At 36.4% G+C, this 72,089-nt stretch overlaps 1 long non-coding RNA gene and 1 pseudogene across 2 annotated transcripts; one reads left to right on the top strand and one right to left on the bottom strand.

The window, feature by feature from the left end:
* Positions 1-23,645: 23,645 nt before the first annotated feature.
* LOC121436637 lies at positions 23,646-25,170 on the top strand (annotated as a pseudogene).
* An 8,868-nt stretch (positions 25,171-34,038) lies between these two features.
* Positions 34,039-69,324, bottom strand: LOC121436626. 2 transcript variants are annotated; one of them, XR_005972722.1, is made up of 3 exons: positions 69,273-69,324; positions 36,324-36,431; positions 34,039-35,129 (listed from the first exon to the last, which is right to left on the bottom strand). It is a non-coding gene; the product is annotated as an uncharacterized LOC121436626 (long non-coding RNA). The 2 variants fall into 2 exon arrangements; XR_005972723.1 differs by lacking the exon at positions 69,273-69,324 and adding an exon at positions 52,577-53,096.
* Between the last annotated feature and the right edge of the window lie 2,765 nt (positions 69,325-72,089).

Below are 72,089 nucleotides of genomic sequence, written 5' to 3'. Positions count from 1 at the left end.
TTCATTTTACCTTTGCTCTTTCATACCATTTGTCCTTATTATGCTAATCTCAGAATAATTTATTTACACTTATGAAAAAAATTCTCTTCAGTTTGTGTTAAATTATAAAATCCTATTTATGGCCTATCCTAGAACTAGATTATAAATAACATGGTTTCCTTTTTCCTTGTGAAGTGAGACCTTCTCTCAATATTTAAGTTTGTGTGGCTTACCTTAATGGAAACAAGGCATCAGTGACATCTGAGACTACTCTGGTAAGTCCCTTTTCTCATTGTTCCTTTTTAGGTATCTATAGAGGATTTACTCTGTCCTTGGCATATTAACTTTGTACACATATTCTGGTATGAAAATGTATATACTGAGAATTAGTTGCAATGAATTTGCTTCAAATATAGTTTTTTAAATTAAATTAGCTGTTTCTATTTTTTAAAATATTAACTTTATTTTGATAATAAGTTTATCTACTTTTGTTTTCTTTTCTCTATTCTCCTTTTTAATTTTATTTTTAAAAATTCATATTCTTGTGTAATTCTTTCCTAACTTAAAGTCTAGTCCATTGCTTGTGCTATAAGTATGCTGAGTCATTGACACTGTACATTCAAGTCATCTGTCATATTAGAAAATTGGTCATATACTCAGTATTTAAGACACCTCTTAAGTATGTATGATCATTATATAATTCCTTTTTTTATATTTTCTTTATTATTCTGTTTCCATGAAAAATATAAACCTCAAATTTTTACTTAAGCTTTATTCCAGTTTGATTTTTCTGTTCTGCTGTAAACACTAGGATCAAAAGTTGTTTGGGCTACAAAAGATTTTATGTCAGTTTATGCTTTCAGGTAATAGTCACATAAGGAATTAATGTAAGGAACTCAAGAGACAAGCAGAAACCATGGAGAAAGACTATTATAAATTGTTCTCAGGCTCAAATTCAACTACCTTTATTTTTTCCTGTTTTTAAAAAAACTTCAAGCATTTTATGCAGCATATTTCAATAATATTTAATCTCTGAATCATTCATGCCAGATACACCCTCCATCTGTACACACCCAAATTTGTGACCAATCTTTAATTCTTTAATACTAATTTGTGCTGCCCAAATATTTCTTAATATGTGGACTTTCATGGAGATTTTTCAGTTTACACTCTTAGTAAAAATTTCTTCCTCTTCCAACAGCTAACAATTGTCAAATATAAGGCTAGAAATAGGATTACTTGTGAAACTCCCCTTTCAATGCAGACATGTCTGGCTTGAGCTTTTCTATGTTTTGTGCATGCTGTCACAAATCCTATGAGTTCACATGTGAAGCTGCCCTGCTGTGTCCCAAGAAATGTTACATTATATGCATCCATCACCTTGGATATCATATTTTTTTACCTCTTTTATTCACAACAATACTTGAGCCTTTGAAAAAGTGTAGTGTAATAAATATGTATTCAACTGAGGGCTGAACATTCTTCAGTCTCTTCTTTAATGCACACTGGTCAGTTGTGGGTCTTCATGATAATCAGGATCCACTGCATATAGAAGGTCATTAGATTAGAGTTAAGAGATGCATTGAACAACAAATCATTAATATGTGGTTTAGCAATATATCCTTTTTTCCAAGTTGTATTTGTATTTTTCCACTGTGGCCTATAAACTTTTTAGGTTTTTGGCAAAAAATGATACAAGATACGGATTTCATCTTTTGAGACAGAATTTTTAACCTATAAAAATTATAGTTGGTTGCTCCAGTGATGGTCCTGCTACTGATAACCACTGAACATATTTTATCAGGACAGTTATTGCAGCTATAAATCTTTTCACAGTGAAGTATTATCAAAGACTGCATTCTGCCTTCTGTACCTTCTTTAGCACCTTCCAACACTGTGGAAGTTAGGAAATAGGGATGAATTTTATCAGCTTAATTTCTTCCTGTTCTATGACCTTCATGTGTGGGTCTCAGCACCATTTCCTAAGGGTAAACAGGAGCAATGGCAATAACCAGTTATGTTAAAGGATGTGTAGCACTTCACTGACCAACAAAAAAAAAAAGAGTTAATCTGTTCCTTTTGCTGTGTTTTACATTTGATAGTATAATGTTTCTAGGAGAATCATTGTCTTCTCATTGTAGGGTAACTCAATTTAAAGTTTTATAAATGCATGCATATGTTTAAAATTTAGGGAGCTTCTAAAATAGGAAATTCCCAATCGGCCTTTTCAAAATCTCTTGTGTTTTTTACCCCTCCCTATACTCATTTACCTAACCTGCCCTCCCCTCTAACAACTTAATTTAACTCTTCCTATCCCATTTATTTCTCTGTAATTTAATCCTTTTTAGTGTATTTTGTCTCCCCTTACTTGGACTTCATTCCTTACAGACTTTTACTAATTTTTGCCCTAATCATACATACCAAGAGATTCAAAGCAAACATCCACAGATGAGATGAACGATGTTGTTCTTTTCTTTCTGGTTCTGTGTTAACTCATTCAGAATGAATGTTTTCACCTCCATCCATTTACATGTAAATGTTATCTGAATTTTCATAATATTCAAATATCATCCTCTTGTTCAAATCTATCACAATTTCATCCATTATTAGTTGATAAACATCTAGGCTGTTTATATTTTCTGGCCATTGTGAATAAAACAGCAATGTATATAAACAAATAGGTATCTCTAGAGTAGGACATCCTGGAGTCTTTTGGGTATATACCTAGAAGTCATATCCTGGATCATATAATAGTTGTACATTTAGCTTTGGGTGTATGTTTCACACTGATTTCTATAGGTACTGCACCAGTTTGCAGTCCTACCAGCAGTGAATTATTGTCACCCATATCACAAATAACTGGTAGCATTTGCTATAAGTTATTTTCTTAACGGATGATTTATCTTAACTCAGAATGAATCCACAACCTCTCATTTCCTGTGGAAACAAAAGCAAAACCTCTTCTTCAAAGTAAATATCTTTTGACTTCAATTTTGAAGTCAAGTCATTTTCAAAATACCTATCTTGGATTAATTCAGCAGTATTTATAAACAAATATGTTTTAGCAGCTGTTGCTCTTTCTTCAGAATTCAAACAATTCAAAGAGAACATAATAACATACAGAATTCAGACTGTGTAGTTTTTTATCTTTATGTGGCTTTATTTTAATCTCTATTTCTTTTATTTTTACTTTTAATATTTGGCTTTTTGAGACAGGTTCTCTGTGTATCATTGGCTCTCCTGGAACTCCCTCTGTAGACAAGGCTGTCCTTGAACTAACAGAGATCTGCCTGTCTCTGCCTCCCAAGTGATGGGATTAAAGGTATATGCTACCACACCTTGAACTCACAGAAATCTGCCTGCCTCTGATTTCCAAGTGTTGGGATTAAAGGTGTGTGCCACCATACCCAACTACTCTCTCTTTCTTTTAAGGACTTTAACCTTTTTCTTTTCTCTTCCTAGCCTGAATTTATTTTTAATACACTGTAAACCATATAGATTTTTTTTGTCTTTGGATCTATCTTTACTGTATCTCTCTCTTTTTCTGACCACACAAGTCTTTAATTTGTCAAACAATATGGAGAGGATTAAAGTCATGGCTTTGATGGCTGGATCCAGCCCATTTCTTAGCTTTCTGAGATTCCAGGTTCATGGTAGAGGTACTGGCTCTCCCTGAAAGAGTCAAAGTTTGTGCTGGCAGGATGGCTCAGAAAGCCAGAATTTTAAAACAGTGCAGCTTTTTTCATGCTATGGCTGAAAACCAAAAAAGCATGCACTCAGTTTTCCATCAATACCATTTAAGCGTTTTGTGGCAGGACCTCTTAAAAGAGCCACAATGTTACAATGTTTTACAGCTAAAGCTGAGTCAGAAAGCCTCTCTTAAATGAGACACATTTGCCTCTAGCAAGCAGACCCATCTGAGAAAATGCTGCTATCAATACAGCTGTGCTTAACTCTATTGTTTTTTGTCTAGAATTACTTTCCAAGCTCTCCCAAGATATATGTGGATGCAGGTGATCACATGGGAGCCATTTGTTGTTGGGGGTTTCTGTATTGCCTGGTTCCTGCAATCATTAAGTCCCAAAGAAATCACACAGATGTCTACATTAGTTATAAACTGATTGGCCCTTAGCTCAGGTTTCTAATTAACTTTTATAACTTATATTAGCCCATTATTCTTGTCTATGCTAGCCACGTGGCTCAGTACCTTATTCAGCGAGGCAGTCACATCTTGATTCTTCAGTGGTGGGGTCACAACTGCAGAGGAATGGGCATCCTTCTTGCTAGAATTCTCCTGTTCTCCTTGACCTACCTCTACTTCCTGTCTTGTTATCCCGCCTATACTTCCTGCCTGGCTTCTGACAAATTAGCATTTATTTAAAATATAATTGACAGAATACAGACAATTGTCTTGTATGTGACTTGATTATTCTATCTTATTAATTTCATTATACTTTGTTTTGTACATTTAGTGTTTTTGCTATCATACAATGCAAAGATTTTCATTTCTAATCATGACAATTTGATCCTCTATATGACTCTTGGACATCAATTGACATTTCTTTCTTTAGTGTAGGGAAACATTCCTCTACTGTATTGTTGAAAAACCATTCTTTGCTTTTGACCTGGGTTTCTTTTTGTCTTTTTATAACTATTATCTCTATATTTGGTCTTTTTAAATTGCCACAGAGTTTTTTATTCTTTATTCTTTTTTGTTTTTATTTATTTGAAATTTTGCTTGATTGATTGATCCAATGATTAAATATTTACACCTTGTGATCAAAACCTGATATTCTCTATTGCCCTTGTTTCAGTTTAATGATCAAAATTTTGATTAAATATGTTGTTTACATTTTGAATTTTTATTTTTCCTTCTTCTTTTCCTTTTTTAGGAGATTCAAGTACGGCATTCATTTTGAAAACCCTAACATAGAAAGGTTACCATTTTATTATAAAAATATTTATATTTTAAATGCATGGTTTTCACATTAGGCATGAGCACTATATGCCTCAGAACATACAAGACTCTTTTCCTAAGCAATGAATAATTCATAATTTTTGTATTTTATCCAGTTGAAAAAGGGAAGCAACAAGATTAAAAATAAGATAATTTAACTCATAAATAAGAAAAAATTAAAAATAAAAATGAATAATCCTCCTTTCTTTTTTGTTGCTTTTTATTGAGCTCTACATTTTTCTCTGCTCCCCTCCTTGCCTCTTTCCTCCCCTTTAATCCTCCCCCAAGGTCCCCATGCTCCCAATTTACTTAGAAAATCTTGTCTTTCTATACTTCCCATGTAAATTAGATCTATGTATGTCTCTCTTAGTGTGATTTTTGTTATCTAAGTTCTTTGGGATTTTGATTTTTTTAGGCTGTTTTTCTTTGCTTTATGTTTAAAAACCACTTATGCGTGAGTACATGTGATAATTTTCTTTCTGTGTCTGGGTTTTCTCACTCAAAATGATATTTTATAGCTCCATCCATTTCCATGAAAAATTCAAGATGTTATTTTTTTTCTGCTGTATAGTACTCCACTGTGTAAATGTACCACATTTTCCTTATCCATTTTTCAGTCAAGGGGCATTTAGATTGTTTCTAGTAATCCAAATTTTGGGTATATATTCAAAAGATGCTCAAATATGCCACAAGGGCATGTACTCAACTATGTTCATAGCAACATAGTTTATCATAGCCAGATCCTGGAATCCTGCTTTCTTAATTTTATGAAAACAAAAGCAATCTAGCATCTGTTAAACCTATGTATGTGATATATACATATTCAGGACTGGGAAGGCCACTGTTTGTTCCTGACAGCTCATGCCTGTAAAACTCACACAGAAAATGTATTCTGTCCAGTGATAGTCCTGCCACTGATTACCAGTAAACGTATTTTAACAGGACAGATATTGCAGCTATGAATCTGTCTTTGGCAGAGCTATATGACTTCATCTGACTCTGCCTTCTTTCTGCCAGCATTAAGTTTAGTGTTTCCCCTTACTTCTCTTCTACCCTGTCATGTCCAAAACAGATTCTTTTTAACCAAGGTAGTCACAGCATACAGAGGGGAATCCCATATCACCTCCTTTTTTTCTGTCTAAATAAAAAGGAAGATTTTTAACTTTAACATAGTAAAATTACATATAGCAATATAGGCATCTAGAAAGAATTAGGGTTATAATATTAATAATTACTTTATCTTTTATTATAACTAACTAAAATATAAATATAACTATCTATTCTTCAACTCTATCAAAGACTCCACAAGGATATAATTTTACCTAAGTAAACATAAAGTGCACTGTAAGCAACTTCAAAAACTCTAGAATTGACAGAGCCATCTCACTGCCTGGGCAGTCACCCAAATTTCTTCTGTACCATTATGGCATCCATCTTCAGCCTATAGGCCCCTAGTATCCGGCAGGCTTTTCCACAAGGCAGGAAATTTGAAGATCTATTCTGACTTGTAAAGACAAAGTCCATCAGTTGCATTCTTCTGTGTCTTGTAGAATGTCTGGCAGACTCTTTCATATAGTAGGAATCACAAAGACCATTTCAACTTTAGGCAAGTTCAGCAGTCATTTCTCTTTGGGTCCTAAATGTCCAGTTCATATGTCATAGCATCAAACACTCCAGGCAAGAGCAGTTTCTTACCCAAACGGCTAATCAATGTCATAAGGAGCCTCTTTGTTGCCCATCTTCCACTTGAAGTAGCTTAGTGCTGCCAGGAAGAGATGTGTCTTATTGTCATGAAAAGTCCTAAGTTCTTAAATATTTTAAAAGCCATATTCTATAGTCTTTGAAAGATTTGAAGAATGTCTATCCATCTGAAATACATCTCTGTACATCTAGAAAATCTAACTAACATGATTACAAACCTGGATAATATAACCTATATTTTTTAATTACATTTTTAAATGATATGGACAAACACAATGCCTTAATCAGAATCAGAAATATACATATGCAGTATAACAAAATTGATCTTAAATTTGTATCAGTAAACCAAGATGCATACCAATGCAAATTTCTATAGTATATCCCCCTATAAATATAAACAAAATTTTAAAAACAATATTTGAAATACGGGCATAATATTCCCCTAAATGTTTCCTGCTTTTTGTTGGGTGATGCAATTCTTGGGGGTGTTCACAGTGACCTTTTGTGGGGTCTTGGACCATCAAACCACATTCACATGGAAGGATTCCACAGGTTCTCAGCCTCTGTGGTAACAAAAGAAGAACCTGTTTTTCAAAGCAACAAATCCTTAGACATAAATTCTGAAGGCATAATACCTTTAATGTATATATGCTGGTTGCTTAGCTCCTTTGCAGTCAAAATATTTAAAAAACACAATAATATACATATTTCAGACTCTGAAATTGCATCTTTATGTGGCTTATTTTTCTTACTTTATTACTTTTTATACAAGTTTAATATTTATTTTATTATCTTTACTTCTTTAATCTATGACTATCCGTATTCTTTTATATTACAATTACTGTCTTTTTATTCTTTTTCTTCTCTCCTAACTTACATATGTTTTGAAAACACACAGTGTCTCATTTAGAAGTCTTTTATGTCTGAATCTGTCCTATTATGCATCTGACATTCTTTTCTGTCCAGGAGCACAACTTAAAATGCTAAGCCACTGCGTGACTAGGGCCAAGGCTGTTTTGTTTTTGGTTCCACCCAGTCCAACATGTGGGAGGCATGTTAAATGCCTCTGAAAGCCACACACACTACCCCTGTTCCAAGTACGCATTGGGTCTATGTCATACCATTAGGCAGTTTGTAACACGTTGCTCACAAACCCATTTAAATGACCAGTCTCTTGAAAGATCCAGAGTTTGTACTGGAGCATGGCTCAGGAAGCTGCTATTTAAAAACCAGGTGGGTTTATTTTTTATGCTACCACTGAATCAGGAAACCTCTCTTAAGGGAGCTGTGGCTTGCTACCACATGAAAAACAAAATGTGGCTAAACTTTGTTTTCTTTGTGTGTGTGTGTCTAGTGTTCCTTTCCAAGTTTTTTTAGGTTATACAGGGATATAGTTGACCACTTTGGAGCATAAATTTGTTGTAGAAAGTCCACTTGTTTGTTCACAGATGCCCAATCCTAAAATAATCACACAGAATCTTTATTTAAATCACTGCTTGGGACATTAGCTCTTTTTTCTTATTGGCTAGCTCTTACACCTTAATTTAAGTGTGTATCACTACATGGTTGTGGCTTACTGGCAAGGTTCCATCTGGCATCTGTCTCTATTGGGGTTACATGTCTTCTCTGAACTCTGTCTTCTTTCTCCCAGCATTCAGCTTAGTTTTCCCTACCAACATCTATTCTACCCTGCCAGGCCCAAGGCAGATTTTTTTATTAACCAATGGCATTCACAGCATATAGAGACAAATTCAAACATCACATAGTTGAATGAATATCTTTGTAGCATGATTCATCTTGTGGATATATACACAAGAATAGTATCACTGGATCCTGAAGTAAATTGATGCCCAATTTTCTGAGAAACTGCCATACTGCTTTCCAAAGTGATTGTGTAAGTTTGCATCCCCACAAGCAATGGATGAGTATTATCCTTACTCAACATCCTTTCCAGCATAAGCTATCATTGGTGTATTTTATCTTATCCATTCTCACATTTGTAAGACGGTATCTTAGAGTTGTTTTGATATCCTGATGGCTAAGGATGTTGAAGATTTCCTTATGTGTATTTTGGCCATTCACAAATTCTTCTGTTGAGAATTCTCTGTTTAGTTCTGTACCCCATTTTTAATTGGTTTATTTAAAATTTTAATGTCTAATTTCTTTAGTTCTTTATATAATTTGGAGATAAGTCCTTAGTCTAATGTGGGGTTGGTGAAGATCTTTTCCCATTCATTAGGCTGCCTTTTTATATTATTGACTGTGTCTTTTGTTTTACAGGATTTTCACAGTTTCTGGAGGTCCCATTTAAGTATTGTCTGTGTCTGTGATAATGGGGTTATATTTAGGAAGTGGTCTCCTGTGCCCAAGCAGTGAAATCTACTTTCCACTTACTATTTTATCAGTCTGAGTGTCATAAGATTTATTTTGAGGTCTTTAATGCATTTTCACTTGAGTTTTGTACAGGGATAGGTATGGATCTATTTTTATTCATCTACAGAATGACATAAAGTTATGCCAACACCATTTGTTGAAAATTCATTCTTTTATCCATTGTATAATTTTAGATTCTTTGTCAAAAATCATGTGTTTAGAGGTGTGTGGTTTAATATCTGGGTCTTTGATTTGATTCTATTGGTAAGCCTCACTGTTTTTATGCCAGTACCAAGCTGTTTTCATTACTTTAGCTCTGTAATAGAGGATGATGACAAAGATGGTGCTGCCTCCAGAAGTTCCATTATTGTACACGATTATTTTGGCTATGTTGAGTTTTTTTGTTTTTTCATATGATGTTGATATTGTTCTTTCAAGATCTGTGATAAATTGTGTTGTGATTTTGATGGGGATGGCATTGACTCTATAGATTGCTTTCAGTAGGATTGCTATTTTTATTATGTTAATCCTCCCTATCCAAGTACATAGGATATATTTCCATCTTCTGGTATCTTCTTATATTTCCTTCTTCAAAGAGTTAAAGTTCTTGTCTAATACATCTTTTACTATTTTGGTTAGTGTTATCCCAAGATATTTTATGTTTTTGTGGCTATTTTGAAAAACAATGTTTCTCTTTTTTTTCTCAGCCTTTTCATCATTTGTATATAGGAGGGCTACTTATTTTGAGTTGTTCTTGCATCCTGCCACATTACTGAAGTATTTGTAAGCTGCTGGAGTACCCAAGTAAAGATTTGGGGTCACTTATATAATCTGCAAATAACAAAAATTGACTTCGTGATTTTCAATGTGAATCCCCTTGATCTACTTTTGCTGTCTTATTGCTACAGCCAGAACTTCAAGAACTGTGTTGAAGAGACAAGGAGAGAGTGGACAACCTTGTCTTGTTCCTGATTTTAGTGGAATCACTTTGAGTTTCTCTCCATTTAACTTGATGTTGGTTGTAAGATTGCTATATATTGCTTTTGTGATGTTTATATATGTTCCTTGTATCACTGATCTCTCCAAGACTTTTATCATCAAGGCATGTTGGATTTTGTCAAATGCTATTTCAGCATCTAATAACCATATGGTTTTTTCCTTCAGTTAATTTATATTGTGGATTACATTGATAGATTTTTTTTAACTTGAACCATTCTTGTGTTTCTGGGATGAAGCCTATGTGATCATGTATTATGATTGTTTGATGTGCTATTAGATTTGGTTTGCCAGTATTTTATTGAGTATTTTCGTATCCATGTTCATGAGTCTCTAAGACAATACAATAAATCCATGTCCATTGTCTTCTATTGTATTGTCTTTCTTGGTTGAATCTTAATGCAGTTTTGGTATCAGGGTAACTGCAGCCTCATAAAAAAGGAGTTTGGCAATGTTCCTTCTGTTTCTATTATGTTGAATACTTTGAGGAGTTTAAGTATTAGCTCTTTTTTGAAGTTCTGGTAGAATTTTGCACTAAATCCATCTAGTCCTGGGCTCTTTTTGGTTGGGAGGTTTTTGATGACAGCTTCTATTTCCTTGCAGTTTATAGGTCTATTTAAATTGTTTACCTGGTCTTGATTTAATTTTGGTATATGGTATGTATCTAGAAAATTGTCTGTTTCTTTTATCCTTTACAGTTTCATAGAATACTAATTTTTGTAGTATGACCTTATAATTCTCTGAATTTCCTCAGTGTCTGATATTATCCCCTGTTTTCATTTCTGATTTTGTTAATTTTTATGTTCTCTTTCTGCCTTTTGATAGTTTGGATAAGGGTTTGTCTATCTTGTTGATTTTCTCAAAGAAAAATCTCTTTGTTTCATTGATTTTTGTATTGTTTTCTTTGTTTCTATTTTTTGTTTATTTCAGCCCTCTATTTGATTGTGTATTTTCTTCTACTCCTCCTGAGTGCATCTGCTGCTGTCTTCTAGAGGTTTCAGTTGTGGTGTTAAGTCACTGATATGAGCTTTCTCAGTTTTCTTTAGGTGGGTACTTAGTGCTATGAACTGTCCTCTTAGCACTGATTTCATACTGTCCCATAGGTTTGGGAACATTGTGCCTTCATTTTCATTGAATTCTAGGAACTCTATTTTCTTACTTTCCTTCCTACTTTCTTTTTTTCTTATTTTCTTTCTTTCCTTATCTCTTTCTCTCTTTTCCTTTCTCCTTCCTTCCTTCTTTTCTTTTTTCTTTCTTTCTTTCGTTTGTTTTTTCTTTCTTTCATTCATTCTTTTGTTATTTCTTTCTTAATTGTCCCACAGATGGTTCAATTGTTCACTGTTAAATTTCCACGTGTTTGTAGGCTTTCTGAGAGTAGTGCTATTGTTAAATTCTAACTTTATACCTTGGTGATCCAATAAGACACAGGGGTTGCTCCAATTTTTTGTATCTGTGGAGGTTTGCTTTGTTACCAAGTATGTAGTCAATTTTAGAGAAGGTTCCATGAGATGCTGAGAAGAAAGTGTGTTCTTTTGTGTTTGGCTAGAATGTTCTATAAATTTCTGCTTCATCCATTTGATTCATGACATCTGTTAGTCCTATTTTTTTCTTTGTTAATTTTCTCTCTGCTTTATCTGTCCATTGCTGATAGTGGAGTGTTGATGTCTCCTACTATTAGTGTGTGGTGTTTGATGTATGATTTATGTTTTAGTGATGTTTCTTTTATATATGTAGGTGCTCTTGTATGGAGGACATAGATGTTCAAGATTGAGACTTCATCTTGAAGGATTGTTCCTGTCATGAGTATAATGTGTTCTTCTCCATTCCTTCTGATTGATTTTAATTTGAAATTTATTTTGTTAAATATTAGGAAAACTACACCAACTTGTTTCTTAGGTTCATTTGATTAGAGAATCTTTTCCCAAACCTTCACTTTGAGGTAATGTCTGTCTTTGAGGTTGAGGTGTATTTCTTATATACAGCAGAGGACTGGATCCTGTTTTTGTATCAATTCTCTTAGCCTGTATCTTTTTATAGGTGAATTGAGTTCATTGATAGTAAGAGATATGAATGACGAGTGGTTGTTAATTCCTGTTATTTTTTGGTAGTAGTGCTTGTGTGTTTTTCTTCTTTGGGTTTTGCTGGTTTGAGGTTTTATGTAGCCTGTGCTTTTGTGGTTCCAGTTGACTTCCTTGGGTTGTGGTTTTCTTTCTAGTACTTTATCTAGGAATATCTTGTCTTTTCCATCAATGGTGATTGAAAATTTTGCTGAGTATGGTAATCAGGGCTTCCATCCATGGACTCTTACTGTCTGCAGCATATCTGCCCAGAGCCTTCTGGCTTTTGTAGTTTTCAGTTAGAAGTCAGGTATAATTCTGATAGGTCTCTTTTTTGTTACTTGACCTTTTTCACTTCTTAATATTCTTTTTTTATTCTGTATTTTTTGCATTTTGATTATTATATGACAAGGGAATTTCTTTTAATCCAGTTTATTTGATGTTCTGTTAGCCTCTTGTACCTTCATAGGTATATCCTCCTTTAGGTTAGAAAAGTTTTCTTCTATGATTTTGTTAAATATATTTTCTGTGCCTTTGAGCTGGAGTTCTTCTCAATCTTCTATCCCTAGTATTCTTAGGTTTGGTCATTTCATGGTGTTACAGATTTCCTGGATGTTTTGTGTTAAGAATCTGTTGGATTTAATGTTTTATTTGACCAATGAATCTCTTTCCTCTATAATATCTTTAGCACCTGAGATGCTTTCTTCTTTCTCTTATATTCTGTTGATTATACTTGCCCTTGAAGTGTCTGTTATTTTACCAATGATGTGGGAGTGTCATATATCAATTTGTTGATTTCATTGGTTAAGTAATAAACAAACTGCTTGGGCTCATAGCTTAGAACATAGGTGGGTGGAGTAAGCAAAACAGAATGCTGGGAGGAAGAGGAAGTGAGGTAAGACGCCTCAGACAGAGACGCCATGCTCCCGGCTCCTGGGCGGACGCGGGGATAGCTCTGCTCTCTGAGGCACATGCGATGAAGCTCTGACCCAGGATGGACGTAGGCTAGAATCTTCCCGGTAAGCGCACCTAGCTGTGCTACATAGAATATTAGAAATGGGCTAGTCCAGGTGCGAGAGTTAGCCTAGAAGAGGCTAGATAGAAATGGGCCAAGCAATGTTTAAAAGAATACAGTTTCCGTGTAATTATTTCAGGGCATAAGTTAGCCATGTGGGCGGCCGGGTGCCAGGAAAGTAGCCCACCGATATTAATACAACATACCAAGATTTTCCATATCCATAATTCCCTTGGTTTGTGTTTTCTTTATTGCATCTATTTCAGTCTTCAAGTCTTGAACTGTTTGCCTAACCTGTTTTTTTTTTTTTTGGTTTTTCGAGACAGGGTTTCTCTGTGGTTTTGGAGCCTGTCCTGGAACTAGCTCTTGTAGACCAGGCTGGTCTCGAACTCACAGAGATCCGCCTGCCTCTGCCTCCCGAGTGCTGGGATTTGCCTAACCTGTTTAATTGTTTTTTTTTATTTGTTTTCTTGGGGTTCTTTGAAGGATTTATTAATTTCTTCCAATTTTTTGTTTGTCTTTTCCTCCAGTTCTTTAAGAAAGTTTTTCATTTCCTCTTTAAAAGTCTCCATCATCTACATAAACTTATGATTAAAGTCATTTTCTTCTGCTTCTTCTGGCTTAGTTTGATCAAGTATTCCTGTTTTGTGACCACTGTGTTATGATGTTACCCTGTTGCTTTTTAGGTTACATGAATATTTGAATTGGTTCCTGTGCAACTCTTTCTTCAAATGAGGACTGCAATGTTGACTGAGGTTTCTGTTCCACCCAGTCCCACAGCCAGTTAGTCCCAAATAAACACAAAGATGTCTACATTAATCATAAACTGGTTGGTCTAGTGGCTCAGGCTTATTATTAATTTTTTTAACTTATATTAACCCATAATAGTTGTCTGTGTTAGCCATGCAACTTGGTACCTTGTTTGGTGTGGCAGTCATATCTTACTTTTTCTGTGTCTGAGTTCCTCTGTGTTGACTGCAGACTGACACTTTCCTCTCCCAAAATGTTCCTGTTCTCTTTGTTCTGCCTCTATTTTCTGGCTAGTTTCTCTGCCTATACTTACTGTTTAGTTACTAGCCAATCAGGATTTTATTAAAATACATTTGACATGGTACAGTCCATTGTCCCACAGGATGACAGTATCTTTGCAACTTTGTCCAATCATTGCAGTGACTGAGACTTTGGGAATTGTTCTTGGTCTGCTATGTACTGTCAATGTCTGTGTCTCAGGGACCCACTGAGGACTCTCTATGCCTGCTCTCTTGGTCCTCTCATTTGGTCCCCTCAGCATTGTAGCAAGATCTTGGTATTCTCAGTATTGTAGCAAGCTGTGTTTCAGAGTTCCAGGTTGCAGGATAAGAAAGTTTGGGTGAATTTTGAAATGTTCATTTCACATCTTTTTTCCCCTTTGGCTCTTTTTTTTTACAAGCTATCATTTAGCTAAATTATATTTTCATATCTTTAATTGTTAACATTATTTCATTCAACCTCATTATCTCAGTATTTACTCTGGCTTTTGTTCATATCCTCCTGACATTTTTATCATGTTTATTCTTTTTTATTTTTTTGTTTCTATATCCCAACAAAAGTTTCACTTCTTGTCCTGCAAGATCTTTACCCAAATCCCCCCTCCCCTGTCTACTATTCCTTCTCTTCTGTTTCTTACAGATACAGGCATCTATCCCATGAATATCAGACAGCCATGGTATGTTAATTTGCAGTAATGCTAGAACTATTTTCTTCTATTAAGGCTGGATGAGGCAATCTGGTAAACAAGGAACCAGTGTCTGAAACAGTCCCTGCTTTCACTGTTAGAAATCTCACAGAAGACCAATTTACACAGTTATAACATGTATACAAATGGCCTAGCTTTGTCCTATGCAGGATCCCTGGTTGTTGTTTCCATCTCTGAGAGTCCCTTTGAGCCCAGGTTAATTGGCTCTATTGGTTTTCTTGTGGTGTCCTTCTTCCCACTGACTCATATAATCCTTCTTTCCCATCTTCCACAGGAATCACTGAGCTCTGCTTATGTTTGACTGTGGTTCTCTGTAAGTTTCCATCAGTTGCTGGGAGAAGCCTCTCTGACGAGAGATGGTCTAGGCAGCAATCTATGACTGTAGCAGGGTATTATTAGGAGTCATTTATTTTTGCCATTTATATTTAATTCTATACTTGATTTCTGGTGTATTCTGCCTCTAAGCCCAGGCCCTGCATAGAAAATTCCATCTAAGGATATGGGTCTCCACCTGTGCCAGACAATAGTTCATCACTCCAAAATTTTCTGTGTCATCTTTTCCCCAGCACATCCTGTAGGCAAGACAATTTGTAGGCTGAAAGTTTTGTGGTTGGTTGATGTCCAAGTTTCTTTTTTTTAAATATTTATTTATTTATTTATTATATATACAACTTTCTATCTGTGTGTATGCCTACAGGCCACAAGAGGGCACAAGACCCCATTACAGATGGTTTTGAGCAACCATGTGGTTGCTGGAAATTGAACTCAGGACCTTTGGAAGAGCAGGCAATGCTCTTAACCTCTGAGCCATCTCTCCAGCCCCAAATGAGATGGTTAAATGAGACGGCTAATTCAAGGTCTATATCCTCCAGTACTCTTAGCCCTTGTGAGGGTCCCTCATAGATTCCTGGGTGTTTTCATGGTTCTAGGTTTCTAGCTCATCCCAGAAATTTCCCCGAATTCTAGTTGCCTCTCCCAATAGTATCTTATTCCATTCCTCCTACACCTGAGCTCTCCTTTTCATATCCATATACCCCCTTTCAAGTCCCTCCCAAATACCCACTGGTAATGTTCATTATATTCCCCCTTCACAGTGAGATTCATGAACCACCCTTGACCTCTCCTTTATAATTAGCTACTCTGGGTCTGTGGGTTACAGCATGGTTACACTTTAGAGCTAATATTCATGTTTTAGTAAGTATATACCACATTTGCTTTTCTGGGTCTAGGTTACTTCACTCAGGATGATTTTTACTAATTCCATCCCAGTCAGCAACTTTCCAAATGTCATTTTTTATAACAGCTAAATTATTCTCTATTGTGTAAATGTACCACATTTTCTTTATCCATTTTTCTATTGAACTATTATGAATAAAGTTGCTATGAAGGTAGTCGAGCAAATATACTTGTGATATGTTGGAAATTTCTTTTGGTATATGCCCAAGAGTGCTGTAACTGGGTATTGAGAGAAATAGATTCCTAATTTTATGAGAATCTGCCATATTGATTTACAAAGTGACTGTACAAGTTTGCACTCCCAAGAGCAGTAGAGGAGTGCTCCCCTTGCTCTACATCCTCTGCAGCATAAGCTGTCATGTGTGGTTTTTTATCTTAACCATTCTGACAGGTATAAGATAGAATCTCAGTGTTGTATTGTTTTGCATTTACCTCATATCTAAAGATGTTAAACATTTCTTTAAGTGCACTTCAATCATTTGAGATTCTTCTCTTGAGAATTCTCTGTTTATATCTGTATCACATTTTAATTGGTTTATTTATTTTTCTGCTGTCTGTTTTCTTGAGTTTTTAATATATTTTGGAGATTAGCCTTCTGTGGGATTGATTGAGATAATTTCCAATTTTGTTCTATGTATAGTTCCCTTTAATTTACAGAAGCTTTATGTTGTATGAGATTCCATTTATTAATTTGTCAATTGCAGTGTGTATGCTACTGCTGTTCTATTCAGGAAGTGGTTTCCTATGCCAATATGTTCAAGGCTACTTTCCACTTACTCTTCTATAAGGTTCAATGAAATTGGATTTATGTTGAGGTCTTTGATCCATTTGGACTTGAATTTTGTGAACAGTGATAGATTTGGAACTATTGACATTCTTCTACATGTCTCCATCCATTTATGCCAGCACCATTTGTTGAAGATGCTCTCTTTTTGGGGGGCTTGCATAATTTTGAAGTTTTTGACAAAAAACAAATGTCAGTAGGTATCTTGATTTATGTCTGGGTTTTATATATTATTCCATTGATCAACAAGCCTTTTAAAGCCAATACAATGTAATTTTTATTACCAAATTGCTATTACATTTTAGTACAGCTTGAAAATGGGGATGGCTATACCTCTAGAACTTCTTTTAGGTTACATGAAAATTTTAGCTATCCTATATTTTATTTTTAATTTGAAGTTGAATATAGTTCTTTAAAGGTCTGTAATGAATTGTGATTGAATTTTGATGGGAATGTATTGATTCTGCAGATTCATTTGGTAAGAAAGCCAGTTTTTCTATATTAATTCTGTTGATGCATAAACCTGTGAGATCTTTTCTTTGGTTATCTTATACAATTTCTTTCTTCAAAGACTTGAACTTCTTATCACACATGTCTTTCACTTGCTTTGTTATTGCTAGACCAATATATTTTATATTATTTGTCAAAATTGTGAAGAGTGTTTAATATTTGTATTGAGGATGGCAGTGATATTTTTTGAGTTAATCTTGTATCCAATCAATGCACTAAATTATTTATAAGCTGTAGGAGGTTCCTGGTAAAAGTTTTGAGGGGGTTGCTTAAGTATACTATCATAATATGATATATGATATCATAATATCATAATAATGATACTTTGACTTCTTACTTTCTGGTTTATACCCCCTTAATCTCCTTTAGTTTCGCTATTGCTCTAGCTAGATTTTCAAGTACTATGTTGACTAGTTATCGAGGGAGTAGACAGCCTTATCTTGTTCCTGATTTTAGGAGAACTGCTTTGTTTTATTCTTCACTTAATTTGATGTTGGCTGTCAGCTTGATGTATATTGCTTTTATTATGTTTTGGTATGTTTCCTGTATCCATGATATCTCCAATTCTTTTATAACAACTTGATGTTGGATTTTGTCAGGATGAATTTAGTCTCATAAAATAAATTTGGCAATGTTCCTATTTTGTGGAAGTATTTGAGGAGTATTTGTAATAGCTCATATCTGAAGGTCTGATAAAAATTATACACTTAAACCATCTGGTAATGGATGGAGATAGAGACAGAGACAGAGACATTGGAACACTGGACTGAGCCCCCAAGGTCCAAATGAGGAGCAGAAGGAGGGAGAACATGAGCAAGGAAGTCAGGACCGCGAGGGGTGGGGCTGATCTAATGGGAGCTCACCAAGGCCTGCTGGACTGGGACTAAAAAAGCGTGTGATCAAACCAGACTCTCTGAACATAGCAGACAATGAGGGCTGACTGAGAAGCCAAGGACAATGGCACTGGGTTTTGATCCTACTGCACGTACTGGCTCTGTGGGAGCCTAGTCTGTTTGGATGCTCACCTTACTAGACTTGGATGGAATGGGGAGGACCTTGGACTTCTCACAGGGTAGGGAACCCTGACTGCTCTTTGGACTGGAGAGAGAGGCAGAAGGAAGTGGGGGAGGGGGAGGAAAATGGGGGAAAAATGATTTCTGCCCAGGCTCTTCTGCCTTTTACAATGTCCCTTGAGATTTCAGGTATAATTCTTCTAGGTCTGTCTTTATATATTGTTTGGCATTTTCTCTTTCAGCGTTTATCTTTCCTTCTCCTGTAGGCTTAATGTTCTGATTAGTATGTGGCACAGGGACTTTCTTTTTTGATCCAATCTATTTGGTGTTCTGTAAATGTCTTGAACTTTTATGGACATGTACTTTTCCAGGTGAGGGAAATTTTCTTCTATGATTTTGAAAAATATATTTGATGGATTTTTGAGCTGGGATTCTTCTCCATTTTCCTTTTCTATTATTCTTAAGTTCAGCTTTTACATGGTATCCCAGATTTCATGAATGTTTTGTTTTTGGAGATTTTTAGATTTAACATTTTCTTTGATCAATGAGAAACTGTTTTTTTTTTTTGTCTATTGTATCTTAGACACTTTCATCTCTTGTATCTGATGTTGATGCTTGCATTTGTAGTTCCTGTTTACTTATTTGGATTTTCCATTTACTAATTTCCCTAAGTTGCGTTTTCTTTATTGCTTCTACTTTGATTTTCATGTAATAGTTTCTTTCACCATTTCTGTTTATTCTTGGCCTTCTTGGCATTCTTTAGTTTTTTTTTTAATTTTCCTCTAATTTTTTTTATTTTCTTTTTCTTGATTTCTTTAAGGTAGATTTTTTTTTTAATGACCTCTTTCATTTTCATAAAGTTGTGTTTAGGTTCATTTTCTTGTGAGTCACTCATCTTGGGATATGTAGGTCTTGCTTTTGTAGGATACCTGGGCTCTAGTGGTAACATATTTCTTTGGCTGTTGCTGATTAGAGTTTTACATTGGCATTTAGCCACCTGGGTTTCATATTGTTAGTTCTAGTTCCTTATTTCTGAATTTGTCTTTGTAGGATGAGTATTTTTTCCTTGGTTTCTGTTTTCTTTTTGGTTTTATAGTCTTCGTGGCCTGGATTTCTTGTTGCTGATGTGACCTCTAATCTAGGAGGCAGTCTCTGTTGACATTTGCAGTTGGACTTCTTGCAAATCACTTAGTCTTTGGTGTAGCAAATAGTTTCTGTTCCTCTGATTAGTGCAGACTGTTCTTCTGCCTAGTGTGGCCTGCACTTAAGCAGCAGAAGTCTGTTCAAGCTGGTGTGGTTTTCTCCTACTGTGAGTAGTGTGGCTTGCAGGTAAGTGGTCAGAAGTTAATTGAGCTTGAGGGCAGGGCAAGCAGGGCTGATGACGAGCTGAAATTCTGAGGGTTATGAAAAGTTTCTTTAGGATGAATATCTAATGAGAGGGAAAGTTCCACTGACAGGTGCGTTACTCAATGTGATTCTAACTGGTATCTCCTGCCCCTGAGTGGCATATGTCTGCTGGGGTTGGGGGGCATGACCCAGCAGTAAGTCTAGAACAAGCTAGGATGTTATGATCACCATGCTTATTCTTGATTTTTTGAAATCATTGTCTTATAAATCATCTAGGTCGGTTTGCCAGGGGCTATTACTATGAGAATGTAAAATTATGAGATAGAAAATTACTGTTTTGGTTACTCTTATTTTTGTATTTGTGACAGGCTCGATGTATCTGAAGTAAGGTTGTTTGTAGTATTTTTTGGTATGTAAATATTAATGCTCTTATATTGAATGGGTTTTTAATGTTCCACTTCCTTTTACTTCAACTTCTCAGGAGTTTGACTATCTTCGTGAGTCTTATAATTCAGTCCTTGGGTGATTCTGTGCATTTGTTCATATGTAGTTTCAGAAGTAGTCTTCGTTCATTTCATGATAAATGAAGTTTCACAGATAAGGAATAGAACCCACAGGATTCTAAGAGTTGAGTCAGTCTTCAAGAGTCTGTGGTAGGTGCTTAGGTATTTTCCACAAGCAATGGATGATACTTGTTTTGGTGATATGAGTTTGGGGTTCCTACCTAAAAAGATGGTCAGACAGGGTTTCTCAGAAAGCAAGTGCCAGACTTGTGGTTCTAAAGCAAGTTAAGTGTTTGAATGGAATTATTGGTGTGAGTGTAGTGCTTTTCCGTGAAAATGGGTAATCATCCAGTTTCCCTGGGTGGGTGGAGCAAGAACATCTATTCTAGTGTTAGCTAAGAGAAGAAACCAAGTGTGCATACTGGGTATGGACAGTTTCTGTTGGAAGTGTATGACCTCTGATTAATAATGACAAGAGAACTAAGGGAACTGGGGAAGTGGAGATGGGTTAACAGCGTATATTGTTGATCCTCAGATGAAGAGAGTATACAGGAAGAGGTACAAAATGAGTCAGGACAGGGAGTCTGTATGTAAGTTGCTTATCTTATCATAAGAGTCTAGTGCTCATTCCTCAATATGGAAAACACTCAGATAGTGAAGATGGCTGTAGTTAGAAACATCAATTATTTCTCTGTCTAGAGAAAGAACTAAATAAATAGGTGCAGCAATGACTTTGTAGTAGAATCAAATTGTGTGAGAGAGTCTATTCTCCATGGCAAGGGGTGGAGATAATCTTTTTCTTTCTGAATGGATGGGACAAAAATTCATGCTATATATCTGAAATGAGTAAGTTAAATGGGGCTCAAAAAAGAAAAGGGCCTATGCATTCATTTGGCAGGTCACAAATGTCCCAGTTTTGCTCACGGGTGTTAAGACCATATAAATAGTTATGGCATTGTAAGTGGTGATCTGGGTCTTCTACTATCAACTGTTCATTGAAGCAAGTGCTCACAGTCATGACAATAGGCCAAAGTGATTTCTCATTTTAGAATCCATCTTCTCAGATGACTTATGGTTTTGTTAATTTTACAATGAAAACTAAGGTGTACAATGCCTTACTATTCACAAAATATTTCACAGCATACAAGTGACTTTTCTTTTAATATTCTGATAGATTTTAATAACTTCATTTCATTTATATCTTTAGTACCAGATCTTTCTTTTGTTATAAATTCTCCTAGTCATGTTCTATTCTTCATTAGTTTCTTGCTTATGCCACTGTCTTCTTACCACTACTTAGTTTCAATTTATGCATTTTTTCTACATATATTTTACTTCATAACACCATTTTCACTATTATACTTCATTTACATTCATCCCTGAGTTTATAGCTAATGACTGTGTATGTATTGAATATCAGAAGCTAAGCCAGTTATATTATTTAGAGCATGTATTCATCTTGGTTATTTCTTTTTCAAGATGAGGTCAGATACGTTTAGACATCTAAGTTTTCTGAGTATCCTTACCTTTCAAAATGGTAGTCATCTAAGGCTAGTCTTACAGTTTTCTCAGAGTAGGTCAATTAGTTCTATCTTCATCTTGACTTCTGTACATACTCCAGGTTAATCTATGAACTATCATTTTCTGAATCTTCTTCTATTAAATGTGTAAATAATTTTTTCAAGGTATGTAAATAGTGTTCTCTTATGGTATTATAACAGAAATAATTACTGATTACTCCAATATTATTACTGTTACTATTACTATTTTTCCAACATGAATGGAATTAATATAGCTATTTATTCTGTATATACATATATTATCAACATATATTTATATATTACTCAATTTTTCATCTAAACTTTGAGTAGATTATATACCATACATGATAGAAATGCCTACAATCTTGACTATGAGATTGTTCCAAATTTGATTGCATGTCAGTGTTAAGTACACAAAAATCGATCTGAATTTTCTTATACAAGAGAATGGAAAAGATACTGGGGCAATATTTAAAAAAAAGTTTGAATGAATATATTACATAAATTTTCAAGTTTATTTAACTAATAAAAGTATTAATAATTGATTCTGAATAGAAATTCAAAATGTAAATGTGTTATAAAATACAGGTGGGCAAATAGACAATAAGCAATTTACTACAAAGATGAGTAAAGCCGTTGATACACACAGAAGACTGAAAACTTGTCTTACCTTCTATTAAAATAATAATGACAGACAGAAAAGAAAATACTACCCTGAAAAACACTTAGTTTCCAGAAATGAAAACTAAAAAAATCAAAGAAGTCTATTGCATTATCACACTTAACTTTAACCTGTGTAAACAAATGATTACTGAAAACATGAAATTGTATGATAATTTAATTTACCATCTTTAACAAAGTGATTTATATAAATGTATACAAGGATGTGATTATCAACAAGACAATATCATGAAATTAAAGACACTATGTAGGTTATTGTCTTTTTTATATTGAAGTATTTACCATATTAAGTCAACATCCAACACACCCAACATACATTTAACTTTCAAAAGACATATTATATGTCAGACAGCAAGGTTTTAAAATATTTCACACACTTATAGAAATTGTGTTGTGTTCATATTCTTTATTAGACTGAAACATATCAATAAAAAACAACACACTATTGTTTCCTTCCAAGTATACAGGTTAAATTAAAATAAATTTTTGACTATTGTGGTGAAATTTATACCAAATAGGTCTTTTGTTATGCAATTTAAATAACTTCTACAATAAAATTCAACACATATTACTATCTACATTGTGTTTATGTTGTAACTTTTTTTCTATGAACTTCCTTGGATTCTGAAAGTCAGTCTTCCTTCTTTCATCAAATGTTTTACATTTTTATGAGGGAACATTATGTGGAAATGTATTAATGTCTAAATTTCTTTTGTATTTTGAAATCTGTTTGAGAGAGTTGCCTTACTTACTATAAAAACACATGTAAATAATGGCATTCTAGGATCTATTTCAATTTTAGTATTTGTTTGATGTAAGCACTGCAATGGAAATATGAAGTGATCCTAGGATTCATTTAATGGACAAATACAATTTTATTTTTCAGGGGTTAATTGCATATTGAGATAAATCAACGATTCCCCAAAGTTTCCATGTTTAATTATTTGGAATCTCTTGAACTAGTCCTGTGTTCTCAGATTTTTCATCAAACACATATTGCCAACTATATCAGGAGAAAAGATAAAGTATCAAGCATCCTCAAGCTCAACTATTTCCAGTCCTTTGTCACACTTAGCAGCTTTAGCTAAACCTCTGCTTGCCTATGTTAAACAAGCAACCACTGCAGATAACACCACTTTCATGTTACTCAGATTAAGAAGAGACTGGAGTACATGTGAAATGCTGTGGCCGATCTAAGCCTGACACTAGATTTGAAGATGAGTACATTTGAAGAAGATTCTGAGCCAGTAACAGTTGAAATTGTAAGTTCTGTCTTACCTACGGAAGACACAGAGAGAAACCTCATTCTCTGCCTTCAGAATGAAGCTGATAAAATGGAAAACCTTACTGAACCTCTGAATAAGAGGCCTTGTTTGTCCTCAGAGGATGATTCTACTCCTTGTGTACCAGCAGTTGCATTCCCACTACCAAAAATGGAACAGAGTTTTCAGTTGGCCACAACCTCAGCCACAGAGTTGGCAGATGAAGATATTACTGGGGGAACTATGCTGCAGTTTGTGATTTTACAGGATGACAAACAAGAAAAAGAAATTCCCTTGGCAAATAAGGACGAGTCAATCATTAGACAAGCATGGTTAACAGCTAAAGAAGATAAAGATAATCTAATCAAACAAGGACATAAATGGAAGCAGGGAGTGTGGTCTAAGGAGGAAACAGATATTTTAATGAACAACATTGAATGCTATATGAAGGAACATGGAGTAGAGAATGCCACCGAAATCATTTTTAAGATGTCAAAAGGTAAAAGAAAAGATTTCTACAAGACTGAATCGACCTTTGTTTTCAGTATATAGAAGAGTGGCCCGAATGTACGATGACAGAAACCATGTGGGAAAGTACAGCCCTGAAGAAAGTGCGAAGCTCAAGGAGCTTTGGCAGCAGCATGGTAATGACTGGACAAAAATAGGTGCCGCCATGGGAAGAAGTCCATCTTCTGTCAAAGACCGCTGCCGACTAATGAAGGATAATTGGAACACAGGGAAATGGACCGAAGAAGAGGAACAGCTTCTCAGAGATGTGGTTCATGAACTGACATGCACTGAGATGGATGAAAAAGTCACACAGGGTGTGTCTTGGGCAATAGTGGCTCAACGAGTAGGTACTTGCTCAGCAAAGCAGTGTCGTGCTAAATGGCTCAACTACCTGAACTGGAAACACACTGGAGGAACTGAGTGGACAAGGAAAGATGAGGTCACTCTCATAAACAAGCTTTCAGAACTTGATGCATCTGATGAAAATGAAATTAACTGGGATGACTTAGCTAAAGGATGGAAAAGTGTTCGTTCACCACAATGGCTGCATAGTAAATGGTGGACCATTAAACGGCAAATTACAAACCATAAGGACTTCACATTCCCAGTCCTAGTAAAAAGTCTTCAACAAATATATGAGAGCCAAAATGCCAGCCTCATGTTTTGGGAAAGTAAATCAGGATCTGAATTGTCAAATAACAAACCTGATATGAGTGTTCAACAAGTCCCCTGCGGAGTCAGTGGTGTAGAAGATGATAACAGTACATGCATCTGACAGGATTGCAAATTATACTCCAAATTGTTCCTGGTTCTTCAACAGACTACCCTGTGGCTATTCTTAACTCTGAAACAATATCCCTGCCCAATGAACCACAATAGATGTTTGAGATTCTTTTTTCTTTCCATTACCTCACCTTGAGTCAACATCCTTCAAAGCAACTTAGCTCAAGGACTTCCCTTAAAGTTCTGGTGCTGCACCTTCTTCTCCTAACCCATCACTTTTCACTTTTTATCCCCAGAATATCTACTGAACACTAAAATCAATGACATGTGGAGTGTCATATATCAACATTCATTACTAAAATATTTGAGGAAAATAACAATGCTTTTTACACATCCCAAGCAGAATGAACAGTCAATACAGATATCAATTGCTTTGATTTTTGTGGTCTTGTAAATTAATTTAAAGCAAAGAAATTACCTGACAGAATTATTTAACTAACCTCGTTCTGTAACCATCATTTAATTGTGCCCTTGTTTCTAAATTCAGAGACCCAAAAAGCATAGAGATAATGAACTATGCTATAATTACACCAGAATAATTCTGTGACACCAACCATAAAAATAAGAAATTCACTCTGATTTATCCAGTGCTTGGATTTCTGAGGATTGAGTTACTCACCATAGCAGAGCAAGTGTTTCCTTTACACAAGTGGTGACAAAACCATGGTTTGTGCCCCTTCACTACCTGGCTTTATCAAAGGCATTGGCTTTTACAGGTGCTGAACCTGTCTTGCCGTTCACAACAATAATAGCTCTCATAAACCAAAAAATGACAAGCATTGCATACCATTGTTTCCTTTATGGGCAACTCCATTTCTAAAGTCAAAAAGGACATTGGACTTGCAAAATATTACTAGTATATCCTTAGAAACAAGCAAAATTCCAAAAACAATTTTATTAGAGGAGTGATGCCTGAGAGACTTTAATTTCTAATCTTCTGAATCACATAGTTACAGTAATGGCAATGAAGTGTTATTGTATCTGCAGAGAAACAGGAGTGTTTGTCAATAATTGTTACTTTTTATCTCCTGACTCACATAGCTACAGTGAGTTAGTTGTGAACATTAAGACTATGACTTCTTTTTACAATTTTCAATACCACTGAGATCCAGTTTTATAATACTGTGTGAGTGGACAGTGAGTAGTATAATTGTACATCCTCCTGTGTGGAATGTTATCATGAGGGGATTTTCCCCCCTCAGCTACTTGAAAGGTTTCAAATCACTAAAGGTTAACTGCAGTAATATTCATATTATACCTCAGACATAGTATTGATCAAATATACATAAGGATTGCTTACATTTGAAATAAGTCCTAGAAAGAACTTATTGTATACAAATAAAGATATTTTGGAGATGACTTCATGTTAATTATTCTAGATTAGCCTATTGTTGGCAGCTAGAGTCTATTTAGGCCCTAGAATGTAAGTAAAGAAAATTACTATTATTTTGCTGTTGTTAAGGGGAATATGAATTATTAAACAAAACAACTTTTATGGACGATGTTTTCACCCTCTCATCTAATTACTACTTTTAGTTCATAGTTAGAACAGTGAAGTAAAACTAAATGTTAAAAGAGGTATAGTCCTTGAACTTGATAACCAGAACAGGTTTATTACATGTATAATATTAAATACACAGAAATCAGAGAGAGAACCTGTGTTGTTCCTTCACCAGGCAATATGCTACATTAAATTGCAAATTTAAAGACAAATGTAACATATATAACAAAAAACACAGATCAATTTTTATTCCTGCTGTTTTTGTTTAAACTGACTTGTAGATTTGAATTGAAATGAAAACTATAAATATTCACCAAAAGTACAGTTATATAGTTTAATTTTGATGATATAATTACAAGCATAATTAACTATTTCACATTAACAAAACTCAAACAAGATAAGAAATGTGTGTTAATTAGGGAACAATTTGTTTGTGTTAAGCTTAATAAGAACAATGTCTTACATTGAAAAAGATTAAGATACTTTCATGTATGTGTGTTTGATGAAAATTTTCTGCATGAAGGGATGTTTAAAGCAATCATGAAGACTTCTTATAGATTAACTCAAACATGGAAATCTTTCACAAAGATGTCCTATCATATTACAAAAGCATTTGTTCAACTATGTTCATAGCAGCATTATTTGTAATAGCCAGAACCTGGAAACATAAAGATAAGCAACAAGTGGCATTATTTATCAAGTTGAAGCTAGAGAAAGATGCTGATATATATTTTCACAATAGTGTATAAAAGAGACTTTAAAACATCAAGAAAAGGGAGGATATAAAATTATAATCACTTGGGACAAAATTGTAGCTACATAGAAATTTTTTGATGTGCATTCCCACAATATGGTGAGTACAGATAGCAATAATGTACATTTTATTCCAAATGTTTTAATTTTTTTTTAAGTTTTCATCACAAATAAATAAGTCTCAAGGAAATATATAAATTTAATGCAATTCAAGCATTATCCAATGTTTACATATGTTAAAATATCACTTGATACATGTGGATGAGTGTACATCAATCAAAATATAATTTTAAAAATAGTTGCTCTTAAGGCTTTTATCCTGCTTATTATAATAAGAAGTATACTTAAAACAATTCAAAGAGTCAGTGAGATATGTACAGTACTTATGAAATATTTTTCATTTTCCTGATATAAATAACCAAACACACCATGCTAAGAGAATTTAAATCCATTACCTAGAATTTAATATTTTTCTTATCAATGGACTTCTATGTAGAGAGCTGCGTGGAGTCACACCTGATGGCGATGTAGAGAGCTGCATGGAGCCGCACCTGATGGTGCTGTCTCCCGCCCTCCATGATCCCGAAAGCGAGTGCTCTCTGTGATAATCAACTCCTATGGCTAAAGCCTGATTCATGCTATTATCACACAATGATTGTCAGCTGCTTGCATATGCATGGACCTATGGGCAGTGTCCACCTGGCAATCCGGGGTTGGCGGCCCGTGCCTTTTTAAGGGCTGGGACAAGTTTGCCCAGGGAGAGAGGGAGAGAGAGAAAGAGAACAAGGTCCTGAATAAACTGCCTGCAAGAAGAGCTCCAGTGTTGCGTCTTCCTTGCTGGTCGAGGCGGGTGCGACAAGTGGTGGCCTCGTATGGGGAACCTCCAAACCTCTCTCCATGGAGCTCAGAACTTGCTGCCGTCGGGGGGTGCACCAGTAAATCCTCAGGTAAGATTGAGGATCCTTAACAAAAAGCGGGTTTTCCACTCTCGGTAGAAGAAGGGAGAGCAGGGTAATAGGGCCACGACAAAAGCGGACAGGTCAAAGTGAAACGGGGCAGTAGAACCAAAGTGAAACTAAAAGAAAGAATGGGATTTTAGAATGGGTGCTTCAACATCACACCTGATTTTTCTGACTCTTAACAAGCTGTTACGTTCAAAAAATTTAAAAATAAAACAGAGCACATTGGAGAGGTTTTTGGTTGAATGTGACACAGTTGCCCCTTGGTTTGCAGTCTCTGGCAATCTTAATGTGTCATCCTGGGACAAGCTTGGTATGATATTCATGTGGTTTGAATCTCCGAGACCTCCTGAAATGTAGCAGTGGAGTGTGAGTGGCGGCAGCTCCAAGGCGGTGGGTGCTGAGGGGCTGCGATGCTTGCAAACCCTGGAACCTGCCTTGAGGACTGACTGGCAAGAATGCTAGGCCCACTTCCAGCATGGGCCTCAGGACACAGAAGTGCAGCAGACTGCGACAAGGCCCGTTGGCCTGGACCTCTGTCACAGCCCGGGGCAATCGGCCTGGATGGGATCTGCCCCACCACGACAGGCTCAGGGCCCACCACTCTACCCTGCCATGCCTCCACCTCCCAGCTCAGTGGGGAGGTGGAGCCTCTGCCTCTCCCCAGTCGCTGCTATGACCCGCGTCCCAGCGCAGCTGAAAATGGCAGTAAATTGCAGTAAATACCCCTAAGAATGCAGCGTCCCCATTCAGCAGGAAATAGCCAGACAGATTGACAATTCCCAAATTCCCTAAAACATGGTGTAAGTGGGGTCCCTTCAGTTGTTGCAGAGCAGCAAGCCTGCTTTCCTGAGTTCCGTTCCACTCCATGCACCAGTTTGGACCCAGAACGAATGCAGTAGGGCTAGAAGGCAGCTGGAGCACAACTTTGCTAGGTGGCTGTGGTGGAAGGCACATTGCCACAGCCCAGTCAGTGCCTAGCCTGGCGGATGCCACAGCAGTGCCAAGAGTATCAGCAAACGCAACAACAAGTGCTGGAGCTGAGACAAGCTGGAGCACAGACCCCACAGGGCTGCCCGAGAACGCAGCACAGCTGCAGGGCAAGGAAAAGGCTGTGGCAGTTCCAGGCACTGCATGCCGCTGAAGAGTCTGCAGCAGAGTGAATTTGAACAGCTGCTCTGAGCACAAGACCTTCAGGAGTTCCTGATGGCAGGAGAATGGTTTCTGGTGGGTTTGGCTGGGATGTGGATATCTCTATATAATCTGCCCCTGAATACAATAAAGGGGGGATTCTTGGGGAATTCAAGGATGACTCTTGTCAATTCACTCATGCAGCTAATTTGTCTAGAGAATTGTCTAGCTGTCTTTTAGGTAATTGGTCTGGTGAATTCTAACAACAACTGGAAAAGTTGCAAGTGGCGATTGCGACTGCGAATTCCACACGCATGGATACCAGCCTGGCTGAAGGACTATCCTCCTGGATCACTACAGCCATGGATCATCTGAAGGAGTGGGCGGGAGTAGGAGCCCTAACAGGCTTAATGGTGCTTGTCTCCCTGGTGTGCCTATGGTACATTTGTCACATAAGGTTTTCACAGCATCTCAATGCAGTTATGATCATTCAGGCCTTCACAGTCATTGAAGCAGGACAGTCCTCTCAAGCTTGGTTATCTATATTTGAGCACAGGATGCGAGGCTTGTGCACTGCACTTGAGGTCAGAGAAGTCGACCTCAAGAAGAGCAAGTCTGATTGCATGTGGGTTGGTGTCTAACTCCCACCTCTGTAAAGAGACACCAGACAGGTCTAGTGCTCTCTGAGTGGATTACACCTGGACAGACACTAGTACATGTTCCATTTTTATTTTTATTTATTTATTTATTTATTTATTTATTTATTTATTAAGGATTTCTGCCTCCTCCCCGCAACCGCTTCCCATTTCCCTCCCCCTCCCCCGATCAAGTCCCCCTCCCTCATCTGCTCGAAGAGCAATCAGGGTTCCCTGACCTGTGGGAAGCCCAAGGACCACCCACCTCTATCCAGGTCTCGTAAGGTGAGCATCCGAACTGCCTAGGCTCCCCCAAAGCCAGTACGTGAGGTAGGATCAAAAACCTGCGATTGTTCTTGAGTGGATGAAGAAAGTATGGAATTTATACATATTAGAGTATTACTCAGCAGTAAAAAACAAGGACTTCTTGAATTTTGCATACAAATGGATGGAAATAGAAAACACTATCCTGAGTGAGGTAAGCCAGACCCAAAAAGAGGAACATGGGATGTACTCACTCATATTTGGTTTCTAGCCATTAATAAAGGACATTGAGCTTATAATTCATGTTCCTAGAGAAGCTAAATAAGAAGGTGAATCCAAAGACAAACACATAGGCATCCTCATGAATATTAACCTTCATCAGGCGATGATAGGAGACAGAGACAGAGACCCACATGGGAGCACCGGACAGAAATCTCAAGGTCCAAATCAGGAGCAGAAGGAGACGGAGCATGTTCCATTTTTAACAGAGATCAGACCTCTACTCTTGCCTGTTGCTTTAAAAAACAAAAAGGGGGAACTGTAGAGAGCTGCGTGGAGCCACACCTGATGGCGATGTAGAGAGCTGCATGGAGCCGCACCTGATGGTGCTGTCTCCCGCCCTCCATGATCCCGAAAGCGAGTGCTCTCTGTGATAATCAACTCCTATGGCTAAAGCCTGATTCATGCTATTATCACACAATGATTGTCAGCTGCTTGCATATGCATGGACCTATGGGCAGTGTCCACCTGGCAATCCGGGGTTGGCGGCCCGTGCCTTTTTAAGGGCTGGGACAAGTTTGCCCAGGGAGAGAGGGAGAGAGAGAAAGAGAACAAGGTCCTGAATAAACTGCCTGCAAGAAGAGCTCCAGTGTTGCGTCTTCCTTGCTGGTCGAGGCGGGTGCGACAAGTGGTGGCCTCGTATGGGGAACCTCCAAACCTCTCTCCATGGAGCTCAGAACTTGCTGCCGTCGGGGGGTGCACCAGTAAATCCTCAGGTAAGATTGAGGATCCTTAACAAAAAGCGGGTTTTCCACTCTCGGTAGAAGAAGGGAGAGCAGGGTAATAGGGCCACGACAAAAGCGGACAGGTCAAAGTGAAACGGGGCAGTAGAACCAAAGTGAAACTAAAAGAAAGAATGGGATTTTAGAATGGGTGCTTCAACATCACACCTGATTTTTCTGACTCTTAACAAGCTGTTACGTTCAAAAAATTTAAAAATAAAACAGAGCACATTGGAGAGGTTTTTGGTTGAATGTGACACAGTTGCCCCTTGGTTTGCAGTCTCTGGCAATCTTAATGTGTCATCCTGGGACAAGCTTGGTATGATATTCATGTGGTTTGAATCTCCGAGACCTCCTGAAATGTAGCAGTGGAGTGTGAGTGGCGGCAGCTCCAAGGCGGTGGGTGCTGAGGGGCTGCGATGCTTGCAAACCCTGGAACCTGCCTTGAGGACTGACTGGCAAGAATGCTAGGCCCACTTCCAGCATGGGCCTCAGGACACAGAAGTGCAGCAGACTGCGACAAGGCCCGTTGGCCTGGACCTCTGTCACAGCCCGGGGCAATCGGCCTGGATGGGATCTGCCCCACCACGACAGGCTCAGGGCCCACCACTCTACCCTGCCATGCCTCCACCTCCCAGCTCAGTGGGGAGGTGGAGCCTCTGCCTCTCCCCAGTCGCTGCTATGACCCGCGTCCCAGCGCAGCTGAAAATGGCAGTAAATTGCAGTAAATACCCCTAAGAATGCAGCGTCCCCATTCAGCAGGAAATAGCCAGACAGATTGACAATTCCCAAATTCCCTAAAACATGGTGTAAGTGGGGTCCCTTCAGTTGTTGCAGAGCAGCAAGCCTGCTTTCCTGAGTTCCGTTCCACTCCATGCACCAGTTTGGACCCAGAACGAATGCAGTAGGGCTAGAAGGCAGCTGGAGCACAACTTTGCTAGGTGGCTGTGGTGGAAGGCACATTGCCACAGCCCAGTCAGTGCCTAGCCTGGCGGATGCCACAGCAGTGCCAAGAGTATCAGCAAACGCAACAACAAGTGCTGGAGCTGAGACAAGCTGGAGCACAGACCCCACAGGGCTGCCCGAGAACGCAGCACAGCTGCAGGGCAAGGAAAAGGCTGTGGCAGTTCCAGGCACTGCATGCCGCTGAAGAGTCTGCAGCAGAGTGAATTTGAACAGCTGCTCTGAGCACAAGACCTTCAGGAGTTCCTGATGGCAGGAGAATGGTTTCTGGTGGGTTTGGCTGGGATGTGGATATCTCTATATAATCTGCCCCTGAATACAATAAAGGGGGGATTCTTGGGGAATTCAAGGATGACTCTTGTCAATTCACTCATGCAGCTAATTTGTCTAGAGAATTGTCTAGCTGTCTTTTAGGTAATTGGTCTGGTGAATTCTAACAACAACTGGAAAAGTTGCAAGTGGCGATTGCGACTGCGAATTCCACACGCATGGATACCAGCCTGGCTGAAGGACTATCCTCCTGGATCACTACAGCCATGGATCATCTGAAGGAGTGGGCGGGAGTAGGAGCCCTAACAGGCTTAATGGTGCTTGTCTCCCTGGTGTGCCTATGGTACATTTGTCACATAAGGTTTTCACAGCATCTCAATGCAGTTATGATCATTCAGGCCTTCACAGTCATTGAAGCAGGACAGTCCTCTCAAGCTTGGTTATCTATATTTGAGCACAGGATGCGAGGCTTGTGCACTGCACTTGAGGTCAGAGAAGTCGACCTCAAGAAGAGCAAGTCTGATTGCATGTGGGTTGGTGTCTAACTCCCACCTCTGTAAAGAGACACCAGACAGGTCTAGTGCTCTCTGAGTTATTGCCACAACTCTATGATGTTTCAAGGTCCCACCAGCAAGCAAGCTGAAGCATTCTGCTCACAGATCACATTCAATCAGACTGCTTGCCTGAAAGAGACAGAGTTTGCCCTGGCAGGATGGCCCAGAAAGTTGGCATTTTAAAACAGCACAGCTTTTATCCTGCTATGGCTCAAAATCAAAACGTATGCATTCAGCTTTCCATCAATATCATTTAAGTGTTTTGTGGCAGGACCTCTTAAAAGAGCTGCAAAGTTTTGCAGCTTAAGCTGAGTCAGGAAGCCTCTCTTAGATGAGAGCACTTGCTTGCCTCAAGCAAGCAGATCAGACCCAAGAAATTGCTGCTACTCTATTCATGCTTTACTCTATTCTTTCCCAAGCTTTCTCAGGCTTTAGTTATCCATGTCTGGGCACCATTTGTAGTGGGAGCTGTGGGCAGGACTGGTTTTTGTCCCGCACAGCTCCTGCACGACTAGCTTAGCCCCGGAAATAACAACACGCAAACTGTATTCTTTTAAACACTGCCTGGACCATTATATCTAGTTCCTTCTTGGCTAGCTGTCATATTTTGATTAACCGATTTCTAATAATGTGTGTAGTACCATGAGGTGATGGCTTACCAGGAAAGATTCAACATGTCTGACATGACGGCTGGCTCCATGGCATCTGACTAACTATGCTTTCCTTCTCCCAGCATTCTGTTCTGTCTACTCCGCCTATCTAAGCTGCTGTCATGTCAAAGGGCCAAGGCAGTTCCTTTATTAACCAATGAAAGTAACACATAGACAGAAGACCCTCCCACATCACCCTATCCAATATGGGGAAGGCTATTCCATTTGCATTGATCTGAGGCATTTGATTATTGACTTAGCTGTGCCCCTGTCAATATTACACATTAACTCAAAACTTTATTCACTCTTACACATTCACTCACACCTTCCTCAACTTTTATAAAACATGACAAAAGCAATTTGAGTAAGATGGTTTATTTTGGCTCATAATTCAAACACATCAGTCATCTTGAAAGGGCATCAGAAGCTTGAGACAAGTGGCCATATTACAGGACAGAGATATTGTGAGACTTAGTTGTTTTCCATCCTTGGTAGAATGTCCCTATCACATCCTCACATCAAGGCTTGGTTATATGAGAAAGAGGAGCCAGAAAAATAGTAAGAATCAAAAGAGTGTAACTTCAATGAAATAACATTTCCCAGATACAGCATGAAAGATGTATACATGAATTATAAATACTATGAAATTATGAATCAGACCTGAAAATCTGACACCAGACAGAATCTCAACAAGGAAGAAGTGAAATCCTACTCTTCATCCTAGAAATTACAGGCACTTTTTATTGTTTCTGGGTGAGAGAAAATAACATTTCTTCAGTATGCTTATTCGGAGTTTGCTGGCACAAGACCATCGTGGTAGCCAGGAGCCAAGGAATACTGTAAATTCATAACATGTAACAAATCCTACTCAAACAATTTATTGAAGAGAGACAGCAAAAGGAGGCTACCTCTGGCCAGGAACCAAAGTAACCACAGAGGTCTAGGCAGAAGGAAGAGAGGGAAGGGCTTTTACAGTTTTTTTTTGGGGGGGGGGAGCATGAACAGTGAGCTGGTGGAAAAGTACAAAAGAATTGCTTGGTGGTTAACTTTGCTGTATAGTTTAGCTTCTAATGCTGAGTCATGGTCATGGGCATTTCCATGTCTCAGGGCTCAGTGGCAACTTAAAGGCAGGGTAATATTCCCCTGGCTTGTTACAAATTTAGATAAATCGGCAAAGAGGGAATCTTCCTTTTGAACATTTCTTTGCTGAACATTTTTGAGTCAAAAATTTGCTTAAGGGGGCAGTCCAATAAGGGCCACAACAACCCTGGGACAATGATCTTATACAAGAAAATATAATGAACAAACCATAGAAAGGAAGTCATTAAGCAGTATTCATCCATTGCCTCTGCTTTATTTCCTGTCTTTAAATTCTACTTTGAGTTCTTGTCCTGACTAAAAGGTCAGCTTCAGGATGGTGAACATGACTCTGGCAGGCCTTACCCTTCTCATTCCTTCTGACTTGCTAAAAAAAAAAAAAAAAACAAAAACACATTAAATTACATTTCAAAAGCTAGTAACTAAGTTTATTCCATTATTTGATCACTTTCTCCTCCTGAGGCCTACAATTAATGTCTAGCTATTAACATATTGAAATCCAACATTTAGAAGTCCCCTTTGGGTCACCTAATTAGCACGCCAAATTAAAGTTACACACCATATCCTAACACAGGCTTCCCATTTTACCTTTATAAACTGTCATTTGCCTATGTTTCACATCTATATCTGGAGGCAGTACTTTGTCAGTTTAGGGCAAATACCATTGCTCCCTCTCCCTTCCTTTTCTTCCTCATCCCCTATCTACTTTACCACCACATCCTATCCCATTCTATCACAGACCTCTCATTATTCTCCACTCAAAAATTTTACTTGGAAGGTCATTTGGTGCTATATTCTTCCTGAGTCAGAAAACAGTCAATTTAATTTTCATCCCAGCTTAATGAAAGATCTCTCTGAGAAACCAGTTATTTGTGTGTGGTTTTTGTCTAGTCTGGGATCTGGGAGGGAGGCCCAACTTTGTGTGGGTCCCTTTCACTGACTTCCTTTCATAATTAAATTTGATCAGACTACATAAGCTTAAGAAAACTTCTATTTTTCCAAGTTTCTTTCAGTCATGGTCTTTATCAAAGCAATAGAAACCTTACTAAGGCAGATATTAGTTACAAGGTTCAGGGGTAGCTGCTTTAATAGAATGGACCATGTATTTTTATTTATTTATTTATTTATTTATTTATTTATTTATTTATTTTTATTGAGAAAAGGAAAAAAAAGTTTCAGCCTCCTCTCAGCCTCCCATTTCCCTTCCCCTCCTCCCACCCTTAACCCCTTCCCCCCACTCCTCTCCCCCTCCCTCTCCAGTCCAAAGAACAGTCAGGGTTCCCTGCCCTGTAGAAAGTCCAAGGTCCTCCTCCCTCCGTCCATGTCTAAGAATGTGAACATCCAAACTGGCTAGGCTCCCACAAAGCCAGAACATGAAATAGGATCAAAACCCCGTGCCATTGTCCTTGGCTTCTCATCAGCCCTCATTGCTCGCCATGTTCAGAGAGTCCGGTTTTATCCCATGCTTTTTCAGTCACAGTCCAGCTGGTCTTGGTGAGCTCCCAATAGATCAGCCCCACTGTCTCAGTGGGTGGGTGCACCCCTCGTGGTCCTGACTTACTAACTTATCTTCTCAATCCTTCTGCTCCACATTGGGACCTTGGGAGCTCAGTCCGGTGCTCCAGTGTGGGTCTCTGTCTCTATCTTCATCCATCACCAGATAAAGCTTCTATGGTGATATGCAAGATATTCGTCAGTATTGCTATAGGATAGGGTCATTTCAGGTTCCCTATCCTCAGCTGCCCAAGGAACTAACTGGGGACATCGCCAAAAGACACTTAAGGTCATGCTCAACCTCCTTAGCAATCAGGGAAATGAAAATCAAAACAACTTTGAGATATCATCTTACACCTGTCAGAATGGCTAAAATCAAAAACACCAATGATAGCCTTTGCTGGAGAGGCTGTGGAGGAACGGGTACTCTCATCCATTGCTGGTGGGAATGCAATCTTGTGCAACCACTTTGGAAATCAGTGTGGTGGTTTCTCAGGAAATTCGGGATCAACCTACCCCTGGACCCAGCAATACCACTCTTAGGAATATACCCAAGAGACGCCCTATCATATGACAAAAGCATTTGTTCAACTATGTTCATAGCAGTATTATTTGTAATAGCCAGAACCTGGAAACAACCTAGATGTCCTTCAATGGAAGAATGGATGAAGAAAGTGTGGAATATATACACATTAGAGTACTACGCTGCGGTAAAAAGACAATGACTTCTCGAATTTTGCATGCAAATGGATGGAAAAAGAAAACTCTATCCTGAGTGAGGTAACCCAGACCTAAAAAGATGAACATGGGATGTACTCACTCATAATTGGTTTCTAGCCATAAATAAGGGTCACGGAGTCTACAATTCGTGAACCTAAAGAAGCTGAGTAAGAAGGTGAACCAAAGGAAAAACATATAGTTATCCTCTTGGCTATGGGAAGTAGACAAAATTGCCGGAGAGAAAATTGGGATCTTGGGGGTGGGGTGGGATGAGGGTAAGGGGAGAGGGGGAGAGAAAAGTGAGAAGGGGACGATGGGGGAACTTGGGGAAACAGGATTATTGGGATAAAGGAAGGCTGGATAGGGGAGCACGGAAGCACAATTCTTAGTTAAAGGAGCCACCTTAGGGTTGGCAAGAGACTTGAACCTAGAGTGGCTCCCAGGAACCCAAGGCGATGTCCCCAGTTAGTTCCCTGGACCATGTATTTTTATCAAAAGATTGTGAAAGGTTTTGGACCTTTGGGATGGAAATGTGACTGAAAGTTTAGAACTTAATGAGATTTTTTGTAGGAACTTAGAAATTAATGCCAAGAGAAGTGGGCTTCACACAAACTTTGTTTGGTGCCATTTGAGTTTTATTTATATGAGATAGTGGATATAATCATAGAATGAAAGTTTATGCTTTAAAGCGAAGTGTTTGTGTCTTAAGTAGACAAGTAATCAATTATACTGGTTGATTTTTGTTAACTTGACACAAACAGACATATATGGAAAGAGGGAATCTTAATTGAGAAGATTCTGCCTTAGTGTTGGTCTATAGTTAAGTTTATGGGACATTTTTTAAATTTGTGTTTGATTTTGGAGAGAATGCCCTCCCCCCAGCAAGTATCTGACCCTGGAAAAGTAGTTCTGGTGTGTTTAAGAATGCAAATAGAGCAAGCTAAGAAAATCATGTCAGTAATCAACATTCTTACGTGATCTCTGCTTTAGTTCCTGCCTCTAAGTTCCTAACTTGAGTTTCTGTCCTGGCTTCCCTTTAGGATTAAGTAAATTGAAATAAATATTTTTCTCAAGTTGCTTTAGGTCATGTTCTTTCTCACAATAATGAAGACCTTAGTAGGACAAAGTATATATTAACTGCATTCTACAGCAGGCTCTATATTCAGTAGTAGTCATTCAATCAACACAAATTGGACTCCATGTTTTGTGGGGTGGATATGAAGATTGGGAAAGAATTGCATAAGAAAAGATGGTGGGAGAAAAGAATTATATATATTGAGAGAGAGAGAGAGATAGTATAAAATTCTCAGAAAATAAATTAAGACATTTAAAAAGAATGGGTAAGAAAAAAGTAAAAATAACAAGTAGATAAAAATCTTCAATAAAGGAACTTTAACTTCAAAACATAAAAGAAAGATTTTTTAGAATTGTGTCATATTGTGAAGACAAAAGATTGCTGATGTTCTTTTTAACATATATTTAATGTGAAAAATCACCACTGGATTCTTTCACATATTTATTTTTGTGACATATGGATAGAGTCTAGATTTATAAATCCTCTATTTTTCTCTTATTATATAAAATTCTCATTAACTATTCAACTAGAAATAGCACATGGTTATAAAGAAATCATGCTAATTCTTCTGCTGGACAAGTGACTACAACCGTTTAGAAAACTGTATTTTAATATCAGCAGAAATCTTTGTGCTTCATTATTTTAATGGGTATACAATACTACATTTTATTTAATTATAAATATTAACTGAGTACATGATAAAGTTATGCATGGTCTGTGACTTTGTCTTATTAATGAAAAAGTGATGAACTAAAATCAAGTTCTATGTTCTGATGCGAATTTTGCAAGAGCATATAATTTAAGAAAACTTACACAGGACTTTCTTTGCCTTGGAAATAATGTTATAAACTAGTGATGTTCAATTTCCATAACTGTGATAAAATATGCAAGAAGAATAGAAAGAAGGATTTTTTTCTGTGTTTTTGTTTTTGTTTGTTTCTTGGTTGGTTCACAGTTTAGGAAATTTCAATCATTCCATTATATTTGGTCTAGCAACAGGACAGACTTTAATAGCTGGTACTACTTTAATAAGGCCAAGAATAAAACAAAAATTGAAAACAGAACTAAGATAACATGTATCCAAATAGAGCATGTTTCTTTATATTCTCTAACAAGTCACCACTTTCTAAAGATTAGATCATTAGCATCATCAAATTATAAAATCATAAAAAGAATTACCTATTGATGACATCAGAATTCCAATGATCTAAATCTCAATGATCTAATCAGTATTTAAGTTTCTCCTGTAAGTACTGCAGATTTAGGAACATGTTTTGAACATAAGAATTTTTGGGAACAAATTTCTCATAGAAGTAATGAAAGTAATATATTATAGATTTGAAAGGTAGTATTCATCAAAACCTGATCACTTTTATTTATATTTACTACTTGAGCAGAAAATAATTTTTGAGAAAATATGTAGATATTATAAGTATTTTTATAATGATCCAATTGATTACTAAAAAAAAAAAAACAATTGTAGGACTAACATTTTCTCATCACCCAACTTTTTTGTTAACAAGATAGTAGCTTTAAGATATAAATTAATTAAACTGTTTACATAGTTGGTTACATTTATTGATTTATGTATGTATATCATCCCTGTATCTATCCCATGAAGCCTACTTGATCCTAGTAGATATTGTTTTCGATGTGTTCTTAGATTCAGTTTACATTTATTTTATTGAGAATTTTTACATTTATGTTCATAAGAGAAATCAGTAATTATCTTTCTTTGTTGAGTCTTTATGTGGTTTGGTATCAGTGTAGCAATGGCCTTGTCAAAAGAATTGGTTAATGTTCCTCCTGTTTCTTTTCTGTGATGAAAATTGGCATTAACTATTCCCTGAAAATCTGATAAAATTCTAGGCTAAAACCAGGTGCCTTTGAATTTTGGAGAGGGGATTCAGAGATTTAGTTACTGCTCTTATTTCACTGGGAGATAGTTTTGTTTAATTGCTTATCTAATTTGATTGATTTTGGTATGTGGAATAAGTTAATAAAATTATTCATTCCATGTAGATTCTCCTGTTTGTTGAAATACAGGTTTTAAAGTATGTCTTTTTGAATCTTTCATTAAGTAGAAAGTTGTTACGTTTCCATACATTTTTCAGGTTTCTATAGTTTCTGATGCTGATATTTAGATTTAATCCATGGTGAAAAGATGAGATGTAGTATGTTATTTTAAATTTCTGATATCAGTTGAAAATTAACTATGTCCAGGTATGTGATCAACTTTGGAAAAAATTCCTTGAGGTACTGAGAAAGTATATTCATTATTTTTGAGGTGCAATGTTCTGTAAATACCTGCTACATTCATTTGTGTTATGACATTAACTAGATCCATCAATTCTTTGTTTAGTTTTTGTCTGGGTAACCTCTCTATTTGTGATAGAGGGGTACTAAAATATTTATTTTCACTGTTTGATGACAATATTTTTTTTCAAATATAATAGTGCTTCTCTAATGAACTCGGGTACCTTTTGTTTGGTCTCTACATATTAAGAATTGCAATAATTCAGAATTAAAATAATCTGAGGTACAAGTGAGCAAGCACTGAGAGAGAAGGGCCCAGTTACTGAAGGACCTCTGTAGAACCAGACGTGAATCAGGGACCTCCAAGGGAGCAGCCCCAGCCAAGGATATATGGGGAAACAGGCCTCAGCAAGCACCCTCTGCCAGAGCAGACCTGAGTTAGCTACTTCAGCCAGAGCAGGACCAAGGCAATGATCTATACAGGAGCAGGCTCAATCCAGTGACCTCCACTGGAGTAGGTCAGAACCAGTGACCTCTTCTGGATCATGTTTGAGGCAGAAAACTCCACAGGAACAGGTATAAGAGGTATAAGAGAGCAACTTCTAAGGGAGCAGGCCTGAGCCAGAGACATCTGTGGGAACAGAAGGATGTCAGGAACCTTTGATGGAATTGGCCTGACCCAGGGATATCTATAAAAACAGGTCAGAGCCGGGCGATGATGGCGCACACCTTTAATCCCAGCACTCGGGAGGCAGAGGCAGGCGGATCTCTGTGAGTTCGAGACCAGCCTGGTCTACAGAGCGAGTTCCAGGACAGGCTCCAAAGCCACAGAGAAACCTTGTCTCGAAGAAAAAAACAAAACAAAACAAAACAAAACAGGTCAGAGCCAGTGACCTCCACAGGAGCAGGCCAGGGTTAGCTACCTCAGCTAGAGGCCTGAGGCACTGACCTCCACAGGAGCGGGCTGTAGCCACTGACCAAGGACTGAGCCAGCAACCTCTGCCAGAACAATCCCTAGGCAGCAACCTCAGCAAGAGTGGACCTATGTCAGCAACCTCTGAGGGAGCAGACCTAAACAAACCCTAGTACAGCAGAGTGACATCTGGGACCACTGAGCAAGCTCCAGGAACACTGAGTGATCTTCAGGGTGACTGAAACTATGACCCTGACTGATACACAACAAGTAATTTTTTGAGACTTGTAACCACTGGCACCTGGAAGACTGATCAACAGAGACACAGTGCCAAGTAACACAAATCAAAGAAAAAGTTGTGTAGATAAGGTAAGAACACAATCAATACCACAAAGAGAAACATGATACAAACAAACACTAGTGGCCCTACAACAGCAAGATTTGAACAACCAAATTTAGATGAAATGAAGAATGACCTACAAATAACTTTAAGAGTATACTTGACGCCCTTAAAGAGGAAAGGAAAATTGCCTGCAAAGAAATGGAGGAAAAGACAAACAAAAAATAGAAGACATCAACAAATCCCTTAAGAAAAACAAGAAAAGAGCCGGGCGGTGGTGGCGCATGCCTTTAATTCCAGCACTTGGGAGGCAGAGGCAGGCGGATCTCTGTGAGTTCGAGACCAGCCTGGTCTACAGAGCTAGTTCCAGGACAGGCTCCAAAACCACAGAGAAACCCTGTCTCAAAAAACCAAAAAAAAAGAAAAGAAAAAAAAAAAGAAAAACAAGAAAAGTCAAACAAAGATATGAAAGAAACTATTCAAATCATAAAAATCGAAATATATACAATAAAAAAAACTCAAACTGAGGGAATTAAAGAAGTAGAAATTGTGAGAAAATGATCAGGAACCACACATGCAAATATAAACAGCAGAATACAAGTGATGAAAGAGAGAATCTCAAGAGCTGAAGATACAACAGGAAAAATACTCATTGCTTGAGAAAACATTAAATCCAACACAAGCTTAACACAAAATGTCCAGAAAAATATAGGGCACCATTTAAAAATCACACCTAAGAATAATTGGGATAGAAGAAGGAGAAGTCCAACTCAAAAGCACAGAAAAACTATTCAATAAAATCAGAGAAAACTTGCCCAACCTAAAGAAAGATATTAATATGAAGATACAAGAAGCTTACAGAACACCACATAGACTGGATCCAAAAAAGTCCCCTAGCCACATATTTATCAAAACACAAAACTTACAGTATAAAAAAGCATTTTTCATTTTATTTTTTATTGCTTTATAAGTAATACCATTCAAAATTTCACTTCTTCCCCTCCTCCCACTGCCCCTTCCCCCTCCCCTTTCAGTCCTAAAAAAGGACCAGGTACCCTGCCCTGTGGGAAGTCAAAAGGCCCTCCCCACCTCCACCCAGGCCTAGGAAGGTATGCATCCAAACAGACTAGGATACCAAAAAGCCAGTACATTCAGTGAAGCCAAATCCCAGTGCCATTATCATTGGCTTCTCAGTCAGCCCCTATTGTCAGCACATTCAGAGGGTCTTGTATGATCACATGCTTGTTCAGTCCCAGTTCAGCTGGCTTTGGTGAGATCCCATTTTATCAGGCACATTGTCTCAGTGGGTGGACCAGCCCCTCGAGTTCCCGACTTCCTCGCTCATCTTCTCTCTTCTTATGCTCTTCAGCTGGGCCTTGGAAGCTCAGTCCAGTGCTCTGATGTGGTTCTCTGTCTCTATCTCCATCCATTGCCAGATGGAGGTTCTATGATGATAGTCAAGATATTCATCAGTGTGGCTATGGGACAAGGCCAGTTCAGGCACCCTGTCCTCTACTACCAAAGGATCTACCTGGGGACATCCCCATGGACACTTGGGAGCTCCTCTAGAGACAAGTCTCTTGCCAACTCCAAATTTGCTCCCTTAATTAAGATATCTTCTTCCCTGCTCCCATATTTGCCTTTCCTCCATCTCAACAATTCCACTTTCCCAAGCTCTCCCCAATCCTGACCTTCTCTCTTCTTTCTCCCCCTCTCCCCTTTATCCACCCCACCCCAATTTCCATTCACCCAACTTTTGCCTGGTGATCTTGTCTGCATCCAATTTCCAGGAAGATCTATATATGTTTTTCTTTGGGTGCACCTTATTATTTAGCTTCTCTATGATCATAATCTATATGTTCAATGTTTTTTATTTATGGCTAGAATCCAATAATGAGTGAGTATATATCATATTGATCTTTTTGTGTCTGAGTAATCTCCCTCAGGATAGTGTTTTCTATTTCCATCCATTTGCATGAATTCAAGATGTCATATTTTTTTACCACTGAGTAGTACTCTAATGTGTAAATATGCCACACTTTCTTTGTCCATTCTTCCATTGAGGGGCATCTAGGTTGTTTCCGGGTCCTGATTATTACAAGTTTTATTGCTATGAACATAATTGAACAAATGATTTTGTAGTATTATTGGGCATCTCTTGGGTATATTCCCAAGAGTGGTATTGCTGGATATTGAAGTAGGTTAACTCCCAATGTTCTGAGAAACTGCCACACTGATTTCCAAAGAGGTTGCACAAGTTTGCATTTCCACCAGCAATGGATGAGTGTTCCCCTTACTCCACATCCTCATCAATATCAGCTATCATTGGTGTTTTTGATTTTAGCCATTCTGACAGGTATAAGATGGTATCTCAAAGTTGTTTTGATTTGCATTTCCCTGATCGCTAAGGAAGTTGCACATGACCTTAAGTGTCTTTTGACCATTTGAACTTCTTCTGTTGAGAATTCTCTGTTTGTTGCGGGAGGCCCTCCCATTCCTCCAGCCTATAGCTGCTGAGATACCAGCCCATTGGGGCATGGTCTCTCTCTAAAATAGTGGCCACTTCCCTCTCCTCTCTCTTCACTTCCTGCTCTGGGGGCGACTAGACTCCCTTCCTGGTTGCGCAGAGGGCTGACGATGATCTGTAAGTTTTTTCCCCTTTAAATAAATACCACCCGATTAATCATAATTCCAAACTGGTGTGGCATGGTTTATGACTTACTTCTGTTCAGTTCAGTACCCCATTTTTTAATTCTGTCATCTAGAATTTTAATGTCTGTTTTCCTGAGTTTATTACATATTTTGGAGATCAGACCCGTGTCTGACGTGGTGTTGGTGAAGATCTTCTCCCATTCAGTAGGTTGGCTGTTGGTCTTAATGACAGTGTCCTTTGCTTTACAGAAGCTTCTCAGTTTCAGGAGGTCCTATTTATTCATTGTTGCTCTTATTGTCTGTGCTACTGGGGTTATACAGAGGAAGTGGTTTCCTGTGCCCATGTGTTGCAGTCTACTTCCCATTTTCTCTTCTAATGGATTTAAACAATGCATAGCCACAAACCAAGCCTTACAGGACATACTAGAAGGAAAGCCACAACCCAAGGAAGTCAACAACACACACAATAACACAAATATCTGACAATCCTCCACCAGTACAACACAAAGAAGGGAAACACACAAACACTACCACCAAAAATAAATAAATAAATGAATAAATAAATGGAATTAACAACCACTGATCATTTATATCACTTAATATCAATGGACTCAATTCACATATACAAAGGCACAGGTTAAGAGAATGGATGTGAAGAGAGGATCCAACATTCTGTTGTTTCCAAGAAACATACCTCAAGCTCAAGAGAGACACCACCACAGAGTAAAGGGTTAGGAAAAGGGTTTTCAAACAAATGGACCTAGGAAATAAGTGGGTTTTGCTATAATAATATCAAACAAAATTGATTTCAAACTAAAATCAATCAGAAGAGATGGAGAGGACACTTTATACTCATAACAGGAACAATTCATCAGGAGGAAGTCTCAATCCTGAATATCTATGCCCCTAATATAAAAGAACCCACATATGTAAAAGAAACATTACTAGAACTCAAAGTATACATCAAACCCTACACACTGATAGTAGGAGATTTCAATGCTCCTCTGTCACCAATAGACAGGTCAACCAGACAGAAACTTAAGAGAGAAATAAAAGAACTAAGAAATGTAATGAATCAAATGGACTTAACAGGCATCTATAAAACATTCTACCCAAACAGGAAAGTATAAACCTTCTTCTCAGTATCTCATGGAACCTTCTAAAAAATTGATCACATAATTGGCAACAAAGCAAACACCCACAGATGCAAAAAATTGCAGTAACCACCTGCGTCATATTGGAGTACCATGGAATAAATTAGATTTGAAAACAATTCTACTCCTAGAAAGTCTACAAACTCATGGAATCTGAACAGTCAACTACTGAACCACCCCTGGGTCAAGGAAAAAATAAAGAAAAAAATTAAAGTCTCCCTTGACTTCAACAAAAATAAAGAAACAACATACCCAAACATTTGGGAAACTATGAAAGCAGTGCTAATTGGTAAGTTCATAGCTCTGAGTTCCCACATAATGAAAACAGAGAAAGCTTACATTAGTGACTTAACAGCACACCTAAAAGATCTAGAAAATAAGAAGCAGACTCACAAAGAAAGAATAGGGGACGAGAAATAATCAAACTGAGGGCTGAAATCAACAAAATAAAAACACAAAAAACAATCCAAAGAATCAATGAAACAAAGAGCTGGCTCTTAGAGAAAATCAACATGACTGACAAACCTCTATCCAAACTAATCAAAGGGCAAATAGAGAACATGCAAATTAACAAGATCAGAAATGAAAAGGGGACATAACAACAGACACTGAGAAAATTCAGAGAATCATTTGGTATTACTATAAAAGTCTATATGCCACAAAATTGGAAAATGTAAAAGAAATGGACATTTTTTAGATAAGTATTATATACCAATAGTAAATCAAGACTGGGTGAACAATATAAATAGACATATAAGTTATGAGGAAATAGAAGCTGTCATCAAAAACCTCCCAACCAAAAAAAGCCCAGAACTAGATGGTTTTAATGCAGAATTGTACCATAACTTCCAAAAAAGAGCTAATACACATACTTCTTATTTGTTTCATGTAATAGAAACAGAAGAGTCATTGCCAAACTCTTTTTATGAAGCTACAGTTACCCTGATACCAAAATCACACAAAGGCTCAATCAAGAAAGAGAATTACAGACCAATCTCACTCATGAACATCAATGTAAAAATTCTCAACAAAATACTGGCAAACCGAATCCAAGAACACATTAGAAAAATTATCCATTATGATCAAGTAAGCTTCATCCCAGAGATGCAGGGCTGGTTCAACATACAGAAATCTATCAATGTAATCCATCTTACAAATAAACCTAAAAAAATGCTCATTTCATTAGATGCTAAAAAAGCATTTGACAAAATTCAATACCCCTTTATGATAAAGATCTTGGAGAGTTTAGGGATACAAGGATCATACCTAAATATAATAAAAGCAATTTATAGCAAACTGACAGCTAACATTAAATTAAATGGAGAGAAACTCAAATTCATTCCACTGAAATCAGGAACAAGATGAGGATGTCCACTATCTTTATGTATCTTCAATATAGTGCTTGAAGTTTTAGCAATAGCAATAAGACAACATAAGGAGATCAAAAAAAAAAAATTCGCCAAAAAAAAAATAAGAATTTGTAATAATATTGTAGCTTTCAGGGCCTAGAGAGATGTCTCAGTGGTTAGAGCACTGGCTGCTCTTCCAGAGGTCCTGAGTTCGAGTCCCGACAACCCCATGGTGGCTCACAAACATCTGTCATGAGGTCTGGCGCCCTCTGCTGGTGCACGGGCATACATCGATCAAGCCAGAATGCTGTATACATAATAAATAAATAAAACCTCAAAAGAAATTGTAGCTTTCAATCCTTCACCTGACACACATTAACTATTTTTACTGATGGTTGAAAAACTAAGTGGTTATTGGACAGAACTTAAGTACTGGGTAGAAGTTACAGATTACTCTCTCCTCCATACAAAAAAATTAATTGCATGCTGTTGTTAAAGCCAAGCAAGACTTACCTCAATAATTAAATATTGTAGGTCATTCAGCTTATATTGTAGTAAATGTACAAAATGCGTTTAATGCCGTACTTCATTCCAGAAAGCATTCTTTGTTGAAATTGTTTAAATTAGTATTAACTCAAAATCAATATAAAAATTCTCTTACTCATGTACAAAAATACAAATTTGCTTGGATTTCTTACATTTGAAAATGCTCACATGATAAATTATTACCTTTTCCTCTGTTCAAGAAGAACATGAGCATTTACATAATAATGATAATAATGTACATGTCCAACATAAAAATCCATTTCTACAGTCTAAATAAATTATTTTAAAGTCTCCAATTTGTCATGTGTTACATATCCATGCTATTCCTCAAGGATCTCAATCAAACGAAATTTGGCAAATGGTTTTTACTCATTACAGAATTTGGACGTTTATCTTTCCTCCAATTAACCATAGATACTCTTTGATCATTTATGTGGGCTACTCCTTTAGCTGGAGAGCACACAAGTTATTCCACATTTATTAAAAGCCTTTTCTATCATGTGTGTTCCCCTTCACGAAAACAGTTATATAATTCCAAAGAATTTCCTAGGTTCTGTGAATCATATATCATTGCTCCTGTTACAGGTATTGAATATAATCCACAAGAACAAGCTACTGTTAAATATGTCCACGATACACTAAAACAAATTAAAAAAATCAAAAACCAGGAAAAAGGAACATCACAGTATGGAATGTGGGGTTTTCAAAATGATGTGAGAGCCAGTTCACATCAAGCATTTTCTATAAAATTTCCTCAATACGCTGCATGCGCGTATTTTAACCCGTAAAGAAAAGTTTTATAAACACCACAAATGCCGAATGGCACAATTCTCTCTGTGGAAGCGACCGTGATGAAGTCGGTCCTCGTCCTAATCGACATGGGGTCAGGAGAAATCTTTTTTTTTTAAAAAAAAATTTATTTATTATGTAAACAGTATTCTAATTTTATATTTACTCATTATGTAAACAGTATTCTAATTTTATATTTATTTATTATGTATACAATATGCTAATTTTATATTCAATATGCACACAATATTCTAATTCTATATTTATTATGTATGTAATATCCGAATCTTATATTTTTTATGCATGCAATATTCTAATTTTATATTTATTTATTATGCAAACAATATGCTAATTTTATATTTATTATGCATACAATATTCTAATTTTTATGTTTATTTATTATATATACAGTATTCTAATTTTATATTTATTTATGATGTATGCAATATTATGTGTGTACGCCTGCAGGCCAGAAGAGGGCGCCAGATCTCACTACAGATGGTTGTGAACCACCATGTGGTTGTCGGGACTCAAACTCAGGACCTCTGGACGAGCAGGCAGTGGCCTAACCACTTAGCCATCTCTCGAGCCCCAGGTGAAATCTCTTGCAGCTTTGGTTCAGATTATTGTCCAGCAGCACACAATACCTATGATGGCTGAACATCATTCTCGGGCCCTGAGCGCTCTGCTGTCTGTCTCTTCAGATGGGGATCAGATGGAAGTTAATTTGATTTATCTGAATAATTTTGATGGGACTCCATATATTAATTTTATGGATAACAGGGAGCCAATACGATTTGGAAACGGTCCTGGGTTTTCAATGGGATTTCAGCAGCGGTCACAACCTGGTATTAAAATGGGAAAATCTGGCACTCATCCTCAAAGACTCTGAGCATAGTCCATTACTGAGACCTGGGATAATAACACTGAAAATAATGAATTTGCATATCCCCTATATCCAGATTTTAAATATTATAGGTTAAAATATCAGCCACTTATTTGGAAAATTTCTGTCGGCAAATTTGGAAAATAATTCAAACTAAATGGATCAACTGTCGACCATATGGTGAATTTATTAACACTTGTTAATAAATTGAATAAATTGAATAAATGAATATATTGAAAGGAATATTACCACTTGTGATTTGCTTAATGATACCAGGATGAATAGAGCCAGTAATAAAATGATAAATGGAAGCTGTTGTCTGGCATGGGGAGATGGAGGAATCAGTGATGATCTTATTGCCTTAGTCAGAGCGGTGGCGGGGAGGAGGCAGAAATCCTTAATAAATAAATAAATTTTAAAAAAAATTAAAAAAAATAAATAAATAAAGCCGGGCGGTGGTGGCGCACGCCTTTAATCCCAGCACTCAGAAGGCAAGGCGGATCTCTGTGAGTTTGAGGCCAGCCTGGTCTACAAGAGCTAGTTCCAGGACAGGAACCAAAAGCTACGGAGAAACCCTGTCTCGAAAAATCAAAATAAATAAATAAATAAATGAAAAAATAAAATAAAATAAAAAACAGAGTGAAAGCTGCAATACAGATGCATAATTGGCAAATCGTATCCAACGTAAAACCTGTTCAGGTTTTTAATGGATCATTAGTTGGAACCCAAGTATCCACTTCTACTTATATATTTACATTATTTAGAAGTAATTATGTTACTGCGTCTGTGCCACTACCATATGTATTATTATTTGAAAGAAATAATTGTACTACTGGAATTAGTTTTAATGACTAGCAATTAATCCTCATCACCACTTATGATACTAGAGCAACATACACAAATTTAGCAGCCTGTAAACTCAGGTCATGCTTGGGATCAAATTTGTATAGATCATATTTTTGTTGAATTCTTCAATAAGATATAAAAAAGAACAAAGTTGATGTTAGGTTTAGTAACAGCTGTAATTACTGTCCTTGTTTCTGTTGTTGATACTGCACATATGGCTGGTATTACTTTACATACATGCTTGCAGACAAAAGACTTTGTAGAGCAATGGAATATTCTCATAAACTAGTTTCAGAAAGTTAAAATATATGCTCGACTTTGGACAGAGTCCAAATATAAAACTGATACATAATCAAACATTTGATGTACTAAAGCAAACTGTGGGTTCGCCGAGAAAAAAAGCTTGTATCGTTGCAGGAACTAATTAAATTACTTTGTGTTGTGATTGGAATTTAACCACTACTTGCATCACTGATTTGGGTTATAATGGTTTTTTTTTTTACGGGAATGGAATGATATTCCACCTTATATTTTGTGCAATGCCTCTGCTCAATCTTTCAATGATCACTTACATGGGAATTTTGCTAAACCATAACCCTTGAACATTGAACAAATTTTTGATGACAAATTGGCAGAATTAGATCTTAAGGGATTCTTACAAAGCATTCTTCATACCTCCAGTGGTATGATTATCATAATCATGCTTATATTTTTTTATGTCTGATTATGTATCAGTTTTATATTAGACTAAACATAATAATTACATACTTTATGGTTAAAACTCCATTGGAATTCAAATAACAATAAAAAATGATGAAATTGTTAAAAATAAACTATGAAATTGTGGAGACACAGAACCAGCTCAAAGTGCAGGCTCCTCCTGGGTCAGAGGAGAAGAAGCTGGGAAAATGTTGTATTGCAAACCAAGCATAGATGAAAGCAAACTTTCTCTGCCCATTTTTCAAACGTTATGTCTGAATGAGAAACCTGGATTAAGGAATGCACTTTGAGCTCAGTTCTTCACACACTACCAGTAATAAAAGAGTGCTTTGCTTCTGTAATCTTTTTGCCTTATTTCTATGTATTTATTTTCATTTTTATTAGTGTTATTAATTGAGGTATTGTTGCTGGCATGGAGAGGCGAGAGTTTCTCATGACCGTTTATGTGAATAAGGGAGGGGGTTCAAAGTTAACGTACTGCTTTTTACTCTGTATAAAATGCCATACTAAAATAAAAAAAATAAAGTGTGTTACTTTAAAAAAAATAAAAAAATAAAATAAAATAAAATGCCATACTAAAATAAAAAATAAACTGTGTTACTTTAAATAAAATAAAATAAAATGCCACACTAAAATAAAAAAATAAAGTGTGTTACTTTAAAAAAATTAAATAAAAAAATAAAATAAAATGCCATACTAAATGAATCTTATTACACTTTTGTTCATACTCTTCACCCCGTGGACTGATTTGCATGAGACACACACCCAGGGACCGCGAATCAATAGATGAATACAGGGTAACACTAACCAAAGTTAAAGACATCCACGAAATTAACTTTTAGCTTTTGGTGAGAGAAATTGAAGAAGACACCAGGAAATGGAAAGATCTCCCCGTGTGCTTAGATAGAGAGGATAAACATAATAAAAATGGCAATCTGCCCAAAAGGAATCTATGGATTAAATGGAATCCATACCAAAACACCAACCAATTGTTAATGTCAGTTTAAAGAGCAATAATCAATATCGAAAAACCAAGGATGGACCAAAGAATCCTGTACAGGAAAGTAAGTTCCAGGGGCAATCTTAAATATTAAATGGAATCCATACCAAAACACCAACAAATTCTTAATGTCAGTTTAAAGAACAAAAATCAATATCGAAAAAAAAATCAATATCGAAAAACCAATTTCCAAGGGAATGACAATCCATCAACCTCCATGACAGAGACACAGTCATGGGAACAGCTTGTTATTGGCCTAAAAACAGAGATGTTGACCACTGGAATCAAATCAAACCCCAGATAGTCATCCACACAGAACTTCAGCTGAAAAATAAATAAATAAATAAATAAATAAATAAATAAATAAATAAATAAATAAAAGAACTTCAGCTGACTTTTGACCAAGACGCTAAAATTATACGATGAAATAAAGAAAGCATCTTCAACAAATGGTGCTGGCATCACTGTATGTCAACATGGAGAGGAATGAAACCAGATCCATATCCATCAACATGCACAAAACTAATGTCCAAAGGAATCTCCAAAATATATAAAGAGCTAGAGAAATTAGACATCAGGGCTGGAGAGGTGGCTCAGTGTTTAGGAGCACAGCCTGCTCTTCCCCAGGTCCGGAGTTCGAGTCCCGGCAACCCCATGGTGGCTCACAACCATCTGTAATGAGGTCTGGTGCCTTCTGCTGGCCTGCAGGCATACACACAAACAGATTATTGTATCCATAATAAATAAATAAATATAAAAATTAGAATATTGTATACATAATAAATAAATATAAAAATTAGAATATTGTATACATAAGAAATAAATAAATATTAAAAAAAAAAAGAAATTAGACATCAGAAGATGAAAATGCCTTCCTTCCTCTGAGGACCGAATGGATATGGTAGGGAGGCTGCTGGTTTGTTCCCAGATGCTCAGAACTAAATAATAAAAAATGGAAACCATATTACTTGGAATATTCCCGGATGCTCAGACCTAAATAATAAAACAGAAACCATTTTACTTGGAATATTCCCGGATGCTCAGACCTAAATAATAAAACAGGAACCATATTACCTGGAATACGCATTGGACAATAGCTTAAGCGTATTTATGGCTAAATCATAAATTAATTCATCTCCATTCATCTGTATATTGTCTTCCCTTGTAAAGTTCCAGCATATGTCTCCAGCTCCATTACTTTTCTCTGACTCTGACTTCTTCCTATCAACATCGACTTTTAATTTCCCGAGTGGCTCGAACCCTGCAAAGTCACATTTTTACATTCTCATTCTTTTTTTTTTTGTTTTTTTGGTTTTTTGTGTTTTTGAGACAGGGTTTCTCTGTAGCTTTGGAGCCTGTCCTGGAACTCCCTTTGTAGACCAGGCTGGCCTCGAACTCACAGAGATCCGCCTGCCTCTGCCTCCCGAGTGCTGTTGTGATCACCAGCAAGTCGGCCTCAAAGTGAGGAAATAAAAACTCCATAATACAAAAATGCAAGGGGAGGGGGCTGGAGAGAGATGGCTCAGTGGTTAGAGCATTGCCTGCTCTTCCAAAGGTCCTGAGTTCGAGTCCCGGCAACCCCATGGTGGCTCACAACCATCTGGAATGGGGTCTGGCGCCCTCTTCTGGCCTGCAGGGATACACACAGACAGAATATTGTATACATAATAAATAAATAAATATAAAAATTAGAATATTGTATATATAATAAATAAACAAGAATATTGTATAGATAATAAATAAATATAAAAATTAGAATATTGTATACATAATAAATGAATAAATATAAACATTAGAATATTGTATACATAATAAATAAATATAAAAAGAAGTAGAATATTGTATACATAATAAATAAATAAAATAAATATTAAAAAAAAAAATGAAAGGGGACTGGGGAATTGGGGACAAAGGAGTGAGGGCAACTGTTGCAGTAATTAATTTTGTCACAGTGAGCCAGCACCCAAGCAAGCACGCCCTTTTGTCTGCGAGGTCCCTGGCCAGCAAGCGGCCATATATAACTATATAACTATATAAATAACATATATAATTATAACAGAAGTCCCAGCCCTCGGGAGGGGTGAGTGAGCGCCCTGCCCTGGGAACACAGAACAAAAAAACCCAAATTACCCTAAATTTCTCCTGAATTTCTCTATTTATCCCATCCGAGCTTTCCACTAAGGACTCCTATCCATCTGTAGGGTGTTGAGGTAAAATTCGTTTTTTTTTTTAAATTTAAAATTTTACCACAACCACAGCCTACGCCAGGGTGGAGTGGATAAAGGAGACTCCAGAGCTAAGAAAATAAGAAAAATAAGAGTAGGCAGACCAAGAAAATACCACAAGCACAGAGGAAGCCACAGCAAAGATCGCACCGAGCAGCCAAGACTCAGCTAACAGGATTTGTGCAGAATCGCATGATTTTATTTTATCCAAAGATACCCTAGGAAAGGAAACCAAGAAAAAGCAATCAAACCGGTAATGGAAAAAATTCGAGACTTGAAAACTGAAATGGAGGAAATAGATTAAACAAAATTATAGAATAAATCATTCACAACATAAAAAATAAAATTACTATTAAGATACAAGAAGCACACGGAACAACAAATAGACTGGAAAAAAAAAAACCCCACTACATAATAATCCAAACACAAAAGATACAGTATTAAGAAAAGAATATAAACAGCAGTAAAGGAAAAAGGTCTAATACTAATTAGTAATATATAACAAAAGTGACTTCAAACTTAAAGCAATCAAAAGACAATAAGATGGAAACTTTATACTCATAGCAGGAATATTTCATCAGCGTGAAGTATGAATACAAAATATAAATTTCAGTAATATAAAAGCACCCACATTACTAGAAATCTAATATTAATCTAATAGTAGAAGACTGCAGCACTCATCTCAACAATGGACAGGTCAACCAGACAGAAACATAACAGAGAAATAAGAGGAATAATGGAGATAATGAAATAAACGGACTTAACAGACATCTGTAGAACATTCAACCCTAATAGTAAAGCATATACCCTCTCAGCATATCAAGGAACCTTCTAGAAAATTGACCACATACTTGGTAAAAAAAAAAAAAAAGTGAATTTAATATGACAAAAAAAAAATTTGCAGAGACAGGAGGATCTCTGTGAGTTCGAGGCCAGCCTGGTCTACAGAGCTAGTTCCAGGACAGGAACCAAAAGCTACAGAGAAACCCTGTCTCGAAAATCAATCAATCAATAAATAAATAAATGGATGAATAAATAAAGGGGGGTGGGGCTGGAGAGATGACTCAGTGGTTAAAAACATTGCCTGCTCTTCCCGAGGTCCTGAGTTCAATTCCCGGCAACCACATGGTAGCTCACAACCATCTGTGATGAGATCTGGTGCCCTCTGCTGGCCTGAAGGCATATACACAGACAGAATATTGCATACATAATAAATAAACATTTAAAAAAAATTTGCGAGCACATGAGCCTAATCAGATCAACATGGATCAAAGTTAGAGTATAACAACAATTATAACACCAGAAAACCGACAAACTCATGGAAACTGAACAGTCAACTGGTAAACCATCCCTGGGTCAGGGAAGAAATAAAGAAAGAAATTAAACTCTTCCTTGAATTCAATGAAAATAAAGACATAAATAACCAAACCGAAAGCAGCGCTAAGAGGAAAATTCATCGTAGTAAGTGCCCACATTACAAAAACGGAGAAAAGGGACTGGAGAGGTGGCTCAGTGGTTAGAGCACTGCCTGCGCTTCCAGAGGTCCTGAGTTCGAGTCCCAGCAACCACATGGTGGCTCACAAACATCTGTCATGGGGTCTAGTGCCCTCTTCTGGTGTGTGGGCATACACACAGACAGAATATTATATATATATATATAATAAATACATAAATAAATATTTAAAAAAACGGAGAAAACACACATTAGACAACTAACAGCACAGCTGAAAGCTATAGAAAAAAAGCATTCTGACCCAGGAGTAGAAGGGTGGAAATTATCAAACAGAGGACCGAAACAAACAAAATATAAACACAGAAAACAATCCAAAGAAATCAATGAAACAAAGAAATGGTTATTTGATTAAAAACAAGATTGACAATTAATAAATAAAAAAGTAAATAAAAAAACAACTTATCCAATGTAATAAAAAGGTACAGAAAGAGAATACACAAATTAACAGGATAAGAAATGAAACGGGGGACATAACAGACACTGTGAATATTTAGAAATAATTAGATTATAATACAAAGACCTATATGTCTCCTATAAGTTGGAGAATGTAAAATAAATGGACTTGTTTTTAGATAAATAACATCTAACAAAATTCAATAAGACAAAGGGAACAATGTAAATAGACCGTGAAGCGCTGAGGAAATATAAGCAGTCGTAAAAAACCTGCAAACCAAGAAAAGCACAGGACCAATTAGTTTTAATGCAGAATTTTACCAGAAATTCCAAAAAGAGCTGACACCTAAACTCATTAAAGCGTGTCACATAATAGAAACAGAAGAGTCACTGCAAAGCTTTCTATTAAGCAACAGTGTTACCATGATACCAAACCGCCAGCCATGTGTCTCCCTGCCCAGTACCAGGCACTGCACAAGGACAGACATCCACCTCTGCCTGCGACCGGATGCTCCCACAGCCCACTGCCCACCACCACCATTTGGAACCTACAGCATTTCTGCCGCCTACTGTCGCAGGGGATCTTGCAGTTTTTAAATATATATATTTTTTAAATTTAAATATAAATATATATTAATATTTAAATATTTTAAATATATTTTAAATATATATTTTAAATTTAAATTTAACTATATATTAATATTTTAAATATATATTTTAAACATATTTTTTAAATTTAAATATAAATATATAATATATATTAATACTTAAATATTTTAAATATATATATATATATAAAAATATAAATAACCTCCACACCTCCGGGGACCCACAGGTATGGAAAGTCTCTGCAACAAAAAAAATTGATCTATACTGATCAGGTTTTTAAGTTTCCCCTTGCCACGGGACTCAAAGAGCTCAAGCGCAAGCGGTTGCCAAAGATAGAAACCACTTAAGCAAAAAATCTCCCTTTGAATTGGGGATCTTGCAGCATTTTAAAAATATATATATTAAAATATATATTATATATATATATATATTTAAATTGAATTTACAGCAACCATGCCGCAACTGATCGCAAGCACTGGGACCCTTACTCCCAATCCAGGGACACAGGGCCCACAGCACTCGGACTATTTATCAGCAGTGCAGCGGCTGGGTCACAACCCTCTGCATAGGGATTTTCTCTCTGTGACCTCTCAATGGACTCGTTTTTACCTGGATTTCAACAAATAACAGGATTTATTATATATATATATATTATGTATAAAAGATATATATAAAGGATTTATATATATAAATAACAGAATTTATTATATATTATATATATATAAAGTATATATATAAAGTTGCGGTTCCAGTTGCAACTTAGAAACAGCGCCACCTCCTGGCTGACAGTTAAATTGCAGGTTTATTTTTCAATGGGACTCAGGCCATGTCTTTTGCTGCCACCTTGGTGGAAATCACAAGTGGCCTATAGGACCCTGGAGGTTCCTCTATTGACTTATTAAGTTTCAGTCTCCTCCTTAGTTTATATCATTGTGGATGTATGTGGCATCAATAGATAGCACAAATTCCATGATAGGCCAAATTGACTTTTTATCTAATGGTACTAGGAATTTACCTGAAAGGTTGCACAATGTTGAATTTGACCTTCATAAGTTATGGCGGAGTTTTGATAAAGAAACGGACAGGAAATACTTCCAGGATGGTAACTTACATGATATCCAGGGACAGTTCGAGGAGGAGATATTATCTTTTTTTAAAAATATTTATCTATTATGTATACAATATTCTACTTTTTATGTTTATTTATTTATTATGTATACAATATTCTAATTTTACATTTATTCATTTATTATGTATACAATATTGTAATTCTTTTTATATTTATTTATTATGCATACAATATTCTAATTTTTATATTTATTTATTATGTATGCAATATTCTAATTTTTATATTTATTTATTATGTATACAATCTTCTGTGTGTGTGCCTGCAGGCCAGCAAAGGGCGCCAGACCTCATGACAGACGGTTGTGAGCCACCATGGGGTTGCCGGGACTCGAACTCAGGACCTCAGGAAGAGCAGGCCGTGCTCTAACCACTGAGCCATCTCTCCAGCCCCGATATATTCTCTTTCAAAGGAAACATGAAGACCTTGGACTCACGGGTGCAGAATGGGGAACAAAAAATTGACACCTTACTGGAATCCCTAGAGACACATGCAGGTAAGGAGATTCAAAATTGAAGAAAGACAATGGTTCAAAAATTCGAAAGGATTGAGGAAATTATTTTTAATTTTTAAGACCTCGAATGACAATGATGAATATTGGGTAGGGTTAGCAATTTATAAAGTGATGAGGGGACATCAACCTAACAAATGTTTTAATCGTGGTAAATTTGGAGATCTATAAAGGAATTGCAGGCAAGGTATTTCTAGGAATAACACTTCATCTGGAAATGGCAGAAATCGGAAAACTCAGCATTCGGGTGTACGTAGGAGGGGTGGGAAAGGAAGATATTGGTCAAATAAATGAACATCAACAACAGATAGACAATGCAACCCTATTTAAAAACTCTAGAAGTTTCTGTACAAGATCCTAAGGTTCTAAGTTAATAAAATTTAGAGGAAAAATCAGAAATTCCATTAGGAAATGAAAAGCGTCAACAGACAATGCAACCAGACTTAAAAACTCTAGAAGTTTCTGTACAAGACCCTAAGGTTCTAAGTGAATAAAATTTAGAGGAAAAAATTAGAAATTCCATTAGGAAATGAAAAGCGTATGTTTTGGCAAACTCCTATAAATGATCAGAGACGAAAACTCAGAGTACTTATAAATGGAATTGTGATTGTTGGTTTCATTGACAAAGGAGCGAGTCAAAGGAAATTGGAACCCTACTCAGTGCCCAGGAGCAGAAGGCTGGAAATTATCTAACGGAGGACTGAAAAAAACAAGATATAAACTCAGAAAAAAATTCCAAAGAAATCAATAAAACAAAGAACTGGTTATTTGAGTAAAAACAAGATTGGCAAATAATAAATAAAAAAGTAAATAAAAAAACAAGTTATCCAACGTAATAAAAAGGGACAGAAAGAGAACACGCAAATTAACAGGATAAGAAATGAAACAGGGGACATGGCAGACACCGAGGATTTTCAGAAATAATTAGATTTTAATACAAAGACGTATATAGCCACAAAGTTGGAGAATGGAAAAGAAATGGACTTGTTTTTAGATAAATAACATCTAACAAAATCCAATAAGACCAGGGGAACAATGAAAATAGACCGTGAGGCGGTGAGGAAATATAAGCAGTCGTAAAAAATCTAAAATTAAGAAGAAAAGCACAGGACCAATTAGTCTTAATGCAGAATTTTACCAGGAATTCCAAGAAGAGCTTATTAATTATTAATTCCAAGACTCCTTAAGGTGGGTCACATAATAGGAATAGAAGAGTCATTGCAAAGCCTGCTATTAAGTAACAGTGTTAATAAAAAAAATAACAAATAAAAAAATAATAAAAAAAATCCACCAAGATAGAGAATTCCAAACCAATCTCGCTCATGAACATCGACGAAAAAATTACCAATAAAATACTGAAAAACCTGATCCAAAAATATAATAGGAGGCTTTATCCCAGAGAAGCAGGGCTCGTTCAACACATGGAAATCTATCAATGAAATCGATCATATAAATACACTGTAAGAAAAAGAAACCATATGATCATTTCAATAGAGAAAAATAACAGAAATTATCAACAACTAGTCATTAATATCTCTTAATATACATGCGCTAATTTCACATATAATGACACAGGCTACGAGAATAGATAGGAAAACAAGAATCAGCCATCTGTTGTATACAGGAAACCTCAGAGACAGACAGTACCTCAGAGTAAAGGGTATGGAAAAGGACCCAAAAAACAAACAGGTGTGGCTATCCTAATCTCTAACATAAGATTTCTAAATAAAATAAGTCAGAAGAGTTGGAGAAGGACACTATATTAAATATTATATTATTTACTATAATATAAAATTATATAATATTATAATATATTATATATATATTAAACCAGTTCAATCTGTCTAGATGAAGTCTCAATCCTTGTCATCTATGCCCAAAATACTAGTGCATTCACACATGTAAAAAAATAACATTATTAGAACTCAAATTACTCATCAAACCCCACACACCAATAATGGTAGGAAATCTCAGCATTCCGCTATAGACAATGGGCAGGTCAACCAGACAAAAATTTGTAAGCGAAATAGAACTAAGAAATGTAATGAATGAAATGGTCCTAACAGACATCTATAGAATATTCCACCCAAACAAAAAAGAACATACCATCTTCTCAGCACCTCACGAAAACGTATATAAAGCTGACCACACTGTGTAACACAGTAAACATACGAAGAAACCAAAAAAATGGAGTAATAAACTGTGTCCTATCAAATTACCACGATTTAAAATTAGAACTTGGCAACAACAGCACTCTCAGAAACGCTACAAAACAATGGAAATTGAACAGCAAAATACAGAACCACACATGGGTCAAGGTAAAATAAATTAAAGACTTACTAAAATTCAACAAAAATGAAGGCACATTGTACCCAAACCTGTGGAACACTATGAAAGCAGTGCTAAGAGGAAACTTCCTAGCTCATACAGAAAACTCACACAACACATTTGACTTAACAACACATGTGAACTGTCTAGAACAAAAAAAGCAGACATGATCAGAAGGAGTAGAAAACAGAAAATAATCAAATTGAGGGCTCAAATAAATTACATAGAAACCAAAAATGCAATGAGTCAATGAGACAAGAAGCAGGTTATTTGAGAAAATAAAGAAGATAGACAAACCCTTATGCAAACTAATAAAAAAGGAGGAGAGGGAACATCCAAATTAACACAATCAGAAATGAAAAGGGACACATGACAGCAGACACTAAGGAAATCCACAGAATCCTTAGATCACACCACAGAAACCTGAACTACACAAAATTGGGAAACATAAATGAAGTGGACAATTTTCTGGATAGGTACCATTTACCTAAATTAAATAAAGGTGAGCAATTTCAATAGGCATATACTCTTTAATGAAATAGAAGCTCTCATCAAAAGCAAACAGAATATCCCAGGGAAAAATGGTTTTAATGAAGAATTCCATCAGAACTTCCCATAATCCTCTAAGTGTTGCACATAATATAACCAGAAGTAACATTGCCAGAACTCTTTTTGAAACTACAGTAAGATTGATGACAAACCACACAAAGACTCAACTGAGAAAGAAAATTACAAACCAATCTCAATAATGAACAGGAACGCAAAAATACTCAATCAAATGATGGCAAACCGAATCCAGGAATACATTTGAAAAACCTTCATGATCAATTCAGCTTCATGCCAGAGATGCAGGGATGGTACAACAGTCATAAATGCAATAATGTAATCCATCATATAAATAAACTTAAAGAAAAATACATATGAAAAACCTATTAAACATTAAAAAACAGGCACATATGGTACATGTCCTCAAAGACTCTGAGCATAGTCCATTAATCATATCTGGGATAATGGTACTGAAAATTAAGAAATAGCATAACCTGTATGTCCAGATTTTACATATTATAATTTCAAACATCAGCAATTTATTTGGAAAACTTTTGAGCAAATTTGGCAAAAAACTTCAATATAAATGGGTCCATTGGGGCCCATATGGTTAACTTAGTAACAATTGTTCTGAAATATTCTGAAACAAATCTACCTTATTCAGAAATACTAATGTTACTACCTATGTACCACTAACATGTATTTTTTTAGTTGGAAGAATCAATTTCAATACTGGAATTAGTAGTTATGATTTTCAATTGTAATTATTTATTAATTTCTCTGTGAAGTTTAATCCTCATCATCACTTATGATGCTGCAGCAACACACACACATTTGTCTGCCTGTAAACCTAGGTCATTCTTGGACTCAAAATCCTCTGGATCATAATGTTGTACAATTCCTTAATTAGATATTGAAAAGAACAAAGTGCATGTTAGATTCAGTAATAGCTGTAATTCTTATTTTTTTAAAGATTTATTTATTATGTATACAACATTCTGCCTCCATGTATGCCTGCAGACCAGCAGAGGGCACCAGATTCCATTACAGATGGTTGTGAGCTACCATGTGGTGGCCGGGACTCGAACTCAGGACCTCTGGAAGAGCAGGCAGTGCTCTAACCACTGAGCCATCTCTCCAGCCCAATAGCTGTAATTCTTAACCATATCGCTGTTGCTGCTAATGATTCTGTGACTGGTATTGTTTTACATACATCCTTGCAGACAAAGCATTTTGTATAGATTTAGTAATAGTTGTGATTCATAACCTTATTGCTGTTGCTGCCAATGCTTCTGTGTCAGGTGGGCAACGGTATGAAGATTCTCAGTAACTGGACTCAGCTCAAATAGATACTCAACCACAGACAGAGATGGATGTGCCTAAGAAATCTGTGGGATGGTTGGAAAAGAAATATTTATCTGTGCAAAGACATATTTCTTTGCTTTGTGATTGGAATTCGACCACTTTTGGCATTACTGATTAAGCTTATAGTGAATTTTTACATGATTTTGGCATCACTGATTAAGCTTACAGTGAATTTTTACATGATTTTGGCATCACTGATTAAGCTCATAGTGAATTTTTACATGATTTTGGCATCACTGATTAAGCTCATAGTCAATTTTTACATGAATGGAAGGTTATTCAAACTTATCTTTTGGGCAATGCCGCTCCTTGATCTCTCATTGATCATTTACATGATGATATAGAACTTGCTTTTCCTAATCATTTCCTGATTCAGATGCTTCTCCCATTGCACACATTTATGATGACAAATTGACAGGACAATTTGGTAAATTATATCATAAGGGATTCATATAAAGTATTCCTCATACCTCTGGCGGTATGCTTACTGCAATCATTCTTATGCCTTTCTATTTTTGATGATGTATCAGTTTGATTCGAACAAATGCAGAAAATTGACATGCTTTATGGTTAAAACTCCTTTTACTAAAAAAATCTAAAAGGAGGAAATTATGGAGGCACAAAACTAGCTCAGAGTGCAGGCTCCCTCTGTGCCAGATGAGACAAAGCTGGGAAACGGCTGCATGAGAGAACAAGCATAGATGAAAGCAAACTCTGCCTATTTCTCAGATTTTCTCTCAGAATCTACACCATGGATAATGAATTTGTTTTTGAGTTCAGTTGCTCACACTGTACCAGTTACCAAGGAGTGCTTTGCTTCTGTATACTTTTTGCATTGTATCCTTGTACTTATTTTCACTTTTATTACTGATTGAGGTATTGTTTCTGGCAAGGAGAGGCAAGAGTTTCTCATGAACACGTACGTGAGTACAGAGAGGTTTCAGAGTTGAGGTATTACTTTTTAATATGTATAAAAAGCCACAATAAATTAATATTATTGTGCAGTTGTTCATCCTCTGCATCCCCGTGTACGGATTTACAAGACAACCAAGGGACCACAACACACTAGATGTGGAAAACCGGCACCAGAACAGGGACCATTAAGAGAAAAAGTTAGGAAGGGTTTTAAAATATTAAAATAAGTAATAATATTTTAAAATATTAAAATAAATTATAAACCAGATAAGGAATCTTCATTACAGGGCAATGGGACAAGCCAAATCCTCTCTGTACCTTGCAATGCTAAAGCATTCAATAAAAACTCATAGGGTTCACGTTTCTCTTTATGATTTAGAAATGTGTGTGGAAAGAATGAAGCCTTATAATTCTTGTAATTCTTATAATTCTTTGGTTTCCAGAAGCCTCCTAAAATATAGATACTTGGCAAAGAATTAAAGCTAATGTTGAAAAAGCTATGAGATAGGGTGAGAAAGTATGTGTTCGTTTCTGGTCTATATGGTTTATGAGTTTTAATATTTTCAAAGAAAAGCAAATGAAAATAACAGGATGCTGTGTCAAAACAGAAAGTAGTGCACAAGTAATGACCGTGTATAAAAAAATCAAATATTTGGCTTCTTTGTCAATGGCATCAGGAGTTATATAGCCATCGATCTCTTTTTAAAATTGCTGGTTGAACTAAACTTAGCCCGTGATTTTATTAAAAAGGATTTTTTGGGTAGAATAAAACCTAACATTCCATTTAAAGTATTATTATTGGATACTTATCCATATCATACAGGCATTTTAGCTCAAGATATATTTCCCCTTGAATGGATTTACACAAAGCATATATTTTCTAAAACAACAAGTTATGAAGAAATGTTATGGAATTCAACAACAATGTTTTGCTTTCACAGGTCGAGACTGTTCTACTATCATTTTTGCATTTCCAAAAGAAAAAGTAGAATACATGTTTCAGCTTTCGGGAGCTTCACAAATTCCTGCAGTTTCTATTACGGGAACTTTTAAAAAAAAAATTTGTAATGAATAATATTGTAGCTTTCAGGGGCTGGAGAGATGGATCAGAGGTGAAGAGCAGTGGCTGCTCTTCCAGAGGTCCTGAGTTCAAATCCCAGCAACCACATGGTGGCTCACAACCATCTGTGATGAGATCTGGTGCCCTCTTCTGGTGCGCGGGCATACATCGATAAAGCCAGAATGTTGTATGCATAAAAAATAAAAAATGAATAAATTAATAAATAAATAAGTGCTTATTTGGTAGAAGTCACAGATTACTCTTCCATACAACAAAATTAATTGCATGCTGTTGTTAAAGCCAAGCAAGATTTACCTCAAGAATTAAATATTGTAGGTCATTCAGCTTATATTGTATTAATTGTACTAAATATGTTTAATGCCGTACTTCATTCCAGTAAGCATTCTTTTTTAACTTTGTTTAAATTAGTATTAACTCTTAATCAAAATAAAATTCTCAGCCGGGCGGTGGTGGCGAACGCCTTTAATCCCAGCACTCGGGAGGCAGAGGCAGGTGGATCTCTGTGAGTTCGAGGCCAGCCTGGTCTACAAGAGCTAGTTCCAGGACAGGAACCAAAAGCTACGGAGAAACCCTGTCTCGAAAAATCAAAAAAAAAATAAAATAAAATAAAATAAAATAAAATAAAATAAAATAAAATTCTCTTACATACGAAAACACAAATTTACTTGAATATCTTACATGTGAAAATGATAACGTGATAAATTAGTACCTTTTCCTCTAATCATGAAGAACATGAACATTTACATATAAATGATAATAATGTGCATGTCCAACATAAAAATCCATTTCTACAGTCTAAATAAATTATTTTAAAGTCTCCAATTTGTCATGTGTTACATATCCATGCTATTCCTCAAGGATCTCAAGCAAATGAAATTTGGCAAATGGTTTTTACTCATTACAGAATTTGGACATTTATCTTTCCTCCAACTAACCATAGATACTCTTTGATCATTTATATGGGCTACTCCTTTAGCTGGAGAGCACACAAGTTATTCAACATTTATTAAAAAAGCTTTTACATCATGTGTGTTCCCTTTCACTAAAACAGATAATGGACATCATGTGTGTTCCCTTTCAGTAAAACAGTTATATAATTCCAAAGCATTTCCTAGGTTCTGTGAATCATATATCATTGCTCCTGTTACAGGTATTGAATATAATCCACAAGAACAAGATATTGTTAAATATGTCCATGATACACTAACACAAATTAAAAAATCAAAAACGAAGAAAAAGGAACATCACGGTACAGAATTAATGTGGGGTTTTCAGAATAATGTGCGAGCCAGTTTACATCAAGTGTTGTTTATATAAAATTTCCTAAATACGCCGCATGCGCATATTTCAACCCGCAAAGAAATGTTTTCTAAACACCGCAAATGCCAAATGGCACAATTCTCTCTGTGGAAGCGACCTTGATGACACAGGTCCTCATCCTAACCGACATGGGGTCGGGAGAAATCTCTTTTTTTAAAAAAAAAATATTTATTTATTTATTATGTATACAATATTCTAATTTTTATATTTATTTATTGTGTATGCAATATTCTAATTTTATATTTATTCATTATGTATACAATATTCTAATTTTTATATTTATTATGTATACAATATTCTAATTTTTATATTTATCTATTTATTCATTATGTATACAATATTCTGCCTGTGTGTATGCCTGCAGGCCAGAAGAGGGCGCCAGACCTCACTACAGATGGTTGTGAGCCACCATGGGGTGGCCGGGACTCGAACTCAGGACCACGGGAAGAGTAGGCAGTGCTCTAACCACTGAGCAACCTCTCCAGCCCCGGGTGAAATCTCCTGCAGCTTGGGTTCAGGTTATTGTCCAGGATACTTGTGATGGCCGAAGGTCATTTTCTAGCCCTGAGCGCTCTGCTATCCGTCTCTTCAGTTCAGGGATCAGATGGAAGTTAATTTGACATATCTGAATGATTTTGATGGGACTCCATATAATATTAATTTTATGGATGAAAGGGAGCCAATACGATTTGGAAACGGTCCTTGGTTTTCAACGGGATTTCAGCAGCGGTCACAACCTGGTATTAAAATTGGAAAATCTGGCACTCATCCTCAAAGACTCTGAGCATAGTCCATTACTGAGATCTGGGATAATAACACTGAAAATTATGAATTTTCATATCCCCTATGTCCAGATTTTAAATATTATAGGTTAAAATATGAGCCGTTTATTTGGAGAATTTCCTTCAGCAAATTTGGAAAGTAATTCAAAATAAATGGATCAATTGTCGTCCATACGGTGAATTTATTAACACTTGTTCTGAAAGGAATATTACCACTTGTGATTTGCCTAATGGTACCAGGATGAATCGAGCCAGTAATAAAATGATAAATGGAAGCTGTTGTCTCTCATGGGGAGATGGAAGAACCAGTAACGATCTTATTGCCATATTCACAGCGCAAACTGCAATACAGACGCATAATTGGCAAATCGTAGCCACCGTAAAACCTGTTCAGGTTTTTAATGGATCATTAGTTGGAACCCAAGTATCCGCTTCTACTTATATATTTACATTATTTAGAAGTAATTATGTTACTGCTTCTGTGCCACCACCATATGTATTTTTTTTTTGAAAGAAACAAATGTACTACTGGAATTAGTTTTAATGACTAGCAATTAATCCTCATCACCACTTATGATACTAGATAGAGCAACATACACAAATTTAGCTGCCTGTAAACCTAGGTCATTCTTGGGATCAAAATTTTCTAGAAAGTATTTTTGTTGAATTCTTCAATAAGATATAGAAAAGAACAAAGTTCATGTTAAGTGTAGTAACAGCTGTAATTACTGTCCTTGTTGCTGTTGATGATACTGCCCATGTGGCTGGTATTGCTTTACAAACATCCTTGCAGACAAAAGACTTTGTAGAGCAATGGCATATTCTCATAAACTAGTTTCAAAAAGTTAAAATATATGCTCGACTTTGGACAGAGATTGATGTACCAAAGCAAACTGTGGGTTCGCTGAGGAAAAAACTTGTATCGTTGCAGGAACAAATTAAATTACTTTGTGTTGTAATTGGAATTCATCCACTATTTGCATTACTCATTTGGGTTATAATGGTTTTTTACAGGAATGGAATAATATTCCACCTTATCTGTTGGGCAATGCCTCTGCTCAATATTTCAATGACAGAGATTAATGTACTAAAGCTAACTGGGTTTGCTGAGAAAAAAATTTGTGTTGTTATTGGAATTCAACCACTATTTGCATTACTGATTTGGGTTATAATGATTTTTATAGGAATGGAATAATATTCCAGCTTATATTTTGGGCAATGCCTCTGCTCAATCTTTCAATGATCACTTACATAGGACTTTTGCTAAACCATAACCCTCGAACATTGAACAAATTTCTGATGACAAATTGGCAGGTTTAGATCATAAGGGATTCTTACAAAGCATTCTTCATACCTCCAGTGGTATAATTATCATAATCATGCTTATATTTTTTTATGTCTGATTATGTATCAGTTTTATATTAGACTAAACATAATAATTACATACTTTATGGTAAAAAAAATTTAATTCCAATAAAAATAAAAATAATAATTGCATACTTTATGGTTAAAACTCCATTGGAAATCAATTAAAAATAAAAAACGATGAAATTGTGGAGACACAGAACCGGCTCAAAGTGCAGGCTCCTCCTGGGGCAGAGGAGATGAAGCCGGGAAAAGGCTGTTTTGCAAACCAAAGACAAATTAAAGCAAACTTTCTCTGCCCATTTTTCAAATTTTATGTCTGAATCAGAACCTGGATTAAGGAATGGACTTTGAGCTCAGTTCTTCATACGCTACCAGTTATAAAAGAGTGCTTTGCCTCTATATTTTTTTGCCTTGTTTCTATGTACTTCTTTTCATTTTTATTAGTGTTATTAATTGAGGTATTGTTTCTGGCATGGAGAGGCAAGAGTTTCTCATGACCATGTATGTGAGTAAAGGGTTGGGGGAATTTAGAGTTAAGGTTCTGCTTTTTACTCTGTATAAAATGCCATACTAAAATAAAAAAAATAAAGTGTGTTACTTTAAAAAAAATAAAAAAATAAAATAAAATAAAATGCCATACTAAAATAAAAAAATAAACTGTGTTATTTTAAAAATAAAAAAAATAAAATAAAATGTCATACTAAAATAAAAAAATAAAGTGTGTTACTTTAAAAAATAAATAAAAAAATAAAATAAAATGCCATACTAAATGAATCTTATTACACTTTTGTTCATACTCTTCACCCCGTGGACTGATTTGCATGAGACACACACCCAGGGACCGCGAATCAATAGATGAATACAGGGTAACACTAACCAAAGTTAAAGACATCCACGAAATTAACTTTTAGCTTTTGGTGAGAGAAATTGAAGAAGACACCAGGAAATGGAAAGATCTCCCCGTGTGCTTAGATAGAGAGGATAAACATAATAAAAATGGCAATCTGCCCAAAAGGAATCTATGGATTAAATGGAATCCATACCAAAACACCAACCAATTGTTAATGTCAGTTTAAAGAGCAATAATCAATATCGAAAAACCAAGGATGGACCAAAGAATCCTGTACAGGAAAGTAAGTTCCAGGGGCAATCTTAAATATTAAATATTAAATGGAATCCATACCAAAACACCAACAAATTCTTAATGTCAGTTTAAAGAACAAAAATCAATATCGAAAAAAAAAAATCAAGATCGAAAAACCAATGATAAAGTAATTTCCAAGGGAATGACAATCCATCAACCTCCATGACAGAGACACAGTCATGGAAACAGCTTGTTATTGGCCTAAAAACAGAGACTTGACCACTGGAATCAAATCAAAGCCCCAGATAGTCATCCACACAGAACTTCAGCTGAAAAAAAAATAAATAAATAAAAGAACTTCAGCTGAAAAAAAATAAATAAAAAAAAAAGAACTTCAGCTGACTTTTGACCAAGATGCTAAAATTATACAATGAAATAAAGAAAGCATCTTCAACACATGGTGCTGGCATCACTGTATGTCAACATGTAGAGGAATGAAACCAGATCCATATCTATCAACATGCACAAAACTAATGTCCAACGGAATCTCCAAAATATATAAAGAGCTCAAGAAATTAAACATCAAAAGATAAAAATGCCTTACCTTCTCTGAGGACTGGATGGATATGGTAGGGAGGCTGTTTGTTTGTTCCTGGATACTCAGACCTAAATAATAAAACAGAAACCATATTACTTGGAATACTCATTGGACAATAGCTTAAGCATATTTATGGCTAACTCATATCATAAAATAACGCATCTCCATTAATCTGCATGTAGTCTTCCCTTGTAAAGTTCCAGCATCTATCTCCAGACAAGCTACATTGCTTTTCTCTGACTCTGCCTTCTTTCTATCAACATTGACTTTCAATTGCCAGACTGGCTCAAATACTGTAAAGTGACTATCTGAAATGGATTTGTTATTAACCAATGGTATTCACAGCACAGACAGATGGGACTCTCATATCACCTTAAGCTGCAGAGAAAGCTGCTAACAGTCTGCTCTCATTCTCTTATGATTACAACCATATATTTCTTAAATTCTACTTTTCCATTTGTGGAACCTACACCTTTATATTCTTAGTCTTATGATTTGTGATTGCCAACAAGTCTGCTTCAAAGTGAGGAAATAAAAACTCCATTAATACAAAATGCAAGGGGACTGAAGCATTGGGGACAAAGTAGTGAGGGCAACTGTTGCAGTAGTTTGTCACAGTGAGCCAGCACCCAAGCAAGCACGCCCTTTTGTCTGCGAGGTCCCTGGCCAGCAAGGGGCCTTATCCCATCCAAGCTTTCCACCAAGGACTCCTATCCATCTGCAGGGTGTTGAGGTCCACCATCACAGCCTACTCCAGGGTGGAGTGGATAAAGGAGACTCCAGAGCTAAGAGAAATAAGAGAAGGCAGACCAAGAAAAAACCACAAGCACACAGGTTGCCACAGCAAAGATCGTACCAATCAGCCAAGACTCTCCTAACAGGATTTGTACAGATGCGCATGCGTTTATGTAAGAATACCTCCAACAATGTGAAAGACAGCATGATAGTATGAGAATCCAGTGACTATGCAACAGGAGAATTTGAGCACCCTAAGCCAGAGGAAGTAGAAAAAATAGACCTTAAACGTAAAATTATAAAAGAGATAGGGTCCATCAAACAGAATGTGAAAAACAACTTTAAACAAATGGATGAGAAGAATAACAACTTTGAAGAAATGAAAAATCCAAAGATACCCTAGGAAAGGAAACCAAGAAAAAGCAATCAAACCGGTAATGGAAAGAGTTGAAGACTTGAAAAATGAAATGGAGGAAATAGATTAAACAAAATTATAGAATAAATCTTTCACAACATAAAAAATAAAATTACTATTAAGATACAAGAAACATACGGAACAACAAATAGACTGGAAAAAAAAACCCTCACTACATAATAATCCAAACACAAAAGATACAGTATTAAGAAAGAATATAAACAGCAGAAAAGGAAAAAGGTCTAATACTAATTAGTAATATATAACAAAAGTGACTTCAAACTTAAAGCAATCAAAAGACAATAAGATGGAAACTTTATACTCATAGCAGGAATATTTCAACAGGATGAAGTATGAATACAAAATATAAATTTCAGTAATATAAAAGCACCCACATTACTAGAAATCTAATATTAATCTAATAGTAGAAGACTGCAGCACTCATCTCAACAATGGACAGGTCAACCAGACAGAAACATAACAGAGAAATAAGAGGAATAATGGAGATAATGAAATAAATGGACTTAACAGACATCCGTAGAACATTCAACCCAAATAGTAAAGAATATACCCTCTCAGCATCTCAAGGAACCTTCTAGAAAATTGACCACATACTTGATAACAAAGTAAACCAAACAGGCAACAAAAAAAGTTTGCGGAGGCAGGCGGATCTCTGTGAGTTCGAGGCAGGCCTGGTCGACAAGAGCTACTCCCAGGACAGGAACCGAAAGCTACAGAGAAACCCTGTCTCGAAAATAAATAAATAAATAAATAAATAAATAAATAAATAAATAGGAAAAGGGGAGCTGGAGAGATGGCTCGGTGGTAAAAAAAACATTGCCTGCTCTGCCAAAGGTCATGAGTTCAATTCTAGGCAATCACATGTTGGCTCACAACCATCTGTAATGATGTCTGGCGCCCTCTTCTGGCCTGCAGACACACATACAGACAAAATATTGTATACATAGTAAATAAATAAATAAATATTTAAAAAAAATTTTGTAAGAACATGAGCCTTATCAGATAAACATGGATTAAAGTATAACAACAATTATAACACCAGAAAGCAGACAAACTCATGGAAACTGAACAGTCAACTACTAAACCACCCCTGGGTCAGGGAAGAAATAAAGAAAATAAAGTCTTCCTTGAATTTAATGAAAACAAAGACAGGACATAACCAAACCGAAAGCAGCGCTAAGAGGAAAATTCATCTTACTAAGTGCCCACATTACAAAAACAGGAAAAGCTCACATTAGACACCTAACAGCGCAGGTAAAAGCTATAGAAAAAAAAAAGCATTCTGACCCTGGAGTAGAAGGGTGGAAATTATCAAACGGAGGACCGAAACAAACAAAATATAAACACAGAAAACAATCCAAAAGATATCAATGAAACAAAGAAATGGTTATTTGATTAAAAACAAGATTCACAAATGGCTATCCAATCTAATAAAAAGGTACAGAAAGAGAACACACAAATTAACAGGATAAGAAATGAAATGGGGGACATAACAGACACTGCGGATATTCAAAAATAATTAGATTATAATACAAAGATGTATATGCCACAAAGTTGGAGACTGTAAAAGAAATGGACTTGTTTTTAGATAAATAACATCTAACAAAATTCAGTAAGACAAAGGGAACAATGTAAATAGACCGTGAAGCGCT

Source organism: Microtus oregoni, unplaced genomic scaffold (genome assembly GCF_018167655.1).
Source record: "Microtus oregoni isolate MIOR12 unplaced genomic scaffold, Mior012 000050F_000, whole genome shotgun sequence".
Classification (NCBI taxonomy): Eukaryota; Metazoa; Chordata; class Mammalia; order Rodentia; family Cricetidae; genus Microtus; species Microtus oregoni.
The sequence above is the reverse complement of the archived record's forward strand: the minus strand, read 5'-3'. Positions and strand labels throughout refer to the sequence as shown.